The sequence below is a fragment of the Oryctolagus cuniculus genome, chromosome 13, assembly GCF_051225735.1.
Source record: "Oryctolagus cuniculus isolate XC-2025 breed Fujian yellow rabbit chromosome 13, ASM5122573v1, whole genome shotgun sequence".
NCBI lineage: Eukaryota > Metazoa > Chordata > Mammalia > Lagomorpha > Leporidae > Oryctolagus > Oryctolagus cuniculus.
Genome location: NC_142879.1, coordinates 6,390,143 through 6,462,231, shown reverse-complemented (window position 1 = coordinate 6,462,231; position 72,089 = coordinate 6,390,143). Strand labels below are relative to the sequence as shown.

The window sequence follows — 72,089 nt, the reverse complement described above, 5'->3', positions numbered from 1 at the left end:
CTCTCTCATATGTAAAATGAGAGCCAGGATAGTTCCAATTTTAACAGTATTTGACATATTACGATAAAGCACTGAATCCCTTGTTTAGGAAAAGTACACATTTCAATGTTAACATCAGTGATAAACTAACAGCAATATTCTTTAAAAATAGAGAAAGAAAGAAGTTTGGATATCTTTTCTGACAGTAGGATATAAGGATTATGAAATGCCTGACTGAGATGCTATCAGTATTTAGTAAATACCCAAGTGGTACTGGAATTCAATGCTATCACCAACTAGATTGCTGCTCTAAGCATCGTTTGGTAATTAATTCACTTTGAAAAAATATTCAGACCAGGGAGAACTGTCAGTTTGTCACAGTGGTAATTTCAAAATGATAAAATTACCATTGTGCTAGCTTATGTGACTATTAAGGTACTGGAAATGAAATTTTATAGTAGAAAAACCTCACACTGACACAATAAGTAGGAAATAGTTGCAGGAAAGTTTTCAAGCAATAGAGAATCATGTTCAAATGAAAGTGATTTAAAGCTTTTCTCTTATTGTCATTCATCCCAGAAAATAAGCTCACTTCCACTTTGGCAGCACATATCCTTAGAGCATGCAGAATAATTAAAGACACCCAAAGGTAAGTTCGCAGAGAGAAAAGTCATTTGTGTGCAACAATAAAAGGAACCACATAACTGACCCCAGGTTAAGCTTCCCAGCTCTTTAAGGACAATCAAGAACCACTTGCAACTAGAAAATCTAGCACTCCAGGAAGGCTACAGATGGAGTTTCTTTCAAAAAGTATGAGTGTGGAGACATTTCCAACAAAGAGACTGCAGATTTCTGCAGTACATCATATAAATTGATCATTACAATGATTAAGAAACCTATGTAAAATAGAATTGAACCAAGAAAAAAAATAAAGGAAAAGTATAACAATATCTTTGCTACCTGCTTAAAGGTTTCACCAATCGCTTAGATAAGAAATGTGAGAAGTAACAGTTGAAGTAAGAATAAGGCAGGTCCTTTCCTATCTGGGATGTATTTGTTCAGAGTGGTGATTGGCTGGTTAACAAGAGTCAAGAAATTAGGTAAGTCTGTGTGGATATGATGTAGTGGAGGGAGAGACAGCTTCTGCGGGTCCTCCGAGCAGTGTGTGATGCCCAAGTGGTCAAGCTATAGAGGTGCTGTTTATAAGTTTGTCGTTAATACTGGAAAGATACCAGTGGTTATTTAAAACAAGCATATACCTTTTCATGAATTGGAGTAATGCTCTGGGAACTTTGTTGATAAAATTATAAACATTGAGCTGACTTTGTGGCATAGCAGGTGAGGCCACCACCTGCAGTGCCTGTATCCCATATGGGTGCCAGTTCAAGTCCTGGCTGCTCTACTTCTGATCCAGCTCTCTACTATGGCCTGGGAAAGCAGTAAAAGATGGCCCAAGTCCTTGGGCCCCTGCACCCGCATGGGAGACCCAGAAGAAGCTCCTGGCTCCTGGCTTCGGATTGGCACAGCTCCAGCCATTGCAGTCATTTGGGGAGTGAACCAGCAGAATGGAAGACCCCTCCCCCTTCTCTTACTCGATTTCTCTCTGTAACTCCTCTGACTTTCAAAATAAATAAAATAATTCTAAAAAAATAAGAAGAAAAGAAAAAGAAGCTGCATTAAGGGCTGATTCTGAGGCCAGAGTGCTGTGTAGGGCATTTATGACTCTATGAGTCTGCTGTGTATCCCACTTCCCATGTTGGATCGTTCTCTCCTTCAGCACTTAAGGCATTCAGATCTGGCTAAAAAGCCCATGAGAGTATTTCAGGAATGGAAAGCCAAGAGACTGTGGCAAAAAAAAAAAAAATGACCTAAATGAAATATCTCTGTGAATGAGATCCCAGTGGAAAGAATGGGCCATCAAAGAAGGAGGTACCTTTCTCTGAAGGGAGGAGAGAACTTCCACTTTGACTATGGCCTTGTCTAACTAAGATCAGAATCAGTGAACTCAAAAGGCTTCCATAGCCTTGGCAGCTCATGACAAGAGCCTCAGGTGATTACTGACGTCATAAATAAGAGTGTCATTGTTAAATCAACAACAGGAGTCACTGTGCACTTGCTCCCCATGTAGGATCTCTGTCTTTATGTGTTGTACTATGAGAATTAGTGGTAAAAATAATCTTCAAACAGTACTTTATACTTTTTGTGTCTGTGTGGGTGCAAACTGTTGAAATATTTACTTAGTATAGATTTGTTCTTCTGTAAACAAATATAATCAAAAATGAATCTTGGGGCCAGTTCTGTGGAGCAGTAGGTTAATCCTCTGCCTGTGGCGCTGGCATCCTTTATGGGCGCCGGATTCTAGTTCCGGCTGCTCCTCTCCCAATCCAGCTCTCTGTTGTGGCCAGGAAAAGCAGTAGAAGATGGCCCAAGTGCTTGGGCCCCTTCGCCCATATGGGAGACCAGGAAGAAACACCTCGCTCCTGGCTTTGGATCGGTGCAGCTCCGGCCATTACAGCCATTTGGGGAGTGAACCAGCGGATGGGAGACCTATCTCTCAGCTCTCCCTCTCACTGTCTGTAACTCTACCTCTCAAATAAATAAATAAAATCTTAAATTTTTTTAAAAAAAGAATCTTAATGGAGAGTGGGATGGGAGAGGGAGTAGGAGATGGGGTGCTTTGCAAGTGGGAGGGTGATTATAAGGGGAAGAATCATTATAATCCAAAAGTTGTACTTCTGAAATTTATATTTGTTAAATAAAAGTTTTCTATTAAAAAATAAACTTCATTATAGGGAAGAAATATAAAAAAATACAAAGATAAGGGCAAAGAAGGGTAGTTTTTTTTTGAAAAAATACTAAACCTTGAATTATTTTGAGCTTAGTATGTGTCTGGTTTATTGCAAATACTTTATTAAAATTAAGTAACATGATGCTCCAAGAAAACCTTGGAGTGGTACCTGTTTTTATTACTATTTTACAATTGAGGAATCTGAGGCACCTAACTAACTGAGTGAGTGGTGAAGTAGGAACAATTTGACACCAGAGTTTTGTTCTTAGTATTATGTCACATTTAGTCTCCAATTAAAAAAGATCTTCGGGTGGTGGTTAGACAACTATTAAAGTGAGGTCATAATAGGATTTCAGATTCAGGAGCATGGGCACTAACTGGATAATTTTTGTATGCTTGGCCAATTTTCTCACATAGGTGGTAGGAATGTATGGTAGTTTCTTGGCCTAGAGAGTGGTTTAAGATTGAGAAAGTTATTATGAAAAATAATACTTCCTAGAAATGAGTCAATGGGAAAACTAAAGAGTGAAACGGTGTATTTGGAATCTCTAATTGTTTTGACTGTTGTTCCCGCAGTAAGAACAATATACACTGCTTCCAAAAGTCGTAGAAAATCAAGTGACAAGACAAGTTTATATTGATTTAAAAGGCTTTCTTTGAGTCATGCATTTTAAAGTTCTTAGTAAAAAGGAAGTCTAAGAGTGACAATTTGCCTATTTTCTTTTTTCAGAATGAAGAAATTAATGATGTTAAAATGTTTTGTTTTTACAATCCTATTTGGCATAAACATAACTTTCACATATTGATAATATATCACATTTATGTTATACATGTCCTCTTCCTTTCTGGGTTTAAACAAAATTCTGAGTACAGAGAAAATGATTTAATGAAATTGCTAATTTTAAGCACAGTTGAATTTGATTTTCAAGTTTATGAACTGAATGTGTACATAAAAATGGTAGCTAGCTTTAGTAATGAACAGTTTGATTTGTTGTTGTTTAGAATTACTCAAAGTCAAGGAACAGAATGAAATGGTAGTCGCACAGAAAATACCTAACAGCTGTAACTGATCATATTACATTTTGTTTTGTAGACTCAGGATGTGGACAAAAAGATTTTCCCCATAGGCAGTTAACATTTTACTTGAATTTACCAAACGTGAAAAATGATGATAGTATGACTAATGAAAGATAAATAGATTATATAGATAGAAAGATGTAGATAGGAATAGAACCAACATATAAATTTTAAATTATATTTTCTCAACAAAAATATTCATCTCATTTTTGATAATCATGATTATTTGTTATAATTCATGATTATCAAAATAAACACTGAATCCTGTGAACATCCTATGAATATTGAACTGGATGATAGAAATGGATGATGTATATTTTACAATTTAAACCACAGATACACAGAACATTTACAGTTAAAGGTGCTTTATTCAGAATAAACATATATATATATATATTTCATAAAACTAAATTACTTTTAGAAGCTTTTATGAATGTTACCAAAAACCAAATAATATCTAAATTATTTAATTATATTTTTGAAAATGTAATGTACAAATGAGCACCTTCGACTTACATACATGATATCTGAGATTTAAACTCCCTGTGCTATTAGATATGACTTTGTTTCCAAACTGCAAAACTTAAGAAATGCTGTTCTATTTATAATGCCAGGGTAAGTTTTCATTATTTCCTTTTCAACATCTAAATTACCTTTATAAATTTAATATATGTAAAAATTCTAGGCTGCTACAAATATACATAAACATATAAGTTCAGCAGGCTTGATGTGATGTTAAAACAATGTCACAGGTCCAGTATCTGTTTTGGTTTTCCATCTAGGTCTCTTTTAAGCAAGGCCCAACAAGTTTCATTTCTATTTCATTTTGTTTTTTCACATAAACCTTTTCTTATTACTTTTGGAGCTCAAACTGAAATAAGTTTCTCACAATTCTCTCAGGATTCGAGTTCCAAGGTCTACCTGATATCTTTATATTGGGAAAAATACATCTTTGGATCTCTCTCCTAGCAGGTATCTAAGGAGAGTTCCTAATCCTAACTTGATTATGTCTTTTCCACAGAAAGTGACACTGTCACTACTTGTATTGCTTTCATTTCTCCTCTGAAAATAAACAACTGCAATATTGGAGGAGACATTACACAGGAATTACAAAGAAAGTTCAAACTTGGAAGGAAATCTGACTTAGCACTTTTCAACAAAATGATCGTATTATCACAGGAAGGCTTTATGTAGCTAGCTCTTTATATTTTAGCATTTTCACTCAAACTGTTTAAGATTCCCTGATTGAGAGTTGATACATAGCATGGAAATCTCTGTAATTGGTGCGGCAAGTAGACAGTCTATTTTATTGAGTTACATCTGATACTGTAAGCCCAACTTTGATGTAACAAATGAATATTTCAATGAAAACATCTGAAAACGACAAAAGCACCTTGTAGCCCCGCAGATCAACCTTGAAATATAGGATTATTTGTCATATTTTTGATTTGTTTGGTGGATGGTTAGTTAGTTTAATGGTTGGTTAGTTTTTTGACTGACATCAAGAATGAACACAGAGACACAATAGAATAACGAGACCAAATGACTTACTCACAGAAACTCAGTTACATTTTAAAGTGGAAATAACCATTTTCTGTGGCAACAAGCTTACTTCTATGTTCAAAGATTATTTTTCATCTTTCCCTAATCAAATTCAAACATTTTCTCAAGTCAACGGCTTTTTGTATCCCAGCTAAGTGGCTACATATAATATGACAGAAATTTGTTCACTAATTTTGAAAACGCCTTGTGCCCTGGATTGGGATATGCTTGTTTAAACTTGTTTTTTAAATACTTAATTAGGTAGTACTTTCCATCTGTTGGAACTCAGTTTGAGGTCATAAAAGTTATTTAAATTACAGATATTTCAGCAACTATCTATTATTAAAGTGAGATAAATATACATCATTATTTCCAGAATGTTCAAAGGACCATTATATGCTGTAATGGCAACTTAAACCGGATGGCATAATTTCAAGCTGTTGTGAAAAATACTTAACAGCAAAATTGGTTTTAATGAAATTAAGACAGCAATTTTCGTTGTTCATTGGCCTTTACTAAATCAACTTTTTAAAAAAGATAAAATAATATCTGTTGTATTCATAAATGAGTCAGCTATATTTAAAGGTATGAGTTCACACATTTGAACAAGCAATTGAAATTAAAATACTAAACTTGAAGAACACAATGCAATGAAGGGGTTATAATTATCACTTAGTTTTATAAATATTCTTTATTTTTAATTAAATGTATCCATAGCAATAAATGCATGTTTTTCATGCATAATTATTCTCTTAAAAGCTATTGCATGGTGATTGCATTAACTGTATCTAATATTTATTAGAACTCATTAATTGTTCTCCAAGTAAGCATTAAGTGTAGACTTACAAATATGCATATATATATAAAATTCTATGTAGCACATATTAAATGTGTATATATGGACTCTAAATCTATCAAATAGCTGAAAAGTTAGTTTATGGTATACTTCTTCAGACATAGAATCAATTCTCAATGTAACTAAAATATACACTGCATTTATTTTGTCATTGCAGCCTATCAAAGTCTTACCAAAACTATAGTGTGTCTGAACTGAGGCAGCAAATCCAATGCTACACCCTACGGGGACAGTTTTCTTGGTTCTCAACCATAATAGAATTGAAGCAGCTGTTCGGTCCTGGCTCTTAGGAATGAGTCCTCACGTAGGGGACCAGCAACCCCTCAAGCCAAGATTGCACTGCTGTGTATGCACTGCTCTGTGGAGCTTTGTTCCCCAACATGAGCCAGTTTCTCCCCTGCTTCCCAGTCACACTGACCACCTGTATGCCCTCAAATACCCTTGACACATCACCCGTATCAGGGTTTACCGCTGTAGCTACCTATCAGCCTTTCTCTTTCCCCTCCTACAGCTGTACAATGAATTATCACCTTCTAGGAGACATCTGTAGTCAAAATTGCAGCACTTCTCTCACCCATGGCCCTAAACAATTGGCTAATCTTCTTGGCAGCACTTCCCATCAGGTGATGTGTGTTACAAACACTTATTTAACTATTGTCTGTCACAACTTCTGTCAGTCCAGAGGCCAGAGCCCCCAGTTTTCCATCACCTTCATTATCAGACTGCTTCTACCTGCTTGAAAACTCCCTGTCCTGTCTAACTTGGGAACATTCCCACACCACCTGCCCTGGACTAAGATGCTTTGTTCTGTTTTGTTTCACCTTTCTAGATCCTTCCTCCCATTTCAGATCTCTGCTTGATGCAACCTTAGCAAAGATTTGTCTAAGCAGTTCTTCCTTACCTAGCTAACAAAGATTCATGTAAATCTTCCATTTTTATTCCTCTGCAGCACCCTTTTTCCCACCTGACAACCAGCTCTAGTCATAATTATATGTGTATTGTCACTTACCGAACTACAGATTGGGTACCCCTTATCCAAAATGCTTGGGACCAGAAGTTTTTGCAGAGTTTGAATGTTTGGAATGTTTGCGTATACATGTTCTGTAGCTTTGGTGTATTTTATGCATTTTTGAGAGTGTGATATTTTTAACACACAACAAGTTTTTAGAATGTAACCCCATTTAGTTCGAGGGGCATTTGTACATAATCGTTGGATACAACACATTTTCTCGAAGCTGGAAAGAATGTAGCACAAATAACAGCAATGTTCATCTACGTAATGTATTACTTATTATTGAGAATTACATAGAAAGTCTATTTGATCAGATTTATGAGACCGTCACAGAATTAATATGTTCCATGGCTGCATTTGAGATGTTCATTTATTTGTTGTTGCAGTCACTCTTAACTCTTTCCACGGTTCTACTGAACTATGTATGAACAATATATGCATACTGTTGGAGCTAAGACACCTGCCTTTGGAAATAAAGATTTGCAAGCCATGTGCTTCAATGTTCATTTCTTCTGTTTTCTCTGTAACTCCCAGAGTCTTTTTGAATATTTTTGCTCTAATTCTACTAGCTATGTAAATGAGATACAAAAAATTCTTGAAAAAAAGAAGCAAATACATATCAATATGCACTCCATATGAATTAATTCCTATTTTCACAAAGTGTCTTCTGAGATATGACTTGAACCTTCCTTTGTTATTTACCCATTTATAAATTAAATGCTCACTAGTGTTAATTTTAGATATTTAGTGAATTAGTTCATATATAAATAAAAGAGTATCAATCAAACAAACGAAAAAGTTCATTTCTTCAAGAAGTGATAGAGAAGGAAGAATCAGTGTGATCCAGGCTGTCACAGAGACAAGGGCAAGGTGTCGCGGTGTAGGGGGGACACCTATCCTGCCTGGCGTGGCAGAGCATGAAATCAGGAAATCTGCCCCAAACTGAGTACACAGCATATACTTTCTTTTTTACTTTTTAAAATTTGTGTTGTTTTTAATATTTATTTGAGAAGTAGAGATACAGAGAGAGGGAGAGACACAGAGAAAGTTCTTCTATCTGCTGGGTCTGGCTCACTCCCCAGATGGCTGCAGTGGCAGGAGCTGGGCCAAGCTGAAGCCAGGAGCCAAGAGCTTCTTCCAGGTTGCCCATGTGTGTGCAGGGGGCCCAAGGACTTGGGCCATCTTCTACTGCTTTCCCAGGCCATAACACAGAGCTGGATCAGAAGAGCAGCAGTTGGGAACAGAACTGGTGTCCGTATGGGATGCTGGTGCATTAAGGCAAAGGCTTAGCCCACTATGACACAGCGCTGGCCCCTATACACTGTATACTTTCAATTCCTATAGTCATGCATATCTTGGATCATCCATGCAAAATTATATGCAAGAACTAAAAGGATAATTTCATGTCCAGTGCATACATTGTGAAGGATTTTATGAGGTGCAAGGAATTAGCAGAGATAGGCTTTATCCACTTTCCAAGGGAGGAAAGGGACCAGACAGCATAGGCAATATCAGACCCAAATGCTGATGGAGGGGGATTTATAAGCTCTCAAAATGGGCAGGCATAAATTAGTTTTGTTTGTCATTTTTGTGACCAGAGTAAAGGAGGCTGCTGCTGTCTTTGGGACTTTGTGAACCAGAGTGTCTATTGGGGCCATACCCCCTGCAGGTGGGGTTAACCAGGCATTCAGCAGTTATTCTAGTAATGGACTGCATCACTCTACACTGTTACCTGGCCAGACTGACCTAGGAGGGAGCATATTAGTGGCAGGGAGTGGCTTTCCCCAAGAGTAAAATTGACTTACTTAGAAAATGGACTGGCTTGGGGCCTGCACTTGGGGCTGTGGTGCAGTGGGTTAATGCCCTGGCCTGAAGTGCCGGCATCCCATATGGGCACTAGTTCTCGTCCCAGCTGCTCCTCTTCCAATCCAGCTCTCTGCTATGGCCTGGGAAAGCAGTACAAGATGGCCAAGATGGCCCAAGTCCTTGGGCACCTACCCCAACGCGGGAGACCTGGAAGAAGCTCCTGGCTTCAGATTGGTGCAGCTCCAGCCATTGCAGCCAGTTGGGGAGTGAACCATCCATGAGATGGAAGACCTCTTCTCTCTCACTCTCTCTCTGCCTCTCCTCTCTCTGTGTAACTCTGACTTTCAGATAAATAAATAAATTCAAAAACTGGGCCCTATGAGTAATTGTTTTGTTTTTGTTTTAGTGATATGCATCACACTAAGATCCAGTGCACTGAATGATCTCATAGATCAGATTTAATCAAAAATTATTTGGTGACACATCTGCTGTTTTCATATTATTCTGGTAGATATTAGAAGAATATAAGATGTGGTGGGGATGAGTTCTGTTCTTACTAGACATACAATCCAGTGGGATACTTCTTCTGGCTTACCTCAACTTATTTATTTCTAGGAATTGCAGGGGAATATTTTAGCATATGTTTTTTTCTGTCTAATTTCCATATATTTGTTTGATTATTCAACAGGAATAGTCTTGGTTGTGGATATTTAATATATATAAAATATCTATAAATAACAAACACATTTACTTCTAGGCTGAAATAAAAATCCATACATTATAACAATTATAAAATTGATATATATGCCCTAATATATTGTTTAGCTATAACAGGCGTTTTTCCAGTGCACTACTGAATTTCATTTTTTTTTAACATGAGGATTTTGTGATGGGGTACAGTGCACTGCAAGTGTAATTTGTGAAGTGAAACTTTGTTACGGTGAGGGCACTGCTCCTGGAGTGCTACTAAGCAGAGACAGCACGCTGACTGCCCTTTTGTTGCCACAGTAATAACAGGAATCTTTGCTCTCACTGGTGGCACTGGGATGATTGACAAGAGGTTCTGGAGAAATGAATCCTGTGGCTACCTCTGGCTCAGGAATCCCACAATGGGACACAGTCGCTGCAGTCATCATTTTATTTGCTGTTCAATAAGTACAGCTTGAATCTTCAGATGAAACAATTCATTGTTAGAATTATTTACCTCTAAATATGCAACTCAATAAGTGGGGTAAAAGGGATATTTTTCAAACATTTATTTTATTTATATGAAAGGCAGAGTTAGAGAGAGAGAGAGAGAGAAAGAGGTCTTCCATCCACTGGTTTACTCCCCAAATGGCAACAAAGGCCAGGGCTGGGCCAGGCCAAAGCCAGGAGCTTCATCAGAGTCTCCTACATGGGTGCATGGGCTCAAGGACTTGGGTCATCTTCTGCTGCTTTCTCAGGGCATTAGCAGGGAGCTGGATGAAATGTGGAGTAGCCGGGACTTGAACTGGTGCCCATACGGGACATCAGCATTGCAGACAGCAGCATAAACCATTACACTATGATGCTTGAATAAATGAAATATTTTAGGAGAATTTTCTATCTTATGAAAAACTACAATTTCAAATTAAATTAATTTAAAAATTCTGAACACCATGAAGACGGGAGATTTGAGGAGAAAGAAATGAGGGGATTATTCAGGAGTAATTAATTTTCTTCCACAGTGTGCATTCAATAAATGTCAGTTATTGATTTTTTTGATATGTGTAAAGAATGTAGCTGGGCTGGATTTCACAGACCTGACAGCTATGCCATCTGAACAAAGCCTCTTCAGAGCAGAGGGAGACAACCTCAGAGAGACTTAAATTTTTCTTTAGTTTAACAGCAGAGTTTGAGAGAAACTATGCAAGGCAGGGTGTCCCATGAAGACACTAACTTTCCTAGATGAAGAAGTCAAAGGTCTGAAAGGCAAGTGTGGCAACTGGGGAGAGAGGAAGGTTTGATATTTCAGCACTCTATAATTAAATAGGTGAATAAGACAAAAGAGGTAAAACTGACAAGTTGAATGAAACAAAAGAATACACACAGGGGCTAGCATTTGTGGCACAGTGGGTTCAGATGATGCTTGCAACCCTGGCATCTCAGATTGTAGTGATGCTTCTAGTCCTGGTCAACTCCACTTCCAGTCCAGTTTCTTCCTAATGTGCCTGGGAAGGCAGCAGACGATGGCCCAGGCACTTGGGCCCCTGCCACCCATGTGTGAAACCCAGGTGGAATTCCTGGCTTAGGACTTGCCCAGCCCGGACCTGGCTATTGCAAGCATTTGTAGACCAAACCAGCAGAGAGTAGATCTCTCTCTCTCTATTTCTCTCTCTCTCTCTCTCTCTCTTCTCTATCTCCCTTCTTTCTCTTCCTCTCTCCATCCCTCTCTCTGTGTTGCTCTGCTTTTCAAACAAATAAATAATTCTTTGAAAAGATACATGTAATTCCATTGTATTGGGCTTTTATGCCAGAAAAAAATAGTAATAATTGAACAGTGAGAGATAATAGAGAAACAGAACATGAGCGTATCACAAATAAAAGCCTAACTTTGATTCACAATTTGCAGTAACAAGAATGGGATGCAAAACTACGTGTCTAGGGTTCCAAGTGATCAAGACTTGATCAGCACTCAGCAGTTTTGTCATTTCCCCCTAATTTAGGACTAACTGGATAAAGCCGAATTTGCTCCTCCAGAAAATCTAGTGGGCATCCCATTTCTCAGTAGCTCTCCTTTAATTTTTGCGTATCAACAGTGCTCAATCAATTTGAATCTGTAAAACCTTCCCTTTTTCTACTCCTCTTGTCTTTAGCTCCCTGTCAAGTGCAAGTTTTGTTGCTTGACTCTGTGAGCTATGAATGAGAGTCTGTGCTTGTTCTCATATTTCCATCACAGAAGGAACAGATGGTGTCCAACCATGATGGCATCTAGGTTCCTTCCATGTCTCTGCTAATGTGAATACTGCTGCAGAACAAAAGGGAGTGCAGGAGTTTCATTCCAATCCTGATTTCACTCCCAGAGGTGGGTGGGGTGGGTCAGGTGAGGGATCTCTTTAGCTCTTTAAGCAACCACACTACAGTTCTCCATAATGGCTGTACTACTTTGTATTTCCACTAACACTGTATGAGGGTTCATTTTTCTCCACAGATACACAGGCAGAACTTGCAGGGTTTCTAAAGTAAGTACTCTAAGAAAAACAGTGAGGGTAATCATCCTATAGACAGGGAAACATTATTTTCTTTTATGATTTGGGCTTGGTGTTTCTATGCGTCCTTACCCCTCACTAGCTGTCCATCCTTAAGTTTCTAACTTTTAATCTCTGTTTACTCACATGTTAGTGGGGATCATGTTCTGTGTTTTTGTTTGAATTAATCTAGATTATACATGAAAAATCTTAAAACTAAGTTTAATTTGTAAGAAATTCTGAATAAGATATCATTGTGTCATGGATGAATGAATTCAGAAGTTAAGGTGTTATTCATAAAGTTGAGACTAAGTATTATAAACGGAAACTCAAGCCCGTCTGTATAAAGCTGCATATTTTCATTCGGGTAAGAACCCGGTAGCTGAGTAACAACTCAGGAGGAGAATATGTTCTTTTTCACTTTGTGTCTCAATATACTGTGCACATATACTTCAAAATTTTTAAAATAGTAGAAACTGATATATTTGGGCAGAGGAGTATAGAAAATCAATGAAAATATATTAGAAAAGGGGAGATTTTTTTAAGGCTTGAGAAATGAAGTTCCCTTACTTATTGAAATTGCCTTACAAACAGGATTCCAGAATTGAATCCTCTCCAGTAACTCAGAACTTTAAAACAAACCTGTAACTCTTAAGAACAAATGCATTCACAAGCAACCATTTCAAACTAAAGTCTTCTGTCTGTTTTTGCTTGTCTGCATTCCCTGAGGCCAAAAACAGGTAAGTATTTGGTAGGAGAACACAGAACAAATTATTTATGGAAATGAACAGACCCATATAAGAGATACTAGGCGGTGGCTGACATTGTTTTGTGGGGTCGGGTGCATGGGCTGCCTGGGGTGGATCAGGCAGTGCAGATGGATGCCAGTCACGTCAGAAAATGACTCATAAATCAAGACAATTGCAACTACTGATGGTGCAGGACTAACTGTGTCCTGCGACAAGAATGGTTTGCTTTCGAAGTCTTAAAAACCAACGCAACCACGATCATGGACTTTTTAGCTAATTGAAAACAGAAATTGTTTCTCTCTTTAAGCCTGCTTGAAATGTTCTAATTGAAAACTGCAAGTTTTCTAACATCTGCTAGATGTTTTGCCACAGGTATCAAGACGAGAAGTTGCTTAAACCTTTCTTCTTAGAAGTTTTAGTGTCCTCAAAACAATAGCTTGCATTTTCTGAATTTCTCCAAATGAGCTCCCAAAAAACTATTTTCAAACTTATTTCTCAGTTCTCTGCAACTATTCTTCTTCCTATTCTGACAATTTTTAATTTAGTTATTTTTTAAAAGATTTTATTTCTTTATTTGAGAGTTAGAGTTACAGACAGAGGGAGACAGAGAGGGAGAGAGGTTTTCTATCTGCTGGTTTACTCACCAAATGGCCACAACTGCCAGAGCTGGGGCAATCCAAAGCCAGGTGTCAGGAGTTTCCTCCAGGTTTCCCACACAGGTTCAGGGGTGCAAGCATTTGAGCCATCTTCTACTGCTTTCCCAGGCCAGCAGCAGAGAGCTCTATCAGGAGAGGAGCAGCCAGGACACGAGCAAGCTTCCATATGGGATGCCGGAGCCACAGGAGAAGGCTTAGCCCACCACCCCACAGCCCTGACCCCAGTAATTATTTTAAATTCTGAGAATCATTAGGAACAAATTTATCTTTTCTCTTAGAAGAAAAGTTGGTGTTCAGATCATGTTCTTATTTACATGTGCAGAGTAAGCAAAATGCATTTATGATATTTATATTTAAAGATTTATTTATTTATTTTTGAAAGAGTTCGTGGGAGAGTCAGAGAGAGAGGGAAATGTTTTCCATCTGCTGGTTTACTCCCCAAATGGCCTAATGGCCAGGGCTGGGCCGGGACAAAGCCAGAAGTCAAGAGCTTCTTCTGGGTCTCCCATGTGGGTGTAGGGGCCCATGCACTGGGGACATCCTCCATTGCTTTTGCAGGCCCATTAGCAGGAAGATGGTTTGGAAGTGGAACCGCCAGGACTTGAACTGGCACTCACATGGGATGCTGGCGCTACAGGTGGTGGCTTTCTCTCCTATGCCACTGTGTCAGCCCGATTTTTATTTATGAATTACTTAAAGCTACTAGTAATTTGATGATAAAATATGTTGAATTGCTTGCTTTTATGTTTAAATATATTTATAGTTGATTTTCAAAGTAAGGTACTATCTACTTGGTAAAAATTATTTTTTCTGATATTTAATGTTTCCTTGATGTATCCATATTTAAATCATTTTTTATCAAAGAAGAATATATAGCACCACATATTCATCTTAATACAATAGAGAAATAATCTGTTTTCAAAAGCGTAGGATGGCTTTTCAAATTTGAAAGTGTTTTTCCCCCCTAGAAATCAAACACAAGCTAATTGGTTAGATAGTAATTGTGCCAATTTATATCCTACTCTCATATTCATATCCTTAAGTATCACATTGAGGAATTAAAGAAAGTTGCTATAAGAATTAACAGAGGAAAATTGCAGGAAATATTTTATCATTGTTCAATTAACGAAAGCATGGCAAAAGTTATTATTCCCATTTCTCTGTAAACATAAAACACAAATTATTCAGAATGCTTTTGACTGTGGCTCTTAGGCTACATCCCAGAGCACCCTCACTCATCTGCAGTTAAGTTTTGCTTCTGTTGAGTTGCTGGCATTCGTTCACAAAATTATGAGTATAAGTAAAATCCTCATTGTACTCAAATATCACCAAACAAACACGGGAGCACAAAGATGGTGCTCCCTTGAAGTCTGAATGCTTTGCAAAGATTTCATCTGGAAGTAATTACAGATTCAGTTAGTTTTAAAAATAGTTTTGGGGTTACTTATGCAAACGATAACAACAACAGAGAGAAAGCTGTGTGTTCAGGACCCCGTGCTGTTGTGCAGCGGTTTAAGGAGCTACTTGAGATAGCAGCATTCCCTATCCAAGTGCCATTTCAAGTCATAGAAGCTCCACGTTCTCTCCTTCTAAAAAAAAAAATTTACTTATTTGAAAGACAGAATTACAGAGAAAGGTAGAAAGAGAGAGAGGTCTTCCAACTACTGGTTCACAAACGGGCACAACGGTCAGAGCGGAGTAGATCCGACTCCAGGAGGCAGGAGCTTCTTCGGGGTCTCCTACATGGGTGCAGTGGTCCAAGGACTTGGGCCATCCTCCACTGCTTTCCCAGGTGCAATAGCAGGGAGCTAGACTGGTAGTGGAGCAGCCAGGACTCAAACCGGTGCCCATATGGGATGCTGGCACTGCAGGCCAGGGCTTTAACCTGTTGCGCCACAGCTCAGGTTTCAGAAGCTCCACTCTAAATGCAGCTTCCTGCTGACTCATTCGCCTGTGAAAGCAGCAGAATATAGACTGGGTCCCTATCACTCACTTGGCTAAACCATAATGGATTCCCAGACTCCTAGCTTTAATCTAGCCTAGATTTTCAGTTGCAGTCATTTGAGGAACAGGATGATGAACAAGCTCTCTTCCTCTGGCTGTCTGCCGCTCTGCCTATAAAATAAAAATAAATCTTTTTTAAAGATGAAATATGAAGGTGCACCATTAAGGAGCATGTATAATTTTCATTCATAAGTTTATATTTTAACACAGAAGAGGTAAGTAAGTGTAAAGGGAAACCTTGCAGTTTTCTTATTCCTGATTTGTTAAAAAAAAGATGGATTAGTTTAAAGTAGTAATATTTGGTCATTCTAATATACGAAAAATATTAGATATATGAAATATCTGGCAAGTGGAAATGAGTGACATCAAAGTCATAAGCCCTATGTGGAGGAATTGAGACTGTTCTACTATCAGTCCCCTGCACTACATGTGAAGTGGTGTAGTTCTATTTGTAAGTAAACGTGCTAAACACATGTATTTCAAATTCTAAGGTAATCATTTTTTTCCTAAAAATATGGGTAGTAGAGATACTAAAAGAGAAATTTGGGTCATATAAATACTCAGTTTACTAGAGAAAGAATATACGAGATCATAATGACAATGAGCCAAAAAAAAAAAAAAAAAAAAAAAGGAGGCAAAAGAAGAGAAGAGCAATGAGTAGAAAATAGCTAAAAATGGGGCAGCCCAAGTGTATAAAAGCCACTAAATGTGGATGCTCCTAAATACTCAGATTTAAGGACAAAGATTGTCAGATTGGACACAAAAATACGATGCATATGTTATGTCATGAAACCCATTTTAAACACAAAAACTGAGGGCAAAAGTACGTGAATAAAAACTTACAGCATGCCAACCAAAATTAAAAGAAAGCTGGATGAATTATTTTACTTTATACAAACAGACTTCAGAAAAAAGCATTTTCAGGGATACGGAGGGTCATTACAAAACAGCACACAGATGATTTTGCAAGGGGTACAAAGCGATCCTATATTCGCATCTACCTAACATGGTTTCAAAATTCATGACTGAGAAATAAAATTAATAGAACTGAAGAAACAAACAAATCACTTTTATAGTTGGAGAATCGTTTCTCTTTCCATAAATGATAATTAAGCAGACAGAAAATCAGTAGATACAGGTGACCTGAGCAGAACTATTGACAAGTTGATCTGGTTAATATTTATTGAATAATGCATCAGAAAACTACACATGTTTCTCAGTTTCTCATGCTATCATAGGGCACTCACTAAGTTAAATGACAAATTGGGCCATAAAACGCATTAACATGTTTTTAAAAGTAGAAATCGGGCAAAGAATGGTATAAATTATAATGGTGTTTCACTAGCATTATTTTGAGAACATAATAAAATTCTAAAGTGTATTTACTATGAAACAAAGAAAAAGAAAAGCTGAAATATTTTAAAACTCAAGGCAAAGAGAAGCTTGCCCTGACATAATTTGAGACTCTATAAATCTACCTGAAATAAACAGATCTCAAAAATTTTGTAGAAAGCTTTCAGTATCACAATATATTGAATAAAGTACAAAAAATATAATGTATAGGAGTGAAATTGACATTTTGAGATTTGGTTATTGTTTATAGCCCTTGTCTCTACTGTTCAGGAAATTTTTGTTTGGGTTTTATTTCTTCTTACTGTTTGTTGAACTATTTATTTAGTGTGAGGTTAAGCTTATGATTACAAAATAAAGTGAAAGTATGCCATTGTAAGAATTAAAAGAAAAAATAAGCAAGGAAGACGAGGGAGGGTGGGGTGCTCATTTATCTGTATATGTGAAATACATGAAATTGTTCATCTCATGTAAATAAAAATTATTTTAAAATGTCACTGATAAAGAAGAGAAAACTGTTCAAAACCTGCCCTTTAACATACACAATGTTAACACCCAGCCATCAATACATGAGCTAAAACAATTTACAGTTAAAGAATGTGACTGAAAAACTCAATCTCAAATTTGATAGATTTTACATGCATCAAAGCATCAAAATGAATAGCAAAGAGCAATATATTTCACTGTTTTCTAATTTTGTGCGTCTCAATTTAGAACAAATAAAATGAAAAGTAAATAAATTGATAAAAAAGCAAATATGATAGACAATATTAATGTCCTAGATAACTGAGACCAGCTATATGCAGGCTCGGAATTTTCTGTGGGAAAATGACCAGAAAATCCCCCAGAGAAGAACTGCGAAGGCAAAAGCATATGACCAAAACATTCCAAATTATCATGATCAAACATTACAGCACTTACAGAATGACATTCATTGTACTGATATAAACTACAACACAGATTAAATGACACTTTTATGTTCCCAAACACAGAAAATATTTTAGAAATAGCATTCAGTGTTCATGAGGGTATAATAAAATGTCCAGTTTTATAGCCCAGGGATAATAAAGCAAACCACTGTCATCTGTCAGGAGTATAATTTTACAATTTTATCAGAGTTTCTTGTAAAATATAGGACTGTTAATAGAATAGCCCTAAACAGTCTATTTAGACTAAGATAATAATTAAGACCCAATATTTAGTCATATAAAAGAGTACTCACCTGAGTGTTATTTTTAAAAACACACTAAAACAAATAAAAAGAAATTTATCTGTTTTTTTTATAAACAGTATGTGTAGAAAAGATAACAAGTATGGAGGAATACTTTCTTAATTCAAAATATGATGTAAACATACACATTAATACTCAATAAGGTAATTTTTGAATGAACTTAATATTTAGTTAGAATGAGAAAAATGTTACAAATTTTAAAATGCTGAAAACATAAGAATTGTAACACAATATTTTAATAGATATGAGTAAAGTAATATTTTGATAATATAGGAAATGACATTTCATAGTATGATGCCATAATCAAATAAGTTCTAATACCAAGTTATATGACCTAAAATATATATTTAAATAGAATCATATAATATTCATTGTATATTATACCTGTTCTATATTAGCATTGTTATTAATATGGTATATATGGCACAATATATAAATATATACATGGCTTTATTGTGTAATCATATTTTATCTTTATTTTGTTAGTATCTTGAAAGATAAAATGGATGAATTTACTGTGTATGTATTAAAGTTATTATGTTCAAACTATCTTTTTGAGTTTTTATGCTATTTCTATGTCCACCATGATGACTATTTTAATTCTTACAATGAATATTAATCATTTTTATAATTTCAAAAATGAGCAGTGTCTTTTAATGAAGTGACACAATCTTATTTCTTTGAATTGTATGCACCAAGTGTGAGGGAAGAAGACAGCTAGAAAGGTAAAGTTCAAATCTATCTTTCTTTTTACCCCATAATCTTCAAATATTTTGACATGATTCCCAGGTGTTTGCTAAAGTGCTTCTGAACAGAAAAGTACAACCGCAGGTCAAATCCTTGAAATAACAACAGCCAGGCAACCTCAGTGAACTGCCCCTGGCCTCTGGTTTCCTTGCAGAAAAAGAGGTGTGCTTGGATCAGTTTTATATAAAATTATCCAATGAGCAGCCAGCTTTATAAAGGGCATGAAGAAGTCTTGGTTTCTAATATAATCCTTCAAATACTTTCTACTACAGAAGACCCGTAAGTGCCACTGTGTTCCAGTACTGGCTTTTTCAGCAAGTGCACAACTTCTGATGAAAAGTGTCCTGGTCCACTGGATCAGCTTCTAGAACTCTAGCACTGATCAGAGTTGTACATGTGAGTACACGTGTGTACATGTGAGTCAAATTTTATTTCACAAAATTTGCATTTTAATGACACACCTGATATTGCAATGTTTACCTTATATTCATTAAGACATCCCATTGCTTAGAATTAATATGAAATCATGGGACCATCCTTGAAGACATCATAAGCTCGTGTTTGTACTCTAGAGTTCTTAGAGAAAAGACAATCAAGGTGAGATAAGAAAAACCTTGAGTAAACAGAGCTCCTAGAATCTTCATGGCCACCGTACAATAGCGCCCCCTACCCACGGTTTCACTTTCCTTGGTTTCAGCTACCTGAGATTAACTACAGTTAGAATATATTACAGAAATAAAGAATTCATAAATTTTAACTCATGTGCTGTTCTGAATAGTGTGACGAAATCTTAAACTTTCCTGTCCCTCCTCATCTGGGACAGAAATCCTACTGCACCCAGGCTGTGCGTTTGCCCTCTGCCTGGGCAATTTAGTAGCAGTCTCAGTTATGAGATTCACTCTTGTATTTCAATGCTCGTGTTCAAGTAACTGTTCTGTAGTAGCTGAATGCTGTCTCAAGACCTAGGACACTGACTTCATTTCATCTCAGTGTGTGAGCACTGTGTCATCCCACATCATCACAAGAAGACGGGCAAATAAAAAACATGACATTTTACGACAGAGCACATTCCTGTAACTTCTCCTACAGCATATTGTTATAATCGTTCTATTGTATGATTATTTTACTGTTGATACATAACTGTGCCTAATTTGTAAATCAAATTCTATACGATATATGCACTTATACATACAGATGAATAAAGCATGTGTAGAGTGTGATGCTTCCATGGTTTTGGGCATCCACAGGTCTTATAATGTCTCCCCACAGATAAGAGGAATACTGTAAATTCCAGACCAGCCCCCCAACCATAACTGAAAGCCAAACTGAAAAGTAATTGAGGACTCTGCTGAGTGCAAACTAATGCTGAATTAGAAAAAGTGCTAAGCAAGGACACCGTTGTTGCGGTTCCAGCCCTAGAAATGTGCTCTGTCTACTACCAAGTTTGCAGGAGAATGGAATATTCACTGTATGAAAAATTTAAAAAAAAATCATAGCTAGGTTTAAATAAAGATTTCAAAAAGTTTTTGGGAAAATGGTATTAAAAGATGTTTATGGAGCAAAAACTTTTTGGAACACATGCATCATTTTTCATCATACATTTTCGTGAAATTATTGAAGATTCATCATATATGTATGACATATATATGGATTTTAAAAATTTTGCATCAAAATAAACTTAGTCTTCAATTCTATCTTCACAAACTTTTTATAGCATGCTTGAGTGTGGGTGCTTGTATGCAGATGTGACTGTGTGTATGTTTAATAACATAATACAAATAACTAATATAGGGTATTGAAATAGATTATTGCTTGTATAAACATTTATATTTACTCTATTTCATATACTATATTCATTTCTCCCACTAATTATGAACATTGCTTCTCATTTCCAAAGAATCTTTGGAGATAGGTGCTTGACCTAGATGTTCAGATACTGGTTGGGATACCTGTACCCAATATTGCAGTACCTGGGTTCGACACCAAGATATTTTTCTGATGCCAGTTTCTCTTAATGTAGACTTTAGAGGAAGCACTGATGGCTCAAGTGGTTGAGTCCATTTCAACCACCTTGGAACCTGGATTGAATTCCCTGGTCCCGTCTTCAAGCCCCAGTCCAGGGCCAATTCAGACATTGACAGAATACACCAGCAGATGGGAACTCGTCTCTGTCTCATTATCAATTAAATAAAAACTTCAAATTAAGAAAAGAATCTTCAAGTGAATATGATCTAAGTATCAACATTTAATGAAATATTATACAAAGTAAAACAAATTAAACTTTCCAAATTAAATACACAATTAAAAATTCAATAACTTTCATTTTCACTTCAGTGTTATCAAAATTTATTAAATAATATATAAATTAATGATGATAAAATAAAAATATTATAGTTGTCATTGCTAAAACCCTCTCCTGTAAAAATCCTTTATGAACCAAAAATTATATGTAGTATGCATTTATAGTATGCATAATACCTATAGCATATTTATAGAACACATATTTAAAATAATTTTATGGAAACAAAATTGAGGCTTATTGAGATGATTTTTATTATTTTACAATGGTTTCTACATTGTGAGAAAATGAATCATCCTGTCTTCTCAGTGCTCCCGTAGAAGTCTGCTTCTTCAGTAATGGAAACTTAGACAATATCCACACATCAAATGCTTGCTTGAATTGTTAGATCTGTAACCTACCGGTCAAGCTAATTGCTGCCTTCAGAAGAATTTTCCTTTACCTGTGGAAGAGCCACAGTTTCTTCAAACACCTACGCACCTAGGTTAAGGCATCGTTTTCCTTCCAAGGAAATGCTCTGAGAAGTGGACAGAAAAAATCATTTGTCTCCCCTTTGCAAATGCAGGAAACTGATGTTTGCCCAAGCCTTGCCCATGAAGTGAGCTTGCAGTGGGTATATGGTAGTTTTCCCAACTGACTTTCCTGATGTTGCTGTCAGGTTGGCAGGGCCTGGAAGTCACTGTGATTACTTCTTATGTGGATTGTGGTATGGTTATAAGAAAGCTCTCAAATCTTATCCAGGCTTCTGTCCCCACCTGTGAAGATGGGTAACATCTTAGACTTTTCGTAATTTCTGACATACATTTACACATCATTTGAAACATTTATTTGAATAGTCATTAGGTAATAGGGAGGTTATAAATATGAAAAGGTCTGTTTACAGTCTTTTCCTTGCATGTTCTGAAAGCTTTTTCCCAAATAATAAATATTTAAGTTGTGTTCCAACACAGTTTTATGACTGTGAAAACCTCCAAAGATGAAAACTGGTAATTGACATGTTGGGGACTTTTTAAACTACAGTAGCATAGAAAGATGCAACATAATTTATGATGACTCAGCTCCATTCCAGTCACCTCACAGATTTTTGTTATAAATGGGAAGCAAAATAAGTTAGTGATATTGTACTAACCTGGATTACTTTTCAGAAGACCCCACTTCCAAAACATCTGTGATGGTTTTGTAGGTAAAGTAGGATGGGAAATCCATCAGGGTGGAGAGGACATTTTTAAACTAGAAAACTAAAATGCAATACTTCATTTGAAAATGGCTATAATCATGCAATAAATCCATTCCTCCTCAATATAGAATGTTTACCCATAGTTCTTTAGCTGTGTTATTGAAATAAGGTATAGAACTATAATTCAGATTATTTTTAAAGCTTGAATATCGATAAGATTAGTTTAGATCTTACAGCTAACCATATTTGTATTTCAAAGTTGCAAATCTCAACTAATACTAAATATGTACTTATATATCTTAAAATTAAGTTTCCTTTTTAATTTACATTTTAGAACTGCATTTATGGCTTGTGAATTTCATATCCCGCAGTAACATGATAAATGCAAGTCATAATTACTTCTCAGGAATCAATGATCCAGGCAATATTACAAGCTTACTGTATAAATCTAGCTATAATACATCAAGTTACATATTTTAATTTAATACTCGATAAATTGTGGATCATTATAATTCTTTTAAGTTCATTTGCATGTTCTTGGGACCATGGAATTAAGTTCTAAAATTAAGAAATCATATTTTATGTATTTTAAACATTCTTTATAAAACAATGTTTGAGAACTACAGTTCTTCTTATGACCAAATGAGAATGTCTATTAGTAGAGAACACATCAAAATGGTATGACACTTTCAATTACTCTGCCATAAAGACTTAAAGTATTATATCTACTAATGTCAATTTATAATCCACACAATCATAGGCAATAAAAAGTTGTGTATTATAATTCCATTACACATACATTGTATATATAATTTACAAAAGATCTATTGTCAAGGTTAGATTTATTAAATTGGCATGATTTTTGAAAAAAGCACACTTTTCTCTCTTCTACATATAATTTATTTTTCTTATCTATTTCTTGATATTTTTAAAAATATTTATTTATTTATTTATTTGAGAGGCAGGGTTACACAAAGAGAAAGAGAGGCAGAGGGAGAGAAGTCTCCCATCCTCTGGTTTACTCCCCAAGTGGCTGCAATGGATCCAGAGCTGTGCAGATCTGAAGCCAGAAGCCAGGAGCTTCCTCTGGGTCTCCCAAGTGGGTTCAGGGGCCCAAGGACTTGGGCCATCGTCTACTGCTTTTCCAGGCTACAGCAGAGAGCCGGATTTAAAGTGGAGCAGCTGGGACTCGAACCGGCACCCATACAGGATGCCGGCACTGCAGGCAGAAGCTTTACCGGATACGCCATAGTGCCAGCCCCCTGATATTTTTGTTGTTGTTGTTGTTACCTGTACTCCATGTTGTCGAACCCAATGGTGATATTAATATCCTCACCACAGGAGGTGATGGAGTGTTTCATGTAATTGATCTGTTTCATTCTCTTGGTTCTTTTTGACACTGCTCTCCTTAATTTTTTCTCCTCCACAGTGGTCACACCTGCAGGCTCTCCATTACCAAGCCTCTTCTTCTTCCAATCTCTAAATTTGAAAATGTGCTGAGATGCTGTCCTGGATAGATTTTCCTCCTTGTCCTACACAATGTTTAAAAACTTACATCCAGATTTTAATCTGCATATAATGAATCCTAAATTCATGTCTGATTCTAACCTCATCTGTGCATTCTAGAGGTGGCTATTTTAATGATCGAAATGTTTGGCTCTTAAGAGGAGGGGAAATTAAGTGTTGGTGAGGGCATGTCAGTAGCATTCTCCCTAATGGGATTGATGTCTTTATAAAAGTGTTTGAATGGAGCGATCTTGGCCCTTCTACATGTGTGGACAAAGCAAGAATGAAAGGACCATCTAATAACAGGGCACCTGCTATTTAAAAGAAATCCTTAAGGATCTAAAGGGAGACATAGACTTCAATACAATAGTAATAGGGGACTTCATCACCTTAATTCCTAAACCTGAAAAAGATAAAACAGAGAAAGAGAACTACAGACCAATTTTCCTGTTGAACATAGATGCAAAAATCCTCAAGAAAATACTGGCTATTTGCATCCAACAACACATCAGAAAGATCATTCACCTGGACCACATGGGATTTATCCTAGGTATATAAGGATATTTCAACTTTTGCAAATTGGTTAATGTGATACATGACATTAAAAAACTGAAGAACAAAAACCATATGAGTATCTCAATAGATGCAGAGAAAGCCTTTGATAAAATACAACACCCTTTCTTGATGAAAACTCTAAGCAAAATGGATACAGAAGGAACATTCTTCAACACATGCAAGGCAATTTATGACAAACCCACAGCCAGGATCCTATTGAATGGGGAAAAGTTGGAAGCATTCCCACTGAGATCCGGTACCAGACAAGGATGCCCACTCTCACCAATGCTATTCAATATAGTCTTGGATGTTTTAGCCAAGGCCATTAAGCAAGAAAAATGAATCAAAGGATACAAATTGGAAAGGAGGAAGTCAAACTATCAATATTTTCAGATGACATGATTTTATAAAAAGGAGATCCAAAATACTCCATTAAAAGACTGTTGGAACTCATAAAAGAGTTTGGTGAAGTAACAGGATGTAAAATCAACACACAAAAATAATTTTGTGTACAGAGAGAACGCCATAGCTGAGAAAACTTCTAAGATCAATTCTATTCACAATAGCTACAAAAAAATCAAATACATTAGAATAAAATTTTTAAAAAGGAGGACATCAAAAATCTCTACAATGAGAATGTTTTGTAATGTTTTGTAACATTAAAGAAAGAAATAGGGGGCTGGCGCTGTGGTGTAGAGGGTAAAGCTGCTGCTTGCAGTGCCGGCATCCCATATGGGCTCCGGTTCGAGTCCTGGCTGCTCCTCTTCTGATCCAGCTCTCTGCTATGGCCTGGGAAAGCAGTAGAAGATGGCCCAAGCCCTTGGGCCCCTGCAGCTGCATGGGAGACCTGAAAGAAGCTCCTGACTCCTGGCTTCAGAGCGAAATAGCTCTGCCCATTGCGGCCAATTGGGGAGTGAACCAGTGGATGGAAGACCTCTCTCTCTCTCTCTCTCTCTCTCTCTCTCGCTGCCTCTCCTTCTCTGTGTAACTCTGACTTTCAAGTAAAATAAATAAATCTTTTTTAAAAAGGAAGTAAAACTAGAAGAAGATGCACAAAAATGGAAAAACCTTCCATGTTCATGGATTGGAAGAATCAATATCATCAAAATGTCCATTCTCCTGAAAGGAATTTACAGATTCAATGCAATATGAATCAAAATACCAAGGATATTTGTGGGGAGCAAACCGGACTAGACTGTTACTGGAATTAAGACTTATTCTATGCATCTGCTCTCCCACAATATGGCGCTGGGAGAGAAGTAAACAGCTTCCGCACAGCTGCCTCCAGTTCAACCAATTAACTGTAGGACTTGCTCCTGATTGGAGGAGAGCAGCGTACTCGGCGTGTGGGCAGCCGAGTTAGGATTGGCGGAGGAGGACTATAAAGGAGGAGAGAGACGGCATGCACCAGGAACATCTATGGGGAACATCTAAGGGAACCCGTGCAGCCCCCGAGAGAACCGGCCGGCGGTGTGCCGCTCCCCTGCGGAAGTGGGGAATGTGGCCAGGGGGAACTGCCCTTCCACAGAGGTGGAAGGGATAGTAGCCAACCCGGGAAGAACCAGCAGCAAACCCGGGGAGGGCCGAGCAGACGAAAGAACAGCGCAGGGTCCTGTGTCGTTCCCCCACGAAGACGGGGAGCGACATAATGGTGCCGTGACTCGGATAGGAAACTTAGGACGGATAGGAAACTTAGGAGAGAAGAAACGGGAAGAACTGGGAAAATACCGGAGAGAGAGACTAGCGAAGAGCCTAGGGGAAAGCCGGACGAGAAAGGTGCCGGAAGAAGCTATTGAAAGCCTAGGCATAGACTCGGATATGGACTGTGGGAAAGAAGTTAGGATTGAAAGCGAAAGTGAAAGCTTTCATAGACTCAGATGCGGACTATGGCGGGGAAGCTAGGAGATTGAAAGCGAAAGTGAAACCTGGAGGAGGCTTGGACTCGGATACGGACTGTGGGGAGTAGCCAGGAGAAATGAGAGGAATATTGTTGGAAGAAAACTTAAGGAAACATACCGGGTAGAGAGAAATGTTGGGGAGGATGAGGCCGCGAGTGCAGGCCGAGGCGGAGATATAAGCCACCTTGGAATTCTTCAAGTCACCCCGGGGAGCAAGAGGCGAAGATCTGGAACCAGAGGCAGAGACGTGGGCCGCCAGGTTGAAATTCGCCAGGTTAGTCCGGGGAACTTGGACTGAATGCCGGTGGTGGCGGAAACATTCGCGGAAGCCGCCGCGTGCAGAGAGAGCTCGGAGCGTGAATAGATAGGGAACGCTGGCGCGAGGCCGTGGTGCGGGCGCGAAGTGCGTGGAGACCGCGGAGCGGGCACGCAGAGCCGGGAACCCGCCGGCGGGGCGAGGCGCCGGGAAGCCGTGCAGAGCCGTGAAGCTGCCGCGGGGCGAGGTGCCGAGAAGCAGCCTCGGGGCGAGCGCCGCCAGGAAACCGCGGGGATAAGAGAAGCCGCGGGAAGTTTAGAAGTAAGATGAGAGAAATAGGAATGCTGGAAGATAGAAGTAAAATGGGAGAAATAGGAATGCCCGGAGATAGAGAAATAGAGAAATAGAAAGGCCTCCCTACAACACTGCAATGTGAGAGCTTGGATTCGGTCTGCCTGATTAAGTGAGGCGATGAGCACCTGCGGCGGCTAGCAGCTTATGCGCCGCAGGTCACCGAAGACAGGCACGAATTAACATCAATAAGGCCTCCCCACAACACAGCGCTGAGAAGGCTTGGATTCGGTTTGCCTGATTGCTAGGTTTTGTAAGCCCCTGCAGGCAGAGCAGAGCATGCGCTGCAGGGCACCGAACACAGGCACGCATCAGCGCCTAAAAACCTCCTCATAACATGGTGAAGAGAGGACCCGGATTCGGTTTTCCTGATTGATAGGACTTGTAAGAGCCTGTGGCAACTCTAGCAAGTAGAGCAGAGTGTGTGCCGCGGGACACCGAAGACAGGCGCGTATCAACGCCAAAAATAAAAAGAAAGGGGGATCTGTGGGGAGCAAACCGGACTAGACTGTTACTGGAATTAAGACTTATTCTATGCATCTGCTCTCCCACAATATGGCGCTGGGAGAGAAGTAAACAGCTTCCGCACAGCTGCCTCCAGTTCAACCAATTAACTGTAGGACTTGCTCCTGATTGGAGGAGAGCAGCGTACTCGGCGTGTGGGCAGCCGAGTTAGGATTGGCGGAGGAGGACTATAAAGGAGGAGAGAGACGGCATGCACCAGGAACATCTATGGGGAACATCTAAGGGAACCCGTGCAGCCCCCGAGAGAACCGGCCGGCGGTGTGCCGCTCCCCTGCGGAAGTGGGGAATGTGGCCAGGGGGAACTGCCCTTCCACGGAGGTGGAAGGGATAGTAGCCAACCCGGGAAGAACCAGCAGCAAACCCGGGGAGGGCCGAGCAGACGAAAGAACAGCGCAGGGTCCTGTGTCGTTCCTCCACGAAGAGGGGGAGCGACAGATATTCTTCTCAGATTAAGAAAAAAATGATGCTGAAATTCATATGGAAACACACGAGACTACGATTAGCTAAAGTAACCTTAAATAACAAAAGCAAAGCCAGAGGGAACATAATACCTGATTTTAAGACATACTGCAGGGCAGTTATAATCAACTTTTGCCTGGTACTGGTACAAAAACAGATGGGTAGACCAATGAAGCGGAATATAAACCCCAGAAATCAACCCACACATCTACAACCAACTTATCTTTGACAAAGGAGCTAAAATCAATAACTGCAACAAGAACAATCTCTTTGACAAATGGTGCTTGGAAAACTGGATCTCCACATGCAGATGTATGAAGCAACCCCTTAACTTACACCTTACAGAAACATCCACTCAAAATCAAAGATCTAAATTCCATCAAATTACTAGAGAACATTAGGGAAACCCTGGCAGACATTGGCATAGGCAAAGAGTTCTTGGAAAAGACCCCAGAGCCACAGGCAATCAAAATCAAAATTGATAAATGGAATTACATCTAATTGAGAAGTCTGTACTACAAAAGAAACACTCAGCAAAATGAAAAGGAACTGACAGAATGAGTCAAAATTATTTGCAAACTATTCAACCGATAATGGATTAATAACCAGAATATATAAAGAGATCAAGAAACTCAACAACAACAAAACAAACAACCCAGTTAAGAAATATGCAAAGGATTTAAACAGGCATTTTTCAAAACAGAAAATCAAGCCAAATGGCCAACAGACACATGAAAAAATGTTCAGGATGGCTAGCCATCAGCAAGATGGAAATCAAAAGCACAATGAGGTTTCACCTCACCCTTGTTTGAATGGCTTTCATACAGAAATTAAAACCAAAAAATGCTGGCGAGGATGTGGGGAAAAAGGTACCCTAACCAACTGATGGTGGGAATATAAACTGGTACAGCCATTGTGGAAGGCAGTATGGAGATATCAAAGAAATCTGAATATAGACCTACCATATGACCCAGCCATCCCATTCCTAGGAATTTGCCCAATGGAAATGAAATCAGCATATGAAAGTGTTACCTGTATCCGATATTTATTGTAGCTCAATTCACAATAGCTAAGATATGGAATCAATCCAAACGTCCATGAACTTAAGACTGGATAAAGAAATCATGGAATATGTACACCATGGAATACTACACAGTGGTAAAAAAGAAAAAAAAGAAAAAGAAATCTTGTCATTTGCAACAAAATGGATTAAACTGGAAAACATCATACTTAATGAAATAAGCCTGTCCCAAAAGGAAAAATACCATATGTCCTCCCTGACCTGTGATAACTAATAGAGCACCTAAAAGTTAATCTATAGAAATTGACACTTTGAGATGTGATGACTTTGAACAGCCCTTGACTCGACAGTTGAGGAACACCTTTTTTGTCCATAGTATTTGCTGAACTCTCTACTTAGTATAGAGTTAGTCTTATGTGTATAAAGTTAATTGAAAATACATCCTAGTGAAAAATAAAAATGAGAATAGGAGAGGGAGGAGAAATAAGTGTGGGAGTGCAGGTGGGAGGGCAGGTATGGTGGGAAGAATCACTATATTCCTAAAGTTGTACTTATTAAATTCATGAAGTTTGTATTTCTTTAAAAAAGGTTTGGGGGAAAAAGGCCATGTATGAGGAAAAGGCTCTCATCAGACAATCCGCTGGCACCTGAACTTTGCACTTCCTGAACTCCAGAACTGCAGGGCCTACATTCCTGTTGTTTATAAATTACCCAGTCTCATCATTTCCTTATGGCACCTCAAGTGGATGGAGACAGATATCTGAATTCTGCGGTGTGTAAGTAAGCAGATGCCCTGCCCAAACCTTCTCCTTCTGGTCTTTCAAGTATCATAAATTAATATGCCATGGCTTTGTTGTGAGAATTAGCAGCTCTTCAATTCTTCCATTTACTTCCCCCTTCATGTGCCTGTTCATCCCATCCTGTCCACTCCATGCTTAAGGATATCCAACTTGCACGCTTCTCCACGTTACACTTCCCTTGTCTCTCACTTAGACAATGACTCTTTAACTGTTCTACTTTCATCTTCCCAAATGTTTTATGCATGAAGCAATAGAAATAATCCTTTAAAAAGTTCACAATAGCCAAAATTTGCATTCCACCAAGGTGTCCCTTATCAGATGAATGGATAAAGAATATGTGAGGTGTGTGTGTGTCTGTGTATACACACAATAAATATTTTTTAGCTACAAAAAAATAATGAACTTCTATCATTTATATCAAAATAGATGGAACAGAAGGAAATCATGTTGAGTGAAATAAGCCAGACACAGAAAGACATTTTCTAGCTCCCTTTTATGTGGGAGCTAAAATTAAAAAAAGAAAAATATCAAAAACACAAGTAAAATAAATGCCTGTGTGTATAGATAATATTGCAATTATAATTGTGTAATACATTGTTGTATATCTTTATCATGGCAGTGGTTAAGAATGTTATGCTGCTATAGTTTTAATGATCTGTGGTTACTTTAAAATTACTGTGTATGTGTGAAATGGTCTTTTTTCAATTCAATTATTGTTTATAGCTATTTCCTATAGTGCCACTAAGCTAGGATTTTTTTGCTTTCTATTTGAGACTTTTTAATGTAATGCAAATTTAAAACATGTTATCCCAAAAACAAGAGGAAGGAGGAAGAAAGAGAAAAAAGAGGAAGGGGAGGAGGGAGGAAGGAAGGGAGAGAATTGAACCCAAGAAATATATTGCATCTGTTAATAACTAATTCTTTTTCTTACTGTACATTGAATTTGTCAGCATTGATAATTAATTACTCCACTTAAAATGAAATCCAAACTTCTTGCCTTGGAAACCAGGGCTGGTACAATGGAACTCATGACAGCATCTCTCACCTGGGGCTTCTCCTCCTCTCTGCTGACTGTCATTAAGACACTCTGTTTCACTCACACACTGTCATCTAGTCACTCTGTTTATGTTTTCTATTTTTTTTCAGCTTGGAAAACATATACATTCCCAACTTGGTACATTCCTACCACTTCTTCTTCTAAGGCAGGGTTTCCTATCAAGTGTCCACAGATGGAGTCATTTATGCTGAACTCCTCAGTTGAATATTATCTGCTCTGAGTGACCTTCACACTCAATATCTAAAATATCATGCCTACCACACTTCAATACCTGTCATATTTATCCCTTCTATTTATTTTATCTGATAGCATCTTCATATTTCCTTGATTATTTATTGTTTACTTCTTTTCTGTCCAACATCCATTTTATATCTACTCTATCAGAGCAAAACCAGGCTAGTCTGTCCAGAGAGAAATCATCAATATGGCATAACAGTGGATGCTCACAAAAAGTTTTGTAAACCTATATATATAGTGCTTGAGTTTGCAGAGGCGAGATATGTACTTTAAAATAAATACCATGACATTTAACTTTGAGTTACTTACACTAACATAATTCAAGAAAAATAATTTTAAATGTTTATGCCCATTATCAGGTTGTTCCTTTGATAATTTTTAAAAATATTTTCCTTCCATTTACATTCTTTATCTTATTTCTTGTTCTATTTTTATACTTTTTGTTGACCAATTACTCAGTTTGGCAGTAAATTCTATCAAAAACATGAGCATAAATTCTGGTTTACCACTGTTAGTGCATGGAGAAGCACCAAGGCTACCTAAGAATACTATTTGATAAGATGGTTGAATGAATCAATAAACTGGAATTGATAATAGGTCCCAAATGCTTAGTGCCTCATTATCAGTTATCATCAACGTAATTTTGTGTGTGTGGTTTTTTTTTTTTTTTTTTTTTTTTTTTTGACAGGAAGAGTAGATAGTGAGAGATAGAGACAGAGAGAAAGTTCTTCCTTTTGCTGTTGGTTCACCCTCCAATGGCCGCCACAGCCAGCGTGCTGCGGCTGGCGCACCGCTCTGATCCGAAGGCAGGAGCCAGGTGCTTCTCCTGGTCTCCCATGGGGTGCAGGGCCCAAGCACTTGGGCCATCCTCCACTGCACTCCCGGGCCACATCAGAGAGCTGGCCTGGAAGAGGGGCAACCGGAACAGAATCCGGCGCCCCGACTGGGACTAGAACCCGGTGTGCTAACGCTGGTAGGTGGAGGATTAGCCTATTGAGCCACGGCGCCGGCCCATCAACATAATTTTGTGAAGCCAGTGCTGATTGTGTCAGCTCAAAATTTAGGACTTTTGCATGTTCCTCTTTTGACCACCTAACAAAACACCTAGTGTAGATGGCGGGAAATTCATTGCCTATCATGAGACCTTATACCGGCATTAGTTAAAATAAAATGGAACACAAGTTCAAATATGTCAGAAGCGTTTAAACAAGGACTGAGTTTAATCAAACCACTCAGTTCCCAGCAAGTTCTATAAAGTGTTACTTTGGGGGTTTCTGAGTCCTATATGCTATCTCTCAAGTGCCCACATTTCTGTAAACAGTGAGCTAAAATTCTGTGATAAATCAAGGTGTTAAACCCAGTTCTGACCACTGTCTCTGAGCATCAGGCTCCCCTCTAAAGAACGCTCTAGTGCAGTACTCCAACAGGGGAAATAAAGAAACTATCTTCTTGCGTTGTTCTCAAGAATTATTTGACGAAACAAGTTGCTCTCAAATTCCCAGTTAGAGGTGCAGAGTTCCTGCCTGTGGATTGATCTCATTTAATTGGTAAGAGTCCCAGCTATGACTAGAACTGGACTGCATTTTGTTTAGGCAAATCTTGTCTTCTGCGTTGATAGAATTCATTCACCCAAAGCAGCGCTCAGTTATATGAACTGGAATAATATTTTTCTAAAAATATTCCAGAGGAGGGATGGAGAAAAGGAAGGATTTTTCAAAGTATATAAAGTTTCAGTTACAAAGGAGAATAATCTTAGTGTACAGAGTAGTTAATTCAGCTAATAATGATGTGTTATCATTCTACAACGATATATCAAAAATCACAGTGGATCCCATAAATATAGATAATTAATATCAACTAGAAACAAAGAAACATCAAACAACAACAACAACCTGGTCTGCTTGATGAAGGAAGCAAATATGATTTTTGGTCCAGAAAACCAAAGGAATAATTTTGTGGAATAAAGTTCACAGAGCCTTATTTCTCTAGAACTGACAATAGGATTAACTGGGTTGGCTCAGGTGTAATTTACATGATGTGAATGAATGAAAACAGGAGCCAGGATAATTTAAGTACCAAAGCGATCCCTTTAGGCTTTCATGAAACATGTTATTTTCATTTCCCCCCGCTTTACAGAGTTACTTCACACAAACTGGAAACTTTTTCTGCAGAGTGTTGGATAGTAAATATTTGAGACTTGAAGAACATATGGTCTCTGCTGAAGTGCTCCACTCTGTGCCTGTTGCAGCAAGGAAGTGGTCACATACAATATGTAAACGAATGGCTGTGGTGCATTTCAGATGACCTAGATCCATCAGCGCAGCCAGCTGGCCACATCTGGCCTGTGGACGTTGGTTTGCTGGCCACTGCTTCATAGAGCAATTGTGGCAATTAGGAATTTGTTCCAATGTTTTACACTTTTTACTGAAATTATTACACAACTAATTTTTGTTTAAGAACACTGTTCTTGATGTGTCACTGACATTTAACAGGATGAAATTTATGATAGCGGCGACAGAGAGTAAAGGAAGACACATGTTCATTAACTGAGTATTTGCCTCTACTGATAACAGTTTCAATAATTACTTTGAGAAAATGGACAGAAGCTTGTGAGGAATCTATGTGACACAGTTGTAGTCCTTTGGTCATTAATGTGTTCTATCCAAAATAAACAGCTCCTATAAATTGTAGGCAGTTGAATACTTTTGTATTGAATAATATCAATCATTTCACATGAACAGGTACTAGATGGGACTGTTCCTGCTTCTTATCTCTTCTTCCAGCTGTTTCAGTGAATCCAGTTGCACCATCTAACGTGAACAGGAAGGTATGGAATAGGGTCCCCAGGGAATGGCAATAGCATGGAAGACACCTCCCATCCCAACATCTCCCCTGTCATCAGGTCTCAGAACGCTCACGGTTACCTCAGCAGAAATCCATAAAAGCACCTTCTCTATTTGCCTATGTGTTGCTTGATGCCCCCAACTAAAGTGTGAAATCCATAAAGAAGGTTGTTGCTTGTCTTGTTCATTTAAGATCTACTTATTTTTGTTTTGATTCACATTAAAATAAATGTTATACTCTCTGAAGGCCGTTATTGTCTGGTTTTCTTTCCCCATGGCACCTATCATAGGTAGGTTATTAATTGTGGATGGCCTAAATATGTTTATTTCGAATTGGTTAGATGGATTGGGTTTTCCTAAGTGCTTTCAATAATGGGGTTTGGGTGTAGTGAGGCTGAATACTATCCATTTTGATAGATTAGATGTCCTTTAGGCTGATGGATAACCGTAGGCCTCGTTGTAGAAGTTTACAGACAACTTCACTGACCTGACTCTTGGCTGCCTCCCAAATTCATGTTAGTGTTCCCACATGAGTTTCCAGTTCTACTGATCCATTTGGAAGAGCAAATAGAAAAGCAAATTGATTTTAACTTGAGTGCCAATTCTCATGGATTGGAAGTGGCTGTTCAGAGCATTCAGGTGAGTAATATTCTGGAGCTACATCTGAGGTCAGCGGAACAGCGACTGCTGTGGAGAATTAGTGGTGGCGTTTGTGAGAGAGGCGAGGCTGGGCAGGGATACACATACCTCCCATTTCACATCTTTCACAAGAGTTACAGACAATTTTCTAAAGTAATTTTTCCAAAAGCAAGTATATTACTATCATTTAAACAAAACACAAGTGCTTCCCCTTTGCATGCAAGTGGGCATTTACTTTGTACTTTGCACTGTTCCTTTTGTCTGCTAGAATATAAATGTATCATATCCCTCAACCTTCCATGAAGTATTGATATATCTCATTTGATCCAATTCTTACAGCCAAACAGCCATAAAAATTAAAAATTCAATCAACCATACATCTCAATTCTTTTTTATGTTAACTTTTAAATAGTTATCTAATAGTTACAGGAAAAGCAAATGTTATCTGATGAAATATTAACTATATACTGGAAAATAGGGAAACAATTGAATGACAATGAAAATGACATTAATACCAGATAATGTCTGGGCATTTTTTCTGTCATTACATTATTTATTGTGGATGACAATGTTTTAATGGCCATCTGTTTAATATCCAAAGTGCTGCATGCCATTAAGGCACTAATTTGCTATCAGATGCAATAAAAAGGGATGCATGCAACTTATGTTCCAACCACGTCCTTATGTTAGAAAATATGAAATAAAAATGCCTCACAGGTGGTAGGAGTTATATGTGATCATTGTGAGAGTTACTTTCGATTGTAAAAATTCTGATTCCATTTATACTGCTCTATTTTCATGCCACTAGGTGTGAAATCTGTGATATGGAGTTTGGAGTCTATTAGCCCAGAACAGAGAGATGGTGTTAAGCCATGACGCAAAGACCTGTATCTGCACAGTCTGAAAATACAAAACTAAGTTCATGATCTAAGAAATGATCACTATCACTTAAATCCACTGACTCGGTTTGGAATCAGAGGATAAAACACTCAGGTCACAGTGATGTCATGGACTAATTATTTCAATTATTATTTGCTGGAATATCTTGACATACATCATAACTAAATTATTCTCTACAGAGTGGGAAATCATTTTTTAATCAACCAAAGGTAAAATCAAATCATCAAAAATAATCCCACTATCAATTCCCAGAAAGCGGGCATTCTTTAAAAAATTAAATGAACATAAGACCAGTTAAATTCCATGAAGGACAGCTGGCAAACACTTAAAGGTTTCCACACACAACTACAAACACGGGTGAATACAAACACACCACATTATTTTTCTTTGCTTTATTGTGAGAAATTTTTTGCAAGTTCATACCTATTTGAAGTCTGGAGTTTGTCAACCATTGAAGTACTCAGAAATAGTCTTGGTCATATTTACATAATATGAAGTGTTAAATGTTTACTTCATAGTGAGACTGGAAAATAACTTTTTTTCCTGTTTTTTTTTTTTATTTGACAGGTAGAGTTATAGACAGTGAGAGAGAGACAGAGAAAAAGGCCTTCCTTCCGTTGGTTCACCCCCCAAATAGTCGCCACAACTGACACTGCGCTGATCCGAAGCCAGGAGCCAGGAGCTTCCTCCTGGTTTCCCATGGGGTGCAAGGGCCCAAGCACTTGGGCCATCCTTCACTGCCCTCCCGGGCCACAGCAGAGAGCTAGACTGCAAAAGGGGCAACTGAGACCAGAACCTGGCACCTATATGGGTTGCCAGCGCCACAGGTGGAGGATTAACCAAGTGAGTCACTACAGCCGCCCCTGGAAAATAACTTCTTAAAACTTCAAGTGATGGCTCTAATTTCAACCTTTCTCTGATCACACATTTTAATGCATTTTCAAAGTTGGGTCATGAAATAGTTGAGTACATATATCATATATTTTGCATTTTATTATAAGAGTTACACCCCAGGGCCAGTGCTGTGGCACAGTAGGTTAATCCTCTGCCTGTGGTACTGGCGTCCCGTATGGATGTCGGTTCTAGTCCCAGCTGCTCCTCTTCTGATCCAGCTCTCTGCTATGGCCTGGGAAAGCAGAAGATGGCCCAAGTCCTTGGGTCCCAGCACCCATGTGTTTAGATCCAGAGGAGGCTCCTGGATCCTAGCTTTGGATCAGCCCAGCTCTGACAGTTTGAGCCATTTGGGGAGTGGACCAGTAGATGGAAAACCTTTCTCTGTGTCTCTCCCTCTCACTGTTTATAAATCTACCTGTCAAATAAATAAATAAAAATTTTAAAGTGTTAACACACCTCAACTTCCAAAAATATTTCAGATCTTGTATCCTCATGATCATATTCTATGAATGTATCCTAATCTTTTTTTATATGTCTCTCCTGAAATTTGATGTTTATAGTAGCATAAATTTAATGGCAAGAAAAATGTGTACAATCCATGTATATACCAGTCAGGGAACAAACTCCAAAAGCCCACTATCTAAATCTGATAAAAATGCAACATAAGATTAATATTTATGTAGTAAATATTCTGAAGGATATGCAGATTATATATTCGTTAAGTAATGCTAAAATCTATTTTTGGATTAAATCACACAATTATGAAGTTCCCATAGGATTATCTTAATTGCTTTGTGTTTTGGACAACATAGGATCAGATTAAATTCAAGAACATTAAATAAATAGTCTTTGGAAATTTGCCACTCCTTTTCCTTTATTTGTAGTTGAAAATGTTTGTAATTATATCATTTATGGAAATAAACCACTTTTGAATCTGAGTGCAGTAATTTTGTTGTGGGGCTGGCATTGTGGCTTAGCAGGTAAAGCTGCCACCTGAAAAGCCAGCATCCCAATAGTTCATGTCCCAGCTGCTCCACTTCTTGTCCATCACCCAGCTAATGGTCCGGGGAAAGCAGTGGAAGATGGCCCAAGTGCTTGGACCCCTGCCAGCCACATGGGAGACCTAGAGGAAGCTCCTGGCTCCTAACTTTGGCCTGGCCCAGTGCTGGGTGTTGTGACCATCTGAGGAGCGAACTAGCAGTTGAAAGATATCTCTCTTTCTCTCTCTCTCTCTCTCTCTATGTTTCTCCTTCCATCTGTATAATTCTGACTTTCAAAATAAATGAATAAATCCTTAAAAATATAGAAATAAATAAATTTTGGAGCATATTTTAACTTACCTGATGGAGGAGACCAGCATATCATCATGTCACAGGTTGTATGTCTAAGGACCACAGAAACTAATATCATTTACTTCCTTAATTTCTTTGTTGAGTTAAAATATTTATCTACAGCAGCATCGATGTCAAGGAAAATGTTGGTAGTTAATAAAAAAAAGGTAGTTGGATATATTTGTGCACATCAACACCAGAAGGAAAATTCATCTAGATTTTGTAAAATTACCCCTCTGGATGAATGTTTTGACCACAAGCTAAATATATACTTATTGAATGCTATAACAAGCATGTAGCTATAGCATAGTACTTCTCCAAAACTTAGGGTGTACTAGGGAGAGAGAGAAGGTCCTACGTGGATAGTCACAGTGACATGTGCAAAGTGCAATGGGAGAATGGACCAAGTATATTTAGCAAGATTGGCATAAAAGGTCTGGAGCAAATGACTGTAAGGAGTGAGTAAAAATAAGACAAAGAAAGGAAAGGTTTGAAGTATTCTAAGGAAAGATATTATGATTGCTAATAGGGTTGTAGCAAAAAGCAAGATGTGATTCCTGGTGGGGAAGTATGAGAAGGCAGTCCGGAGCTGCTGAGACCTGTGGGAATATGCTTCCTCTTCTTCTTGCCTTCTAATGAGCTGCCTGCTTCAGTTATCACTGTCACTAGAAATCCCACCCTAAATACCAAGGCTTTCCTTTTCCCCATGACTCTGTGGGTCGGAAGCAAATCCTAGCTCATCTCAGCTGACAACTCACACAGAGGTTGTCATGTTGCACCATGGCTGGGTTTAAGGAGTCCGCCATATTTCATTCACTCCAGCCAGTTGGTTCTGGCTGTCATCTTGGACACTTTGAATTTCCTCCAGAATCACTTACCACCAAGATGCTAGACTGGTGTTTCCACAGACCAGTGGTCAGCAGGAACCATGAGGTCAGTAGTAGAATCCCTAAGATGTCTGGAGGTGGGGACCTAGAGCTTGAATTAAGTCTCCTTTTCAAATTCTGCTGCCCAAATCACATCACAGGCCAATTCAGATTCCAGAGGAAGGAACAGGCTACACCGCTCGATTACGAGGCAAGAACTGAGGAGCCTGACACACTGACAACAATCTCTCACACTGTCACTCACGACCCAGTAATGCATCTGAAATGGCACCGAGATTGCATGAGAGCAGAAAGCACCATTAGAGGAAATTATCAGATCTCCAGAAGTGAAAAGATTTTAGAGGAAGTAAGTAAAAGCGAGGATGGAGGGGAAATTTAAAATGTTCCTGAAACACGGGAATATGTATTTTAGCCATTCATATAGAGGAATTATTTGCAGTAATTCAGAGCACATATAAGGGTACATCAAAAAGTCTGAGGAAAAAATAAAATTAAAAGATAAGTTTAATTTGATAAAAATATTTTTGAAATCCAAGCATAATTTTTTTATAATATGCACTTTACATAAACTTTTTGAAAATCCCTCATGAGTCACAGATATACAAAGTTGGCAGTCCAGAGCCAAATTTTATGGAAAGGTAATTGCTCCAAACTTTAATTTGAAATTTGAAAAAATATACGTTTTTGAGGCTTTCTTTTTTCAAAGTAATAATACACTTAATGTATGCCAACATAAAAACATTAATAAAAATATTATTTAATGAAACTTGTAGCATACCTTTCAAAAGGAATGAAGACTAAAAAAGAAAATATAATTCTTAACAATTGTTGCAGTTTCAATTATAAAATAAGGCTTATTTGCTTTACTTATTTAAAATGCATGCTCTGAAAAGTAAACTTTATTATCTTCACTTTAAAAATGAGAAAACTGAAATTAGGTTACTTGCCAGAAGCCTGGTCTATCTTATTCTAAATGAGCTATAGCAGGAAACATAATTTGGTCCCAGTCCGAGGATTGAAAAGACAGAGCATATGGACTGAGAACACTTTCCAAATTATTTTTCCTTCAGTTGACACTGAACCAGCAAACAAGCAGCTCAGGAGACACCCACACAACTAAAGGATACCAAGAAGAGGAAGCCGCTCATCACACGGTGTATCTGAAGTTCAGCAGTCAGGGTGCAATTTGGGGCCCTCTGAGTTAGAAGAACCCAGCAATTGGATGTCCACTGTATTAGCCTACACTGCTCTGAAAAGAGGCCTCATCAGCTCTCAAAAATCTGCCTACTACTACCACAAAGGGGTATTGCTTTTATATATGCGATACTCTTCTGGGCTCTTTTTAAAATTCTTCCTCCCTCCTTCCAATCCTTCCTCCCTCCCTCCCTCCCTTCCTCCCTTTCTTCCTTTCTTCTTTTCTTCCTTTCCTTTCTTTTCCTTTATTCTTTCTTTTCTTCTTTCCCTCTTTCTTAGGCAGAGCCAGAGAGAGACAGAGACAGAGAGAGAGATTCCATCTGCTAGTTCGCTCCCCAAATAGCCACAACAGCTGAGGCTAGGGTAGGTGGAAGCCAGGAGCCAGAAACTCCATCCTGTGCTCACAAATGCATGGCAGGAACCCAAGCACTTGGGTAATCTTCCAGTGCCTTCCCAGACTCATCATTGGGAAGCTGATCAGAAGCAGAGCACCCAGGACTTGGCCCCACTCTTGAACATGGGATCCAGGTATCACCAGTGTCAGCTTAACCCTCTGCACCAAAACGCCTGCCCTTCTGGGTTCTGTTACCTGGTCTCCAATTCTGAAAACTGTATGTTTGCTAAAACACTAAATTCTTTCCCAATGGAAAATTCCATAATTTGTATATCCCCAATTAACTTTGAACTTATTTCCATAATAAACAAACTTCTTCCAAAATATTGGAAACATCTCATTTCATAGTCCTGTGTGTTACAATAACAATAAAGTCCATAAAAAACATGTTCACTAAAAAAGATATCTGTTATGATGACTTAAAGGATTTATGGAATTATTTACCCTGGAATCATGATTTAAAATTGCTTAAGAGGGAGCATTATATAATAAAATAATTTAAGCACAGATGAGAAACCCATGTCCTCAAATACTTTTAAGATTTCTTTCTTGAATTTGAAAGTATTTCTGTAACATCTAATGGCAAAATGAATATTGCCTTTCCAAGTCACTTAAATTCCACAATATGACAAAAAGCAAACACTGACCTTTCCTGGATTTGAACACACAGATTAAAGCCTTCCTTATTTGTGAGTCCTTGCTTCTTGGACTGTCTCCAGGGAAGCTCCACTTCACCACAGATTGAGTGTGTTAACCTGTTGCCCTCCAGACAATTCGTCTCTATGGAACTCGACTCATTCATCCTCAAAGTCACCTTTTCCTTCACAGCCACACAAGCAGAGAAGTTTTTATACTGAAAGAGAATTAATCATGTGTTTGTCAGATGGCACCGAGAGTAAGTCATTTGATATCATGGAGCAAACTATTAGCTAAAGTTAGTTCCTATCAGGAGAGTTTTAAAATATGATGTTACTCATGTGTTTCCTTAATGACAGACAGGGTGGATTGCAAGGTGAACTGTTTTAATTTTCAACTTGCACAAAACAACACTGAACCTCAAAAGCTTTTTAATGTAACTCTGCTCTATCAAGAAGGCAATCCAATATAGAGAAAATATTTACTATATTACAATCAGGAGGAACTATTTAAGGTCATATACATAGATGATAATACTCTGGTAGATAATAATTTATTTTAATCAATTAAAACTTTACTTCATTTTAGCTTAGATTATGAGCAGTTTAGATTATTTATTATTTTATGTCAACTTTGTTTTAACTAGAAAATGACGTTTTATCTTTTTCCTCATAATATGAGCTCCTAAGTATATGGAAATTTATGTAAGCAAATTTACTGTCTTTAAACTTGTCCCATGAGATAGAAGAGAAATAATTTGAAAGAGAATTCAATAAACTATACTTCTCTTTAAATAGCCTAAGGAGAAATGGAAACATGGATTTTAGCCAAGGAAAGAGAAAGAGTAATGGGAAAATAAATTAATTTTAGAAGCTATAAAGAAATAAGTACCAGTAATTGGTCGATATAATATCAGAGTAATTTAGAAATACACATTTTAAACATTTTTAAAGAAATGAACCCTTAGGAGCTTCCAGCATCCATGCCTAGCCTGTTACAGACACATTATCATACAATCATTTTTTGCATATCTCTGGCCACTTTGACTTCCAGGAGACATCTGTATCACTATCAGTGAGTCAAGTTATTCAGAATGAGTGTACCAGACCAAGAGAAATATGGAATTATAATTCTCAAAATTGTATTTCTTTTTTATTTTGACAAAACCACAAGATTTCATTACTGCAAGACTGCTACAAGGAGCCTTATTATTCTTGGAACCATTATTAAGAGTTTCACTTGCCTAGTTCTTGCCCCTTCACATGTGAATAATTAATATGAATCAATTGCAATCAAGGACATTGTTCTGTATTATCACAAATGCACCCAATAAACCAGGCAATTAACATCTAATCCAAAGGCTCCACTCACATTTTTGCCAATCTTCTCAATAATGTCTTCGATGGTACAAGGGACCAAGTCAGTATCAATTTTTACATTTAGCTGTCATTAGCATTTAGTACTCTTTATTCTTGAGCTGTTGAGATTCATGACCCTGATATTGTGAAGATTACACACCAATTGCTTTACAGGATGTATCTCAGATTACATTTACCTGATAGGTACTCATTTTAAAATTTGGATTATACAAATATTTCCCATGGGCATATGATAGAAAGGAGAGTGTGTCTTTCCTAATACATCCTACCAGGCAATACTCAGTTTCACTTTGCTCCATCCATTATGAGGTGAGTGTTAATGATTTGGTTAAACTGTTCTCTGCCAATTCTCTCCATGGCAGGTTAACAATTTTGTCCTTTTAAGAATTTTTCCAGAATCAATTTAAGATTATTCCATTCCCCATCAAAATACCACCCACTAGGTTAATATCTACTTATATTTCTCAAATGAATTAATTAATACTGTGTTTATAGCCAAATAGTGATTGTCTAATTCCATCATACCATCTACATTTTTACATTGGTGTGCCATTTAAAAAAGTCTTTCTCCTCTAATAATTAGTTCATTGATGCATTTATTTTATTATTTTTATTTATTATTTAACTGCTTATAATCCATCACCATAATTATTTGTTTTGCTCTGCAGATTATCCTCTTTGCTAAACCTATCAATCTGGCTTCCTGTTCTTATTTTTAAAGACATTTATTTATTTGAAAGTCAGAATGATATATCAGAGACAAAAAGAAAAAGAAAGAGAGACATTTTTCCATCACTTTCCAAATGACCACAACAGACAACGGGACAGGCTGAAGCCAGAAGCCAGAAACTCCATCTGGATCTCCCATGTGGGTGACAAGAGCATAGCACAAGGGGCATCCTCTGTTGATTTTGGAGAAACATTATCCGGGAGCCGGACTAGAGGAAGAGCAGCTGAGACTCGAACTGGCACTCTGCTATTAGATGCTCGTGTCTCAAGCAGTGGTTTATAATCCGCTGTGTCACAATGCTGGCTTCATGTTGCTTTCTACCACTTTTTTTGAGAAATTCATTATTTTTTGTAAAATAAGATATTCCAAGCTCATTTATATCTTCTCTATGCCAATTTTTTATGCAGACATTTCTTCAATGAGCTTTGGGTTTTATTCTAATAAGTAATAGTGTTTTAAAAATCAAGAGGGGGACACTAGGTGTAATCACTCTGATTGTGTTACTGATTTTCCTAGACCTTGCCAAGCTTTCAAAAGACTCAGCTGAAGAGTGTACTTTCTCCTCCCTCCCATATACTTGTAGTTCTGTATTCAAAACCGTGAGTTCCCACTGACACCTCAAATTCAAGGTCAGCATCATGGAAATCTAGTTTCTTCGCTTTTCACATCTTCTTTGAAAAAGAGAAACCTGACTTCCATCAACCTTAATATTCATATTTACATATTTAACAATGTAAGTGACATCTCGTCACCTCTGCAGTCCCTGCTTTGAAGACGCCCTTCTCACCTGCATAGCCCCTGGATTAGCCAATTTTTTGTGACTCATTATATGATTGAGGCTGTCATAGTTCAGGGACAGGACTGAGGGTCTGCACCTGGTGATGGTGGCCTTCTTGCTGGTAGAGTCCTGAGGCAGCCATGAGAGTTTCGCAGGTATGGAAAGCCAAGACACTCTGGCAGAGAGAAAGAAAGAAAGAAAGAAAGAAAGAAAGAAAGAAAGAAAGAAAGAAAGAAAGAAAGAAAGAAAGAAAGAAAGAAAGAAAGAAAGAGAGAATTTGTTTTGTTTAGCTTATTATTGTTGTAATGAGGAGAGTAATGACTTTCAAGTCTTTTCATTTCAGAAATGATACTTGAAAGAACTTCCACTTTGACTATGACATTGTCTAAATAAGATCGGCATTGGAGCCTCGGGTGATTACTGACGCCATAAACAAGAGTGTCAATTGTTAAATCAACAACAGGAGTCACTGTGCATCTACTCCTCATGTAGAATCTCTGTCCTTAATGTGTTGTACTATGTGAATTAGCGGTATAACTAATACTCAAACAGTACTTTACACTTTGTGTTTCTGTGTGGGTGCAAACTGTTGAAAACCTTACTTAGTATATACTAAATTGATCTTCTGTATATAAAGATAATTAAAAATGAATTTTGATGTGAATGGGATGGGAGAGGGAGCGGGAGATGGGATGGTTGCGGGTGGGAGGGAGGTTATGGGGAGAAAAAGCTGCTATAATCCAAAAGCTGTACTTTGGAAATTTATATTTATTAAATAAAAGTTAAAAAAAATAAAAGTTAATAGAAAAGAAAGAAAGAAAGAAAGAAAGAAAGAAAGAAAGAAAGAAAGAAAGAAAGACCTAAATGAAAGATCTCTGTGAGTGAGATCCCAGCAGAAAGAAGGGGCCATCAAAAAGGAGGTACCTTTCTCTGAAGGGAGGAGAGAACTTCCACTTTGACTATGGCCTTGTCTAAATAAGATCAGAATTGGTGAACTCAAGAGGCTTCCATAGCTTTGGCAACTGATGACAAGAGCCTCGGGTAATTACTGACGTCATAAGAGTTTCAATTGTTAATCAACAATGGGAGTCACTGTGTACCTATTCCCCATGTAGGACCTCTGTCCTTAATGTGTTGTACTATGTGAATTAATGGTAAAATTACTACTCGAAGAGTACTTTATACTTTGTGTATCTATATCGATGCAAACTGTTGAAATCTTCGGTTAGTATATACTAAGTTGATCTTCTATATATAAAGATAATTGAAAATGAATCTTGATGAAGAATGGGATGGGAGAGGGATTGGGTGATGGGATGGTTGCGGGTGGGAGGGAAAAGCCACTATAATCCAAAAGTTGTAATTTCAAAATTTATATTTATTAAATATAAGTTAGAAAAATAGAATCCTGCGGCAGCTGACACCGCATGCAGAGATCAAGGAAGACATGTGCGTCTTCTCATCTTGCTCCCTCCTATAAGGCCAGCAGTATTCAGTGACAGGGATTCCACCACCATAAGCTTTCCAATCTTCATCAATTCCTTAAGGCCCAGCTCACATATCATTGTCAGAGCAAGTTCCCACGACCTTAACACCTCACAGAGGGGATCGGGTTTCAACACAGGAACACACATACCCTAGGGGAGCACCATGCACCAGCCATAGCTGCCTGCAACACTCGGTGCCAGGCAGCATCTGCTTGGCTCTGACACTCCTTGCAGGCTGCCTCCTGCTGCCACCCCACTGGGTACACAACCTCTGCCCTCTGCTCAGGCTCTTGGTTGCTGGACTGCACTACCCTCACTACCCCTAAACAAAGGGATATTCTTCAGAATTAACTATACAGGAAAAGGGGGTTAATGGCAGGAAAACAGACACGTGGAAAAACTATAGAGAGCAGCAGTATGTTTTGAGAGCAAAAGTTTGTGGAGCAAATTAATTGTTCTCACTTGAACTTTTTTTTTTTTTTTTTGAACTTTCTGTCAGCAAGGTGCTACGAGTGGCTGTTTCTTAGCATGGATGCTGTTCATTATGCTGGTATTAAAGAAAAAGCGGCCGGCGCCGCGGCTCACTAGGCTAATCCTCCGCCTTGCGGCGCCGGCACACCAGGTTCTAGTACCGGTCGGGGCGCTGGATTCTGTCCCGGTTGCCCCTCTTCCAGGCCAGCTCTCTGCTGTGGCCAGGGAGTGCAGTGGAGGATGGCCCAAGTGCTTGGGCCCTGCACCCCATGGGAGACCAGGAGAAGCACCTGGCTCCTGCCATTGGATCAGCGCGCCAGCCGTGGCAGCCTAAAAAAAAAAAAAAAAAAAAAAAAAAAAAAAAAAAAAGCAGTGGTCTATAGGCCAGGGTAGAAGCCTATCAGTTCACATTCCCAGGGTGAAGGCAGGTTTCTCAGTTTGCCAATTCTCATACGTCTCTCATTCTACAACCTGCAAACAGCAGCAGTCTCAATGGCAAGAGACAAACATTGTCTCTGACTCTTTGTTTCCCACTGTCACTGTTCAGTGATCAGACAACCTAGTATACAATAGTTGATAAGTGATGGAGATTTCATGATCACAGAGACCTCCATATTGAATTATATTATTATTATAATTGAAAGAGTCATAAAGGATTGCAATCACAGAGGTAGATAACATTTCTGAAAATTTTCCTTTGGTTTTGTCACTGGGTAGCTAAGATGACTTTTCAAAATATCTGTTAAATCACAGTTTGCCAATGACTGTGTGCTCTGTCTTGTAAAAGTCCAGTACTGGGGGGAGCAATCCACTTGGCCTAATTTTTAAGCACTTTGCCTAATGCAAGCAAAGGTATATGTTTCCATGTGTCCCACTCACACAACAAATCCCTAAGGCCATGGTCAGGCTTTCAACTCTGTTATAATCAGTAACAGAGTAAGTAGTAATCTTTAAAAATATCTTTCTGGCACTGGCTGGAATAGATACTTTAGTGTTGTGAGACTATCTGGTTTTTGTTGAACCATTTTCTGAAGAGATGATAAATTGAGTTTTCATAACAACCTCATACAAAGTAACAGGCAAAACTGTGTTCCTAATTTTCAATCAGCTTATTTACAAAGTATACATAGAAGGATATTGCAGTTTGAATGGAGGAAACTATTTGCCAAACTTACTGTTCTACTGAGATTGATATTTAAAACCATCAGCTAGGGAAATACTATATGAAAATTTTGAGAATCAATGAAGCCCAGTTTTTAGATCAAGTTAAAATACTTTTGAATCTGCAACTTTAAGATGTAATTATTAAGTTATTTTGAATGCATGTCCTAGTGTGATAACACTTGCCAACAAGAATATGGCTCATAACACCAGTTCTATTGCATTGAATTGAATGCATAAAAAAAAAAGCTAAAACACTCTATTCTGCACTAGCTGGAACTTACTTTTTAAAAGTCAGACTTTATCATGTAAAAACATATCCTGGATTTTTTGATATATTTTCTAACTGTAGGAATTTCTAATTGCAATTATATATTATATAGGAGGAGGAAATTAATTAGTAACAATGAATGAATGAAAATTAATATGTCCATTAGAGTTGAATGTTGTATCTTTACATCAGGACAAGCAGTGGGAGTGAGAACAGCACAAGGATTAGAGTAAAATTATTCTGGGTTCTAAATCCAAACTCTGGTACTTACTAGCTCTGTATCCTTAGGCAAGTTAATTATCATCATTTTCCACATCTGTGAAGGGAATAATATGAGTATTTTCCAAATGGGATTGGGGTGAAGTGTCACAAAGTGATGTATGTAAACAAGATAGCAGAGTGCCTGGGGATACGTTTGGGTCAATACGACACCTTACTAATATTAATAACTTCGCCAGTTAGGAAATTGTTCAGATACTATCAGCTTTGTACACCATGTACTAGCAACACAAAATTAATTCACAATCTCTTCTTTCTTCCTTCAATGCCATCTGGGCTGTGATGCCTGAAGATTATCCTTTCTATTTCCCTTCTATCTAGAGCTTATCGTGAGAGCTCGTTGTAGCCACTGGGGAAAAAGATTTCTGGAAAGACGGACAGTCTTAAAGTGCTGTTTTCAAGAGATTGAAGGGGTAGTAAAAGGAGGAAACATGAATTGACGATGGTATTTTTAGATACAATATGAAAAGCAATATAGTAGCATCCATATGAATTTCAGTTCAAGAAACTTTTATCCAGATGGTTTTGCAGCCTTATTACTTTTAGAAACAACATTCTAATTTAACTCAACAGACTCCTCATCTAGCCCTCATTTCTTTCTTCTTCAGAGAATAGAATGCTCAAACCAGCTAACCAACCAGATACCTGTTCTTCAAGCATCCTTTCTACATCCATGCCTCCTTATGGTCTCTAACCCTAATAATCATAGCTTGAAATAGACTCAGTCTCAAAAAGGCCCCCAATGAGAAGACCATCTTCAACAAGACACCAGAACTGTCACAAGCGTTCTCTCTAGCCTTCTTACTGTAAGTAGCTAGTAATGTGATTTCTAAGTACTGGTCTCCCTTATAAACAGCAAGCAGTAAACTTGTCCTTGCAATATGAAAAGGATATTTTAGTGGACTTTTTAAGACTTAGTCAATAAATACTAAGTCAAAGCCTAGAGCCAGGAAGTCAATTCAGGTCTCCCATATGGGTAGCAAGGATCCAAGTCCTTGAGTTATTTTCTAATGGCTGCACATTAGCAGGAAGCTGGATTCAAGAGTGAATCTGGTTAATGAAGCCAAGCACTGTGATACAGGTTGCATATGCTCCAACTGGTGTCTTAACCACTAGACCACACACCCACCCTGATTCCATTTCATCTGCATAAGGAGATTGTGCAAGGCAAACTTTAAAAAGCATATACTATTTTTATGTACCCTCATTCCTACAATGCATTGGGTGTATGACCCAGGATACAATAAGTGATTTGGTCTCAGTTTCTACATATATAAAATTGCTGTACCTAACTTACTTAGTTTTTGTAGAAAAGATAAGCATAACATTATCAAACAAATGTAGGAACAATCTTAGTTAAAATGATGATGAACTCAATGACTTATACCTTTCTACAATATTTCAGAGCTTCTTGTTTTACTTAGATTTTTCCCTTCCAAATCTAAGTTGCCTACTTAAGTTTGATTCTGCTCTGAATCACTCTTTTGATTTTCAACCATAAAAAATGTTAATCCTCTGTGAATCTGCAAAAGTTTGATGTTAATTCCTATTAAAATATTGATGACTATCAAAGTTTAAAATGTTGTTCTGCCTTAAGGGGTATGCAAGTCCAATGTGATATCTAATGACTATTGGAAAGATAACAAATTTCATCTTTGTCAAGGAAGAAAGCATTTTGCTCGCTGAAGTTGAAGTCATACTAGCAAACATGTTTTTGTTGGTGTATAACGCTAATGCATGTATAATACATGGTTATAAGGCATTTACATGCACAGAGTCCTGTTGCATGAGTATTATCAGTCTGCATGAGACCAAAGCATTCACATTCAGATGTACCAGAACTACAGTGAAATAAACTTTGGGCATTTTGCTTTATAAAGTTCGTGACTGACTTGACTCTGCAAGTTGATCACTTCATTGATTTCCTATTGTCTGAATATATCCACTCTCCCTACTCCTTTTACTTACAGCAACACAGCAATAATGCAACCCAAAGAAACTGCTCAAAATATTCTTTTTCTTGTATAAATAGATTTTAAAAACCAGATCCTATGTGTTTGCATATTTAGTTTTAGACATTTTCATGAGTGATTAGTTATATGTATGGTATTTGAAAAGAGTAAGACATGATGTGAAATAGATCTGCACTGGGTCAATGAATTTAGAATTTGTTTTGATTCATCCTGTCTTGGTTTAGAGTAATACTTTTGTAAAAGGTTTATTTATCCATTTGTGACAATCCAAAATGTCTCTAAACATCACAAACAGTTCACTGGGGTTGCATACCTTCAGCTGATAACCACTCCTTCACTTCTGGCATCTTTGCAGTTATGTCTCATTTGTTTATGTCACACACTTCTGAGCAAGTATCCATATTTTATTACCTACATTTAATTTTTTATTTGTGAATCCTCTAGCACTGATGTGAGGTGTTCACATTTGCATAAGTACAGGTGCCAGAGAGCATAAGGAAAAGCTGGCTCCCAATGACCAAAACAAAACAAAACAAAACAAAAAAAAACAGCCAAAAAAATGGCTCATTCCCTCCATGATGCCTATGTCTTCTCCCTGTTACTCAGTGCTTCTCCTCAGTCTGACTGATTTTAGTCTCTGTTCACCCTGAGTTCATGGCTCCTACATACGCTTGGGTTCTACTGCCTAAAAGCTTCTGCCCAAGGCCCTTGCTCTGTTTCTGTCATTCTCAGCTTCTCTATTTCTCTCACTGACTCCCACAGTAAAGATGACCTTAGTGCATCTCTTCCTGTCAATACATAGAAGTATATATTGGCAGTCTGCAGGAATGCCTCCAGAGGAATGCATTTTAGGACAGAATTGTGGCTTTGGCTGCTCAGTTCATTTCTTGTAAAGCTTCCTGTAGCTATTTCTCTCGATACGAATTTAGGTCAAGAGAGGCATCCTGAGTTTTCTCAGATTTAGGGTGTTATCTCAGGCAGATAGCAGAGCTAAGACTTAGGCCTTAGCTTCTTCCCACTTGGAAATCAAAAGCTCAAGAAAAGAACGTCATTTTACCCTTGGACTTTGTCGAATCTTGTGAGTAATGACTCTTCGTTTCTCTGTCCCTCTTCCTGTGAATGACTTCTTTATAGGAAGAGGAATTTGACAATCTTTCCTTCGTGTACAAGGACAGTAATGCTTAGCAGGCTATTGTCTTTTGGGACTATTCCTTCATTGCAAATAATAATGAAGGAATTTCTTCTGTGCAAAGAAGCCATTATCATCCAGTGTTAGCAGACAAATAACAGCAAGTACCACACCACCAAAGGACCCCTACTCAGCAGGAATAGCACTGTTGCTTCTACATAATCATTCTTCCTAGTTAGCATGAATTTGGAACTTGTCATTTCACTCTTTGTGATTCATGGAGACATACATAACAGAATGTTAAAGAGAAATCTAATCTCCTACCCAGTTTGAAAACTTTCTTGTTGTTTGTTTTAAAATCAAAATAATAATAACTGTGATTTTGAAGTTAATGACAATTATTCTAATATTTCTTATTAACTGGGAACCAGACACTGTGTTGTCCTTGTTAGTTAGAAAATTTAGTTCACTGGGTTGGCATTGTGGCATGGTAGGTAAAGCAGCTGCCTGCAACACCTGCATCCCACATTGGTGCCAGTTCATGTCCCAGCTGCTACACTTCAGATCCAGCATCCTGGTAATGGTCTGAGAAAGCATCAAAAGATGGACCAAGTTTTTGGGCCCCTGCCACCCATGCGGGAGACCAGGAAGAAGTTTCTGGCTCCTGGCTTTGGCCTGATGCAGCTCTGGTCAATGATGCCATTTGGTGATTGAACCAGTGGATAGTAGAGTCTCTTTATGTCTCTCCTTATCTCTATATAACTATGACTATCAAAAAACAAATCTAAAATAATTAATTCAGTAAGTAATACTCTAATAGGTAATATTTAAACCAGCACCCATGTTTGTGAATCTGTGATTCTTACAGTATTCAATAGTCAGTAAGCACATTCATTCATACATTTTGCCATAAGTAATTATCATAGGCATTACTAATGCACATTCAGTGTTTTTTTCAGGTAGGCAACTTGGATATCATATTGGTCTTTCAAATCCGCCCACCTAATTTTTTTTTTTTTATTTTTTAGGTTAGAGTATATTTTTGCAAAATTAGGTAAAGCAGAGAAGAAGAAAAATAATGATTAGTCATGCAACTACCCATTGAAAATTGTGAAATGAAAACAGTAAAGGAAACAAATGCTAAAAACATCAACTAGGATTCTGATCAAAAAGCTAGTAAACACTATGTATATTTTCAAAATTCCTTATTTCATTTAGAATTACAGCTGGATGCTTTTAGCAGCCAATTCTAATGTTTTCTGATTTCACTATCATTGTCAGTCATTATTTTGTGCACGAGGAAAGGAGTATGTGTTTTTGTGTATTTTTTCTGGATATCCTCACTTTTTAAACATCTTCACTTCTATTTTTCAGTGAAGAAATATTATGTTTATTTTCAAATTGCTTGTTTTGCTTTCCTTTCCTACTGTTACCAGTGAAAATCCTTGAGATCCAGAAAATCTAAAACAAATTCCAAATTTGTCTAAAACTTTTGCCATGAATGTACAGGGATTTGACATCCCTGGATAACCTCCACGATAAACTGGCAAATGTGCCAAGTTCATGTGCCAGCCAAGAAAGCAATGGAATGATTCACTTGGGTTTTATATAGAATATCTATATTGAAAAGGGAGAAAATGTTGCTCTCATGGTTAAAAATAAAGTGAATACCCAGTGAGGTTAATGATGCAAAACAAAATTAATTGTCGATGGTAGCCTTTATGTCTTTTTTTGATAACCTATTCTAAAAGTCTAGAACATTGCCTTAAACACAGTAAATTATCGAGAAATAGTGAATGGCTAGTTATTAAAATTATTTATTTATTAAAGCATATTAAGCATTAAAATAAGGAAAAGTAAGAAATGACTTGGTTAAAAATTTTAGCTTTAGATATGAGAAAAAACGTCTAAATTTACAAGCCAAATGAAAACACGATATGGACTCCTAAAAACTACTGGGGAAATGGGAGGATGTGCACAGACATGTAGGAATGCCTTCTCAAGGTCTGCTCCTGTCGACATGTGAATTATTTTAGGGGTTAAAGCTATAAAATTCCGTATGTTGAAGAGAAGTGAGAGTTATAGACATGGAATGCACTGATTTCCAGTTTTCACCTTTATTTTAATAAAATGCAGAAGGATATTAAAATTCCATCCTAAGTTTTTCCCATCAAAACATGCAAATTACCCTTTCAGGTCTTTAACTACACTGAGATATAGGACCTAACAGGTTGTGAAATGAAATATAATTATGAGCCAAGGGCATTTTTCTTTCAAAACCTTTATAACATAAAACTTTAAAATGTTTTATGACTCTTCTGTATAAGTAGTCACTAAACTTTTAAAAAGCAAGGTACTTTTTACAGATTATTTTAAAATTTCTAACTTGTGAAAATGGAGACAGAATCTGTACTCAAAAGTTGTTATTCACATAAACCACTTAATCTCTTTTGCATAGTTTTGTTTCACAGTCCATCTTTGCTTCTGAATGAAGTATTATGAGTAGTATTACTACTCCAGGTAATAAGTAAATTCTAAAGTAGTATTACTACTCTAGATTATCATCATCATGAATGGATGAATGACAGGTAGATAAGATAGTTTATGTTATTTCTTAATGTACAATGAGTGTTTTCATTTTGTTATTATTTTTCTCATGATCTGATGATTTCCTGGCTGATCAAGGACTTCCATCGGCAGCTTGGGATGAGCTGAGAAAGGGAGGTGAGCAGGCCAGCGCCGCGGCTCACTAGGCTAATCCTCCGCCTAGCGGCGCCGGCACACCAGGTTCTAGTCCCGGTTGGGCCGCCGGATTCTGTGCCAGTTGCCCCTCTTCCAGGCCAGCTCTCTGCTGTGGCCCAGGAGTGCAGTGGAGGATGGCCCAGGTGCTTGGGCCCTGCACCCCATGGGAGACCAGGAAAAGCACCTGGCTCCTGGCTCCTGCCATCGGATCAGCGCGGTGCGCTGGCCACAGCGCGCCAGCTGCGGCGGCCATTGGAGGGTGAACCAACGGCAAAGGAAGACCTTTCTCTCTGTCTCTCTCTCTCACTGTCCACTCTGCCTGTCAAAAAAAAAAAAAAAAAAAAGGGATGTGAGCAGTGTATAGAATTACATGTAGATTTGCAGAATATGTCATGCTTTGGGTATGACATGAGTGTGTTCCAGTGGGTTCATGGATGGCAGTGTGTTGATGTTAAGGGTGGTGAGGTCTAGTAGAAGGCTGTTTGGTCATTGAGAGCACTGCTATGGAAAGGATCAAGGTAGTTCTCAGGAACTCTGGTTAGTTCCTCAGAGATGGTTGCTAGAAAAGGGCCAGATGGGCCCCACACTTCTCCCCAAGCCTCCCTGTCGCACCATGTGATCCCTCCCTGTTGCATGCACTCCCCTCACAATGCCATCTGCTATGTGGCCCTCACAAGAGCAGGCCCTTTGTTGTTTAGACTCTCAGCCTCCAGAACTGTGAGCTAAATAAACCTCTGTATAATTACTCAGCATCAGTATTATCAAAGCAATGGGCAAATAATCTAATACAGGTTCTTAAATGTAAAATGGGATAACGTACATAATATATATATATATATATATATATATATATATATCCTTTCTTCATTCATTTGTGTATCAACAGCTAAGCTTTTCTTACTATCACTTATCTTAAAAAAACAATTTATGTATAGAATTATTTATTCTATCTTTGAAAAAAGATCATAGGAGAACATAATATAGTAAAAATTTCTGCAAGAATGTTTACAAGATGATGATAATAGGGAGAAGGAAGTAAATTATATGGTGTATTTATAATGTACTGCCATATTTTTCTCTGGGCTTTTTTCTAGGAGGAGAGAATTTCTTGAGGACAAGTACATAAGAGTAACAGATACCAGAGAGAAGAGTATTACATTTAAGTCTGCATAGAGACAGCCTCTTGTGTTGTCCTGCACACATTTCCCAGAATCTTCAAAGATGATCATAGCAACTTGTTCATTGAGCAAAAAATCATACTGAGAAAGCCTCTTAGGTTTATATTTATTAGTCCATCTAAAGTTGCAAATGAAGTGGATGCCCATTTGAAAGTTAATGAACATTTCGGGAGATCCTATGCTAGAACCAAGCTCCATCAGGACTAGCTGAGAACACACGACCAGGAAGCTAACCAGAGAACAAAGTACTCATAGCAGTGTTCTTAATGTCAGCAATATTGGTTGAGCTAAATAACTTAGGAAACTTTCTAAGAACTCAATTATGATTTTAAAAAGATGGAAACATGAATTATTTGTAAGCTGCAATCAACAATGACAATAGAGCAAACAATGGCCCAACAAACAAAGCTGTTGACTTCAATACCAGCATGGGGCCTAAGAGGTGTTCTCTCAGGGACAGAATCACAAGAATGAGGAGGAGTTTAAGCAAGAAACTTGAATGCTTTCATTTAAATGAAAGCTGGCATGTCTATAAATAGATGGACTAATTATTAGATAGGAATAAATTTGATATGTGTCGGCAAAAATATGTTTTTTCTAACAGCGGATCTAAGTACCGATGGCTGTTCTACTTCTGATCCAGCTCCCTACTAATTCACCTTGGAAAGCAATGGAGATGACCCAAGTGCTTGGACACCTGCCACTCAAGTGAGAGGCCCAATGCAGTTCTGGACTCCTGGTTTCAGCCTGGCCCTGTACCAACCTTTTTAACCATTTGAGAAGTGAACCAGTGGATGGAAGATCTCTCCCTCTCTCTGTCTCTGTCTCTCTGTCTCTCTCTCACACACACACACACACAAATTGCTTTTCAAATAAGTAAATTATTCTTTTTTAATGAAATACCAACATTTGCACTCTTGGGTTAACATTAGCATTCTTAATTGTCAATTTTCTAAAAACAAACACTTTAGTAAAAATGCCTTATTTAAAAAGTCCATTGTTTCAAGGGATGAAGGCTATTGCAATAGGAAAAACACAGTGATTTCAAGTTGTGGTTTCAAGGTCCTATAGAAAAATCCTTCTTCAACCAGGAGAGGGAAACAGTGCTAACAGGATGTTTGAAGGAAATGAAGCACGAGAATGCAGCTGAGCAGATGGCATGACGGTAGCATCTTACAGGAAATGCTTTCTCCTTTTGGTCATGTGATTCTTAGAACAAGACGTTAAGAAGAGATATTCTTTATATTATCACATGCTTAAAAGCTTAGGTATTGTGGTACAGCAGGTTAAGCCCTTGCTTACAACACTGATATTCCCTCTCAGAGGGCTGGTTCAAATCCTCGCTGCTCTGTTTCTAACCCACCTCCCAACTAATCCACCTGGGAAAGCAGTGGAAGATGACTCAAATACTTGGTCCCCTGCCACCCATGTAGGATACTGGACAGAAGTTCCTGGCTCCTAACTTCAGCACGGCCTGGGTCTGGCATTTGTGGCCACTTGAGGACTGAACCAGAGGCCAGATCTCTCCTTGTCTCTCTACCTTGCAGATAAATAAATAAATACTCAAAAACACAAAATAAATAAACAAAAGCTTAGATATAAGTAAAGTTTAGGGGTTTGTGGATATAGAACAAATTTGGTTACAATTTAGTCAATTCAAGTCAATGTCCAAGAAAGGAGCAATTGTGAGCACCTGGATTTAGTGTGAGCTCATGTTTTCAAATAAATAAATGGGAAATAAATGCAGGTATGTGTGTATGTGTGCAAGCAGCTGTGAATACTTGCTGGCATTGTCAGTGGAGTGGGGCTAGAAACCAGGACACCCTAGAGCTAGGAACATGAGTAGCACTCGGATATCACTTCCTAAAAACTAATCTCCAATAAGATTAGTATGAGGACTATTTGGGAAACAAATGGCTGAAATCATGACAGGAGAAGAAAAAATACATGAGAAATCTGGAAAATATATGAGGCAGTAGATGAGAAAATGATAAAAAAAAATACTGGCTTGATACTGACAAACCAGCTTGAAGGAGCTCCCAATAATAAAACCTGAGAGAACCTGGACCAAAAAATTAATGAATTGTATGCATTGGAATGAAATATCCATGCATGAGTTCGCACCAATAGGAGTAAATGAATGAATAAAAGAACAAACAGGGTAAAGCGGAAAGCTCTTCCAAATAGTTAAATTCCAGCAATGATAATATGGATATCATCATTAGGCAAACTTCACAGTGCTTGTTAATATGGAAAAAAACCATCCATACATAAGTAATAACATTTGAGGGTAAAATGTGCACGATAAGGAACAGAAATTTTCTATAGTCTTGTTAGCTGACCTCCTGGCAAACTTATTATTATTATTATTATTACCTAAAGTGTAAAATAATGAGTTCACTGAGAAGAAACTCAGCAGATATTTGCCAATCAAATTTGGAGAATATATCCATTGTTTCTTCTGTCGGTTTGCCAAGCCATCTATAAAATAAAATCTCATAAAGATCCCTCTATCCACAGTTGTTATTTGTTTATTGAAGTTTATTAAAGTCTGACTGAACACCAAGAGGGAAACCTGTTGGAGTGAGGTGGACACTATGGGAAACGGTGGCTTGATCAGCATAGCCCTGACTGTTAATGAACAACTTAATACATTATCCCTCTTAGTAGTTTTTTTTTATCTGTTCTACTTAATATGACTGGTTTAGATCTGTAATTGATGCACAGTTATTCTTAAGTGTTGAAAATTAACTGAAATGTGATCCCTGTTGAACATGGTGGTGGGAATGGGAGAGGGAAGAGATGTATAATTTGGGACATGCTCAGGCTGACTTGCCCCAAGTGGTGGAGTTGGAAGCATACCAGGGGATTCCAATTCAATCCCATCGAGGTGGCATGTACCAATGCCATCTCACTGTTCCAGGTGATCAGTTTCAGTTCACAGTTGGTCATGCTGGAGGGACTGGGAGTCAAAGGGAGCACATAGACAAGTCTAGTACCTGCTAACGCTAACCGATGGAGTAAATAAAGGGGCGAGTGATCCAACATGGGAAGTGAGATACTCAGCAGACTCATAGAATGGCAGATGTCCTAAATAGCACTCTGGCCTCAGAATCAGCCCTAAAGGCACTTGGATCTGGCTGAAAAGCCCATGAGAGTATTTCAGGCATGGAAAGCCAAGACACTCTGGCAAAAGATCTCTGTGAGTGAGATCCCAGTGGAAAGAACAGGTCTTCAAAGAGGGAGGTGCCTTTCTCTGAAGGGAGGAGAGAACCTCCACTTTGACTATGACCGTGTCTAAACAAGATAAGAGTCGGAGAACTCAAGGGGCTTCCATAGCCTTGGAAACTCATAACTGGTGAATAGGGAGATTACTGATGCCATAAACAGGAGTGTCAATTGGTAAAGTCAACAACAGGAGTCACTGTGCACTTACTCCTCATGTAGGATCTCTATCCTTAATGTGCTGTACATTGAGATTTAATGCTATAACGAGTACTCAAACAATATATTTCACTTTGTGTTTCTATGGGGGTGCAAACTGTTGAAATCCTTACTTAATGCATACTAATCTGATCCTCTGTAAAAAAAAAAAAAAAAAAAAAAAAAAAAAAAAAAAAAAAGAAATTATCAATTCCCAACTTGACTCTCACTGGGATTAAACATGACAATAGGTCTGCTCTGATTTCATCATCATTTAAAAAAAATCATCTATTATTTTTCACTTTATGTTTCTGTGTGGGAGCAAACTGTTGAAATCCATACTTGATGTATACTAAGCTGATCTTCTGTATATTAAGATAATCAAAAATGAATCTTGATGTGAATGGAAGGGGAGAGGGAGTGGGAAAGGGGAGGGTTGTGGGTGGGAAGGACGGTATGGGGGGGAAGCCATTGTAATCCATAAGTCGTACTTTGGAAATTTATATGCATTAAATAGAAGTTTAAACAAAACAAAACAAAACAAAAAAAGAAAATACAAAAGCTGTAGAAAATCTAAATAAAGGAAAGATTGTAAAAAAAAAATAAATAAAGTCTGTAATCACCATTTGATTTTCTTGTGTGTCCTCAAATGGCAGTCGCCTCCCCATCCACCCTCTATATCTACCTAGTGGGCTCTTTTCTTCCTTGGTGATCTTGACAGATGACTCCGCAAATGTGACTGGGTGGGGATTCATGGCATTTTCCCCAGCAGCGGCGTCTCAGGGAAGGCGTCTAGCCCCTAAGCCCCTAGCCACCACACGTCCTCCAGCACCAGAGGCCCACAGCCAGAAGATCCTAATGAAGGAGATCAATGTTATTCTCTGTAAGGAAATGCAGACTGCAAAAGTTTCCCTCTTTACTGTATTTTGAGGGAGTAGAAGTTGGGTACTGCACTTCTCCTTAAAATGAATCTAAGGATGGATGCTAGCTGTAGCATAGTTTTATCAGATACCTCAAGTGTTCCTTGAGCACACAACACAACTTCATAAAATGATTTCAAATATTTTCTCAATCCTGATTTGATATGTCCCTGGAGCTTTAGCAATGTTGCAGGTTGAAGCAACATGAAAATGGTCTATTTTTTATGCACCTGTGTGTATCCACATACATTTTAGTCATTTTCAGCACAACTATTAGTCATTGATCATGAGTATTCACCTGAATATCTCAAGACGAAAAGAGGCAGATGTAAGATATAAGAAAACTAGCCTTGGATAAATGACACAATCTTCTCAATGGCTTCAAAATATTTAAGTGGAAGTTTGGCCCAAATTATGTGCTCTTTCCATTTCATCCATACTCCTGAAAGTAATATAGTACACATTTTTTTTTTTCTTTTCCTAATATATCATTCAGGATTTCAAGCTTACAACAAGCAGAACTTGGGAACAATCATTTCAATCTAGCCAATAAAATATTGGTAGAAACATGAAGCCTCATGAAAACTCACTTTAGAAAAAGCTTAAATTTAAAATCTATTATTTCAAAACCAAATAAAAGAAAGTAAGAGAGGAAGGGTAAGAAGGAGAGAGGAAGAGGGAGGAAGGCGGAAAGAGAATATTATATTCTTAGATTTGTTATATTACATTACATTCTTAGACTTGAGCTATACTGAATCTGTTAAAAACTAATTAAAAATTTTAAAAAAGATTTAATAAACTGAACATTCTACTGAAGTGACAAAATATAAAAAATAAAAACAAGAAAAAAATCTTAAAATTCCATACATAGCACAGCATAGTAGCTTGGAAATTTTATTGCTATACTATGGCTAGGAAGATGAATTTACAGGGGGAAATAGCTCTCCTCTGACTGAAATACAAGATCTTTATCAACCAAAGTATGTAGCAGGTTCAACTGGTCTTTGCAGACTTTGCTTGGGTTAACTCATACTTGTCCAGAGAAGATTTTATTTTTGCCTTCCAAATGGCCAGGATTATCAAAATCTTTTGTTAAACTGCTGTTTCCTTATACTGATAATCTGAGAGTTAATTTCATTTTGATACATGAGACTTTTTCTATCACCTCTCACTCCTCTACCAAAAAGAATATGCTCATTTAGGAGCACGGGAATAATGAATTTCTAATTGTCAATCCACCTGGAAATTTGGTGTAGAACCAGCATACTCAAGAAGTGCATTGGTATTGTTTTAAATTATTTCTTTTCTATCCATTAGATAGTCTTACATGTGTAAGTAAAACTAAGAGAATTGGGCAACACATTGCAAGTCCAGGACATCATATCCACAAGTGAAACTATCCATGGAAATTAAACACTTGATCTTAGCCCAAAGATCAAGAGGAAATACAGATACAGAAATAGATACTGATGGATACAGAGATATGGGAACTGAAACAGTGAATGGTATGACGGCAACACTTAGAATTGTGGCTACTCAAATAACTCAAGTAGAGTAGAGCAAATTTGAGAAGAGGGGTCAGAAATTAGTACACATTTGTGTGTGAGAAATTGAATGTTTTTTGTGTTGGACTACTTGGTATGTAAGGGTGCATGGGCTAAACACTGTGTACCACCACCTGGTGGAGCTCCTAGATATCAGGACAGAAAACGTGTAGTATGAATTGAATCATTTGAAAACTGCATTTTTTTGTTTAAATAAATATCAAGTCTGTGTTCTAAGAAATAAAATACTTAATTGTCATGATCAAAGATCGAATAACTGACATTGAAGAAAAAAAGTGAGAAGAATCTTAATACATCAGATTAAAAGAAGAAATACATGGGAAAACAAAAAGAAAGAAGGTAGATGATGTGGAGAACAAATTAGTAGATGTCTACACCTTTGTATTTTTCAGAAGAAAACTGAACACTAAGTCTAGAATACAATAAAATTTAACAAAATGTCTTAATGAAGATCATAGAATAAAAGATTCAGTATAGTTCATTTAATAGTTTTTTTTTTGTTTTTTTTTTTTGTTTGTTTGTTTGTTTGTTTGTTTGTTTTGACAGGCAGAGTTAGACAGTTAGAGAAAGAGGGACAAGAGAAAGGTGTTCCTTCCATTGGTTCACCCCCCAAATGGTCGCTTCGGCCAGCTCGCTACGCCGATCCAAAGCCAGGAACCAGGTGCTTCCTCCTGGTTTCCCTTGTGGGTGCAGGGCCCAAGCACTTGGGCCATCCTCCACTGCCTTTCTAGGCCATAGTAGAGAGCTGGACTGGAAGAGGAGCAAGCAGGACAGAACCCGGTGCCCCAACTGGGACTAGAACCTGGGGTGCTAGTGCCACAGGCAGAGGATTAGCCAAGTGATCCATGGCGCCGGCCAATTTAATAGGTTTTAAATTAATTTTTCCTTCCCTTCTCCTTCAGAGATTCCTATAATAAGAACATGTATTTACTTAATGGAGTCCCATATTTTTCGTAGTCTTTATTCTTGATTCTTAATTATTCTCTCTTTATTTTTGACTGTACTACTTATTTATTTTTGTATTTCATATATACAATTTTAAGTACATAATGCTTCCTATATTTTTTCTCTCCTTTCATTGCTCCTCTTTATTTTGTTACTTTTATAAAAAAAATTTATGATTGCATACTTTTGTCTTACTTTATAGTTATAGGCTGAATCCTACTCTAGGACATCAACAAACAGAAAGACCACTGTTTTGCAGAAATATAAACAAGTACGATAAACAATATTAAAATCTTGGAAGTCAACTTCACTAATAAATATTATATTATTTTTTGTCCACCAAATCAGAAATTCTTTCCTCTGCTTGGCTTACTCTGCTGTGGAAGCTCTCAATTATGCTTTCTATTTAGTTGAGTGAAGGTTTCAACTCCCACATTTATATTTGGTTCTTTTTAATCACTTTATTGTCTTACTAATTTTCTCATTCAGGTCATCTATTGTTTTCCTTAAACTGAACTTGAACTTTTTTTTTATTTGGTTATTGTTTATAATTCTAGCCTTTTTCCTGCAGGACTATGTTCTTTTTGCTTTCTATTTGTTGAACTGTGTATTTAGTAAATCAATTAAGCCTTTGGATATAATGCATATCAACATATGTATTATCTCAATGAATAAAAAATTAGAAATAATTAATAAAATATAAAATATTAATTCTGTCAAAATTAATTAGTAATATTTCTTGAAATTGTGACAAACTGACAAAAAACAAGTGAATGAGAAAATCCAACAATATTTCTTAGAGGAAAAATAAATTGGAAGGAATGATCACATCTCAATGACAGGTATCACAACTGAGACTGTAGAACTAGCAAATAAATGAATGGGTTCATGAAGGAAAGGGAAAAGAAAGCACATAAACAGATCTACACATATACAGAAAATTAATTATGAGAAATGTGATATTGTAGAACAACAAGGGGTGAATTGAATCTTCAGTAAAGTCTAAGAGACAGTTGGTGTTGGCTTGGCAAAAAAAAAAAAAAAAAAAAAGTCTGAAATTAAACCCAAGTCACCTAATAGAATATACGCAAATTAAAGTTGATTAAAGACAAATTCTGAAAGAAAAACTTTATGCTTTTAGAAGAATTCATATGACAGCATATTTCTTTTTTTTTCACTGTTCTTATATTTTTAATTTAAAAATGTTTTATAGCTGTTTGCAAATCAGTATGTAGACGACTGTTAGAAATACATAATACTTGACTTTCTGAACATGTCTGTATTTTTTTTTAAACTTTTATTTAATGAATATAAATTTCCAAAGTACGACTTATGGATTACAATGGCTTCCCCCCCATACCGTCCTTCCCACCCACAACCCTCCCCTTTCCCACTCCCTCTCCCCTTCCATTCACATCAAGATTCATTTTCGATTATCTTAATATACAGAAGATCAGCTTAGTATACATTAAGTATGGATTTCAACAGTTTGCTCCCACACAGAAACATAAAGTGAAAAATAATAGATGATTTTTTTAAATGATGATGAAATCAGAGCAGACCTATTGTCATGACAGCATATTTCTAAATAAAACTTAGAGATGTTTCTTAAACTGGCTACAGAAAATATTTAATCTTTCAGGACAACACTGTTGCAGTTTACTACATTAGATTATAAAAATAAAAGCAGTTTTTGTAAAGAAAATCAAGACAAATCATCAACAGAGTAAACCATTAAAACAATAGCACAGTGAACAATAAATTAAAATAAACACAGATCAATTAAAATGAGAATAATAAACCAAAAGAGCAAAGAGTTCCCACAAGAGAAAAATATGGGAAACATAGGTGGTTGATTTTATTAACCATTTTGGAAAGTCAAATAATTACATTGAGGAAGCATATTAAACACATCTAATTGAGGAAAGCTTAAAAATAATATGAACCAAATGTCATGGGGTCTTAGCTGATTGTAGTAAAAATTAGATGGTTAGAGAAAATTTTGGTATAGTCTACTAATGGTGAACATGTACCTAGCATTGCCATAAACACCAGGGGAGATTTCTGCCCATACAGAAGAGAAGTCAGACGTGCGAAAGTTTGTAAAAATGATAAATCTGAAACAACCGAGATGGCCATGCACAGGAGTGTGAATACTAGGAAAGTGCCTTAATGGAATGCCAATTTTTATTTTTTTCAAATTCCTTGATTTATTTTTAACTTAAAGATAAAACCATATTTATCATATACAGTATGATATTTTGAAAAATCAGTACATGTGGAATATTTAAATCTAGTCAGCGTATTGTATGCATTTATGATTTTTGTGCAAATAGTTAACATCCATTTTCTTATCATAAGTAACTGTAGTCATATTACATAATAGATTTCTCAAACTGACGCTTATACTTAATTATAAGCTTTTTATCCTTTGTCTGATATCTCCCCAATCCTCCCTCCAAAAACCTCGGCTTCTGGTAACTAGTGTAGTACTCTCTGCTTCTATGAAATCAGCTTCTTCAGATTCTGCACGAGTGAGATCCTGTAGCATTTGAGTCTGTGCCTGGCTTATTTCATAATAACATAATGCCCTTCAGGCTCATCCATGTTGTATAAATGATAGAATTTTCTTCTGTCTTACCATCTTTTCATTGTGGAGCCTTGGTTAAAACATAAATAAGTGGGGCTGGTGCTGCGGTTTAGTGGGTAAATTTGCCGCCTGCATTGTCGGCCTCCCAAATGGGCGCAGGTTTCGAGTCCTAGCTGCTTCCACTTCTAATCCAGCTCCCTGCTCATGTGTCTGGGAAAGCAGTAGAAGATGGTCCAAGTCTTTGGGCCCTTGAATCCATGTGAGAGACCCAGAAGAAGCTCCTGTCTTCTGGCTTCGGATTGGCCTGGCTCTGGTCATTGCGGCCATTTAGGGAGTTAACCAGCAGATGGAGGACATCTCTCTCTCTCTCTCTCTCTCTCTCTCTCTCTCTCTCATCCCCTCCTCTGTCTCTCTCTCTTTGCCTCTGCCTCTCTGTAACTCTGCCTTTTAAATAAACAATAAATCTTTTAAAAGAAAAAAATAAATATGGAAATCTCTACTAATTTTGCTCATTTTGCATATTCTTGATTTTCCTCTTAATTAGTAAGGGCATATCAGAATGCTTACTAAAATCTGCTATCGACTGGTAAGTTTTCCATTTTGCCTTTTTCGCATTATAGTAGATGTAGATGCCTGACGTGAATTTAGTTATATCTTGCCTACACTTGCAGAATTATAGAAATCTTTGAAAATATTAAAAGGTAAAAAAATGCAAGAGCTAATAACAGTAAATAACAAATATGTGCAGTGGTAAAATGGGAAATATACAATGCTATCTAAATAAATGTAAAAATTAATAAGTACAAAAAATAAGTATTATGGAATCATAATAAACATAAGGGAACACTTAGAAATAATTTTCAGAAACATAGCACAATGCATACATCTGGTCAAACTACAGATAAAAGAAATAAATGATGCAACTCAAATTTACCAAATCATTCACTTCTGATGGGAGTGTGATGACACAAGTAGTACCCCAGTGGATCTCAGTAACATTGGATGATTTCTTATTTGTTAAATAAGATGTCGTGCTTTTAGTTGTTCATATATATTAACTGTGTAATTTGCATATGCATTGAGTACATTTACTTTAAATAATAAGATTTCATTTCTTTAAAACATATTTATTGAATTTAAAGACAAAATGGCAAAGAGAAAGATCTTCCAACCCCTGGTTCACACCGAAATGGCTGTGAGAGTTGGGGCTGTGCCAGGCTCCATCTGGGTCTCCTGTGTAACTTGCAGGACTTCCCAAGCGCTTGAGTTGTCTTCCATTTCTTCCCAGGTGCATTAGTGAGGAGTTGGATGGGAAGTGGAGTAACCAGGACTCAAACCAGCAGTCTAATATGAGATACCAGCATTGTAAGAGGCAACTTAATCCTCTGCACCACAATGAGGATTCCAAAATCAAATTTTAAAACAATGTATCATGGAAATACAAACATGGTTATTAAAATTGAAACTACTCAATAAGCATAATTTAACACTGACTTAAAATTGAGGATAATAATAATAAATGTGCTTTTTAAAAGTGGTGACTTCTGTCAGACAAAAAAAGAAAAAGCAGTAATTAAGCAAGAAAGAAAGAAGTCTAGATACATAGATGAGTTCAAAGGTAAGGAAAAAAATCTATAGAGAAGGGCAAAGGGGCAGAACAGCCGTGAAACGAAGAGAGTTCTCAGAGTGAAAGTGCAAACAAACATTAACAGAAAAAATAAAAATGCTTCCACATTTAGGCTGCTCAGAGTCAAACCCCAGGCCACAAAGAAACATTGTCCAAGCTGATGAAGGAGTGAAGCAGGCTTCCTACTGTGGAATACCAATTAGACTGACAGCAAATGTCTGATCAGCAAAAATGTAGTTCAGCAAAACATTCAATTTGCTGAACAAACATCACTTTCTCTTTAAAGTTCTATTGCCAACTGAAATCATTCCTAAGTGAAAGAAAAAAGTATATATAAATATATTTCTTATATAGATCTGGGAATACAAATTAGTAACTTAGTTTATTCTATGCAGACTTTCAGTGCAATTGTATTAAAGAGTAGTCAGTGAGGGGCGGCGCCGTGGCTCAATAGGCTATTCCTCCACCTGCGGCGCCGGCACACTGGGTTCTAGTCCCAGTCGGGGCGCCGGATTCTGTCCCAGTTGCTCCTCTTCCAGGCCAGCTCTCTGCTATGGCCCGGGAGTACAGTGGAGGATGGCCCAAGTCCTTGGGCCCTGCACCTGCAAGGGAGACCAGGAGAAGCACCTGGCTCCTGACTTTGGATCAGCACAGTGCGCCGGCTGCAGCACGCCAGACGCAGCGACCATTGAGGGGTAAACCAACGGAAAAAAGAAGACCTTTCTCTCTGTCTCTCTCTCTCACTGTCCACTCTGCCTGTCAAAAAAAAAAAAAAAAAAAAAAAAAAAGTAGTGATAAAAAAGTAATCTCCTTAAAGAAAAGACAGCACACAATAAACAATGATAGGAACAAATAACAGTGAAATGTGTGGGGAGCAACTCGGACTAGACTAAGTTACTGGAATTAAGACTTATTCTATGCATCTGCTCTCCCACAATATGGTGCTGGGATAGGAGGAAAGAGCTTCTACACAGCTGCCTCCAGTTCAACCAATAAACAGCAGGACCTGCTCCTGATTGGAGGAGAGCAGTGTACTCGGCGTGTGGGTAGCAGAGTTGGGACTGGTGGAAGAGGACTATAAAGGAGGAGAGAGACAACATGCACCAGGAACATCTAAGGGGAACATCTATCTGAAGGAACACCTGTGCAGCCCCCGAGAGAGTGGCGGTGTGCCGCTCCCCCTTGGAAGTGGGGAAAGTGGCAGGGGGCACCACCCTTCCACGGAGGTGGAAGGGACGGCAGCCAACCCGGGAAGAACCAGCAGCAAACCCGGGAAGGGCCGAGCAGACAAAAGAACAGCGCAGGGCCCTGTGTCGTTCCTCCGCGAAGAGGGGGAGTGACAAAATGTATCTGAACATTTAATTAAGTAGAGGTTATAAAAATAAGAACTTGCAGATTTTGACTTCAAGACAACATTCACACCAAAGTTGAGAAAAAGGAAATGTAAAACTATAAATGTAAACAGACTAACAATGATTTACACAGTTAATGACAGATGTTTTTTGTGTAATCCTCATTACCAAGTGTTCCTTAAACACACTCCTGACACCAACAATTGAAACCAGAATTTTCACAGTTTAATTTTTGAGTGTGAAATTCTAATACAATAAGCACAATAGAGAGCCAAATATTTTACCTGGAAATACTCAAGACAACACAATCATTAGATAAAATAATAGTTGACTTTGCTAAAATTTGTTGTAATAGATCTGAAGTATTTTAAAAGAAACACTTAAGGCCAATGTTGTGGCAGATTAAGTCACTGCTTGTGATGTCGGCATCCCAGATGAGCGCCAGATCATGCCCTGTCTGCTCCACTTTCAATACAGCTCCCTGCTAATAGCCTGGAAGAGCAGTGACATATGGTTCAAGCTGTTGGGCCCCCGCTACACACATGGGAGACCTGGAAGAAGTTCATGGCTCCTGGATTGCGCCTGGCACAGCCCTGGCATTTGTGGCCATTTAGGGAGTGAACCAGAGGATGGAAAATATTTCGTTCTGTGTCTCTCCTCTCCATGTAACTTTGACTTTCAAATAAATTTTTAAAAATAAATGGAAGATACTCTCTTAAAAATGGGAAGAATAAAGAATGACTTCATTTATTGTGTACTGATATAATGCAAACCATAGGAAACCAATTCAATACATGGAATGAAGGAGAGCAACACTCAAAGAAAGTGAAAAACTGAGGGATGCAAGATGCATTATTTATATTATTTTTAATTGATAAGTGATAATTGTGTATATTTATGGAGTAAAATGTGATGTTCTGCTATATATATTCAATGTTAAAGGATTAAATAAAGCTGGTTGCCATATCGATCATCTCACTTACTAGTTTTGTGGTGTAACAATTGGAATTTAGTCTTTTAGCTATTTAGAATTATACTGAGCACTTTCATTGGTATCCTCTGAAGACTAATACAAATTTTATTCTTGTTTAATTTCCCAAAGTTTAATTTGTTTTCTTAACAAAGCACTCACGTTCTGTTTAAAATATTTAGCAATAAGAGAGTTAAAAATTAAATATAGGGGGCCGGCGCTGTGGAGTAGCAGGTAAAGCCGCCACCTGCAGTGCCAGCATACCATATGGGTGCCAGTTTGAGTCTTGGATGCTCCATGTCCGATCCAGCTCTCTGCTATGGCTTGGGAAAGCAGAAGATGGCCCAAGTCCTTGGACCCCTGCACATGCATGGGAGACCTGGAAGAAGCTCCTGGATTCTGGCTTTGAATTGGCGCAGCTCCTGCCATTGCAGCCAATTGGGGAGTGAATCAGAGGATGGAAGACCTCTCTCTTTCTCTGTCTCTCTCTCTCTCTCTCCCTGCCTCGCCTTCTCTCTCTCTATAACTCTGACTTTCAAGTAAAGTAAATAAATCTTTACAAAAAATTAAATATAGGAATGCAACTGTATTAAAGTACTTAAATCCCAGCTGTTGTTTAAACTCTGCTAAGATAAAGTTTATTTAGATAAATTGTCTTTGAGAAGTACATGCTGTCTTCATGTAAATAAAATCCAGTAATCCTAAACTTGAATACTCAAAAGCTAAGAATTTCTTGTTCTGTCCTTATCCATTATGTGTTTAGAAATCTAAAATAAATGTAGTATTTATTTTGGACTAGTAACACTTAGAAATATGATTACTTTATCACTTGTGAGACTATCAAGGACTCAAGAGGAAAGCAATAGATTGTAAAAAAGATAGGATAATGATTTATATTTGAGACTTTGATTCACAGTCAACTATTACTTTCTATCCACTGAAAATCTCTATATTGAAAACTAATGCTAGTGAAGACAGATTCACTTAAAGTAATGCTGATTCATAAACACTTCAGTGAACCAAAAGTATAATTTAATAGCAGGAGAAGTAGAGCTTTGAACAGAGAAAAGAAGAAAATTGTATTATTAAAATGCTTGCCAAGAAGGTGAGCATGTTCAATTGACTCCCATTTCTTGGGACATTTACTTAGAACTATTTCATATTTCTAAAAATCGGGTCAAGTTTGTTATTGCATTAATGTACCTTGTGATTAATTTTACTAATGAACATCCATTTTAACAAACCATAAGAAACATATTTCATTTTTGGAGACAGAAGAGATTTGCAAGGCCAACTGAGTTATTAAATAATACAGAAAGGATGCATCACACTTTTTTTAGCAAAAAAAGAATTATTATATAAATAAAGGAAACAAATAAGCATTTTAGTTCTCACACAATTTTAAAATAAAGCAGCACAATGAGTTGAAAAGTAGATCCATCCAGGGTCAGACATTTCAATCACAGTGTTAAGAATATTTAGGAATCTATAAAAGAAAATGTTTCTCTAGAAATTTTGAAGTTGTATGCTATTATACATAATGACATACAGAAAAATATTAGTTTACCTCAAACCAGAATTGAAATTGAAATGACCAGGAACCAATGAAAATCACTTAGCATTTTTCCAGAGGTGAGTTTAAGACTTTGTTTAAATTATAACTATTTTTCTTAAAAGGAATTCAATGTGTTTGGCAAAGTGTCTTCCCACTTTACATTTAAACCTGGCATATTTGGTGAAGAAATTTTAAGATGCTGTTCTCAGTCTTGAAGCCACAATTTTAAAATATGGCAGTGATTCCAGTGGATACTGAGCTCAAGCCAGAGTACTGAATAGAATATAGGACATTCTCAGAGAATAACAGAATTATGGACTACAAAGAAGCAGTTCTCCTGCGCATTTTGTCTTTTCTTTCTTTTTTGCAGTGATTAAGTGTTGATTCTGTTACTACATCAGCATGCATATTTAGCACATATATTTGAACCTAAATAGATGAAAAAGACTTTGTGTATAAAGGATGCAATACATCACAATTATTTATTTCACCTTAAGAAATTTTCTGAACAAGGGTAGTGAAAAGATGTTGCATTTCCTTGATATACTGGAGTAATGTAAATTTTTAAAAGATCCACAGTGCTAATGATTGGCACACGTGGATTTCAGCAGGAGCTTACACTTTGGGAAGTATGTTCCCCACGTTCCCTTCTCAAGCAAGCCGCTCACCCTCTCTCACTGGCGGAGCTGTGTGGGGCATTCCTGTCAGCTGTGACCCTCAACAACAGCTTGCCACAGCTCCTGGAACTGCCTGTCTCTGATCACCAGCAAGAAATGCGATGGTTCATCGGTGCCTCTAGTGGACCTCTTTCCTTTAGTTTTACCTACGATTATTTGATCCCTTGCTCCTTGTATGAGATCACTGCCTGCTTGCAGTACCTATCCTGACCTTCGTTTTCATGCTTAAGTTCTGACAAATTCAGGTAGAATCCAGGGTTTTCACTAGGATGGAAAGGAGAGGCCTCAATGAAGATGAGGCTTGAACTAAGTTCATAGGATGTTCCACAGATGAATGAGGTGGGGAAAGGCTTTGGACAGAGGAAACTATGCAAGCCACGGGACTTAAAATTTCACCATAATTTCTGTAGGTAGATAGGATGTGTCAAAGTGTTCATGCAAGAAAGAGAGTAATATCATCTTGCCTAGCCAGAGAAGGCTTCCAAGCAGAATGGGTTGTGAAGAGTTGACCAACAAAGGTAAATGGTCCGAGATGAACAAGACTTTCACAACAAAATAGAAAGGCATTACTGCTATCAGACTGGAAGAGACAAAGATGATACGGGAGTTGGCACAAGATTAGTTTAAGTTACGAGAGTGGTGGGCAAAACCCAAGAACTTTTGAAATTAAATACACACACGGAATATGTTCTGCTGTCCTCTCTGCAACTACTGTCTTCTTCTTTTCCAGTCTACTTTCTGCTCTGAGTGGCTGAGATAGTGAATTCGCTCCATCATTTCTGGCCAGATTTGGCTACCAGGAGATAGGAGCAAGGGATCTGGAATGGGCAGGATGGTCACACGGGGATGCTGAGTCTCCAGCATCCCCCAAGCCATTTCTCTAAGAGGAGCTTCACCTCTAGCAATATCTTCCATTTGCTACTGTCCACATGAGTTCTTGTTTCTTCACTTCCCCTGCCCTGCCCTGTCCAACCAGTGAGGCTGTCTTATCCTGAATGGTGTTTCCGAATCTTGCCCAAAACTTTTTAAGGGAATATTTTTATTTTTTAACTGATATTATTGTTGGGTAACATGTGATGTTTCAGTATCTTCATATAGTATGTGGTGTTTATGTTTCTTCATGTATCATCTCTCTGTGGTAAGAACTTGCAAAGTATTTAAAATCTTTTTCAAAACCTTGTGAATTATTAGAAGCATATGGATTCCCCCCTACTGGGTAAAGAACAACAGAACCCATTTCCCCTCTCTAATTGTAACTAAGTATCTGTTGACCAACCTTTCCCCATACCTGCCTTCTGTGCACTGACCCCAGCACCTGCTGACCCTGTGCTGCACAAACCTTAGGTACTCTCTCTTTTGTCAGGAGCTAACCTGAGCCGGAAGAGGAAGCTGAGCTGCAGGTACTGGAGTAGCCAGTTAAAGCAAGAGGCCAAAAATGGTAGTTACGCCTTTCCTCTTTTACTACAGTGATAAAAACAAGAGTATAAAACTGCAAAAAGCTCTGACTCCCTTGGATCATTTTTTGTTCTTGGGAAGGCACATGGCCAAGGGTCAGTTGAGCCAAAGTGAATGCAGAGTTCATCTCCCTCTGGAAGGAGCTCCAAATAAGGTGCTCAGGCACCTGGCAAACCATGGGGGCAAAGAGGTGATGGAGGAGATCTCTGAGTCAAGGTGGGGACCAGTGCCCTCCTCCATCAGGAGGTCTTACGGAGGCACTAGAGGATGACGCTGCCCATCTCCCATAAAAACAACCAGAAGTTATGGGGCTGGGCTAGAAACTTTTCAAAAAGATTTGTTTATTTATTTGAAAGTCAGAGTTACACAGAGAGAGAAGGAGAGGCAGAGAAAGAGAGGTCTTCCATCCTTTGTTGTTCACTCCCCATTTGGTCACAACAGTCGGAGCTGAGTTGATCTGAAGTCAGGAGCCAGGAGCTTCTTCCAGGTCTCTGATGTGAGTGCAGGAGTCCAAGGACTTGGGCCATCTTCTGCTGCTTTCCCAGGCCACAGCAGAGAGCTGGATCA

The 72,089-nt window shown here is 37.8% G+C and overlaps 1 long non-coding RNA gene across 1 annotated transcript; it reads right to left on the bottom strand.

Moving 5' to 3' along the window:
* Window positions 1-21,535: 21,535 nt before the first annotated feature.
* LOC103351061 (uncharacterized) lies at window positions 21,536-41,053 on the bottom strand. Its single transcript, XR_016219298.1, has 4 exons — window positions 40,877-41,053; window positions 37,764-37,807; window positions 22,435-22,543; window positions 21,536-22,060 (listed from the first exon to the last, which is right to left on the bottom strand). It is a non-coding gene; the product is annotated as an uncharacterized LOC103351061 (long non-coding RNA).
* Window positions 41,054-72,089: the final 31,036 nt, after the last annotated feature.